Source organism: Hyaena hyaena, unplaced genomic scaffold (assembly GCF_003009895.1).
Source record: "Hyaena hyaena isolate Hyena2069 unplaced genomic scaffold, ASM300989v1 scaffold_309, whole genome shotgun sequence".
Classification (NCBI taxonomy): Eukaryota; Metazoa; Chordata; class Mammalia; order Carnivora; family Hyaenidae; genus Hyaena; species Hyaena hyaena.
The window spans coordinates 1,684,674-1,756,762 of record NW_024080941.1 but is presented as its reverse complement, the minus strand read 5'-3'; positions in this window follow the sequence as shown (position 1 = coordinate 1,756,762).

The following is a 72,089-nucleotide window of genomic DNA, read 5'->3' as shown; positions in this document are numbered from 1 at the left end:
TCTGAATCCTACGGATAAGCCAGAGACAAGAAAAAATTACGAAGAATAAAACATCAGCATTAGCCTTCACATAGCTATAAGAATTTATCAACCCTTCTATGAGGGTAGACTGGTAATTACAAAATATTGTGCATTTATTTTGTGAAGAGAAGATTTTAGTGTGAACCGCCTGGGTTCACAGACTGGGTTGAAAACTGAATCTCAGTAATAAAGGAAAAGACCTTAAACAAGGTAGTAAGACTCATTTATAAATTATTATAATAATGAGACATCCCCCCATAGAGGGTAATTTTAACTGATTACACAGCATCCAGTCACTCTTACCACTTTTCTAACCAAATTTCAGTTTGGGTCCCCAGTACCATGGCCAATCAGGGGAATTTGCTCACTCCAACCTGGAGGGGATAGATACTTGATTTGGTTTTAGGAGATAATCTCATCTAACTTGCTGACAGTTTGGACCAAGTTGTCCTGATGAGACTACTGGATGTTCCAGAGTAAGAAAGTCCCTCCTAGGGGTGCTTGACTCAGTCAGTTAAGAGTCTGACTTGGGCTCAGGCCATGATCTCACAATTCATGAGTTTGAGCCTCACATTGGGCTCTCTGCTGTCAGGGCAGAGCCCACTTCAGATCCTGTCTCCCTCTCTCTCTGCCCCCCCCCCCCTTGCTTTCTCTCTTTCTCTCAGAAAGAAAGAAACATAAAAGGGGAGAGAGAGACAGAGAAAGAAAGGAAAGAAGGAAGGGAGGGAGGAAAGATAGAAACTCCCTCCTACCACTTGGAGAGGTCTACAAGGATATTTCTCTTTCCTCTTTTTGATTTTGTCAGGAGATAGATGCTGAAGTCAGCTGCACATAGTTTCATCTCAAGCTAATATATGTATATATTATACGGGACAAAATACATTTATCCATAAACAGCTGAGAGCCTAGATCAAGCCAATTCTGAAATCTCAGGGTTTTCATGTTTGTAAGGAAATCATCTTTCTTGTTTAAGTCAACTTGAGGTTTGTTTTGTTTATTTTTCCTTTTTCCTATTGCCAGCAGCCAAAAATATCATGAGGTAGTTTATGAATACCAAATGTGATAATGAAGATAAAAGAGTTATAATAGTGCCAGACACACAATTAACACTCAGGAATGAAGAAAATGTCTATGAGTGTTCATCTCTGTCCTATCACTAAACATAACACTTGCTTTTTCCTCAATTCTAATTAAATGGGTTATATTTTTATTAAACATTTAGGATTATTTAAATTCATAGTGTCTATACATTTTTAAACTTTTTTTGTTAGTTTTGTATTGATGTGTAGATCAATGTAATTCTAATGTAGTTCATAGGGTTATGAAAATCAAATGGAGATCAAATATGGTAATGAATTTGAAAGACTTTAATAGTACTTGGTACTTTTAATAAGCCCACAAGAATTTGAACATTATTTAAATTAATGGATTTCCTCTTTTAACAAAACTTATTTATCACTTTATTTTTTATTTTAAAACTATTATTTTGATGGCCATTTTCATGGTTTTGATTTTTAACTAATTTATTTAAAATCAGGAAAACCATCTTTAGTAATAAAATTATGTTTGTTGGTTGAAGCTTGGAAATTGCTCTGTGGCTAGGTAAAAGGTATCTTTTCATAACTGTTCCATTGGTTCTTGAAAAGAATGTTTGCCAACTTTGACCAAGAGGTACTACACATATTAATTAAGTATATATAGGACAATATATTAATTATTTTTTGAAATTTTATTCATTACTAATAATGGTATAATTCTAATACGGTTATGAATATGTCATCATATCTCATTAGTTCTGTTATGTTTTCCCTTTAATTTCTGGGACTTTGTAATTATGTTATATAAGTTTGTAACAGTTCTAGCTTACTAATGAGTAACTCATTTTTATTAATTTAACTACACTTATTTTTTAATAAGATTCTTAATTACCTGTTTTTTCTGTCTTTTAAACTTTTATCACTTCTATTCCTTATTTTTTGGTATGCTACTGGGAATAGTTTATATATAGTTTTGTTGGTGTTTAGTCTATTTTTCTGTCTTTATAATATAACTGGCAATTTTACTATATTTATGCATACTGAGACTACTAAGGTAGTTGCATTCATTTCTGCAGTAATATTTTATATACTTATATTTATTTATTTTAAGAGAGGGAGAAGGAGAGCACAAGCAGGGGATGGACAGAGAGAATCCTGAGCAGGCTCCATGCTGTCAATACAAATTGCCACATTGGGTTTAAACCCATGAACCCTGAGATCATGACCTGAGCCAAAATCAAGAGTTGGACTCTTAACTGACTGAGTCACCCAGGCATCCCTATAGTTTTAATCTATTCTTCTTCCTACATCTGACTTCTGAATTGTATATACTTTTTATGTTTCTGGTGTTTAACATTTAATTTTTAAGACAGATATCTGAAAAACTAAAAAATGAATCAGTATCTGACACTAAAAGTACAAAGTTGCTAAAACTTTGCAGTTGGATAATTCTTACTTGTATGAAATGTTACTTATTTGTATTTACTTGCACCTTGATTTGTATCTACAAAATTAGATGGTGTATAGTTCAGTGGTTTGTATTATATTAGCATAGTTGGGTGGCCATCACCATTTTTAAATTTTAGAACACTTTCATCATTCCAAAAGGAAACCTGTAACCATTAGTACCAAGTCTCAATTCCTCTCTATCTGAAAACATTGGAAATCATTAGTGTGTTCTTTATTTTTATGGCTTTGCTTAATCTGGAAATTTCATATAAATAGAATCATATGTATTTTTGTGACTGGATTCTTTCACTTGCCATAACTTTTTCAAGAATCCTACAATTTCTGAAATTCATTAGCACCTCATATCCTTTTTAATTGAAGAATAATATCCCATTGTATAGATATACCATATTTTATTTATCATTTTACCAGTTGATGGACATTTGGTTTTTGCCACTTTGGGAATATTATAAATAATGCTGCTATAAATATTTTTGTACAATCTTTTGTGTTAATGGATGTTTCCAATTATCTCAGGTATATGCTTTATAGTAGCTTTGTTTGGTCATATGGTAACATTTAACCTATTAGTGAATCACTGAACTGTTTTCTAAAGGAACATTTAACCTATTAGTGAATCACTGAACTGTTTTCTAAAGGACTGCATTATTTTACATTCCCACCAGTAGCATACAAGTATTCAAATCCTTTGAGCATTTAATTTTTTTTCTTTTTAATGTCAAGATATAGGAGTTCTTTATATATTCTGGGTACAATTACCTTATCTGACATAGGACTGGCAAATATTTTCTCCCATTCTCTAGTTTGTCCTTTCATTTTTTCTTGATGTGATCTTTAAAACACAAAATATCTTAAGTTTAATGACTTTAATTGATCTTTTTAAATATATTTTTTCACTTGTCCTTTTGGTGGTAATTTTTTTTTTAATTATGTAGCCTAAGATCACAAAGATTCATTTCTATGTTTCCTTCTAAAACTTTTAAAGTTTTAGCTCTTACAGTAAGGTCTATGTTCCATTTTACAATAATTTCAGTATATGTCATAAGACAGGAATCAAATTTCATTCTTTTGCATGTATATATCAAATTGTTCAAACATACTTGTTAAAAGGACTATACAGTCACCCTTGAACAATGCAGGAGTTAGGGGCATTGACCCCTACTTCCTGTGTAGTCAGAAACCTGCCTATAACTTTTGACTCTCTCCAAATTTAGTTATTTAGCTATTTTTGCATGTTGGTGGACCCACACAGTTCAAACTAGGTTTTTCAAATGTCAGCTTTACTTTTCCCAATGAGTTATGATACAATCAATTTGCTATAAATGTAATCATTTTGGAATTATCCATTCTATTCTGTTGATTTATATGTCTGTTGGTATGCCAGTACTACCCACTTCCTAATTAGTGTAGCTTTGTAAATATTTTAAAGTCACAAAGTATGGGGTCTCCATCTTTGTTTTATTTTTTCATTAAGATTGTGTATCTTATCCCCATATATTTATATACTGATTTTAGAATCAGCTTGACAATTTCTGCAAAATAGGTTGCTGAGTTTTTGATAGTTATATTGGTTCTGTAAATTCATTTAAGAAATATTACAGTCTTAGCAATACTAATAAGTCTTTAAATCTGTGAACATGGCTTTGTCTTCATTTATTTAGGTCTGTAATTTCTTACAGCAATAATTTGTGGTTTTCAGTGCATAAATCATATATACCTTTTATTAAATTTATTCTTAGTATTTTAATATGTTTGCTATTATAAATAGAAATATTTTATTAACTTTATTTTCAAAATGCTTATTGCCAATATATAGAAAAATAATTGATACTTATATTTTGATATTGTGACTCACCTTGGCAAACTTGTTTCCTAATTCTAAAAGTTTTTTCTGTGGAGTCCTTTGAATTTTCTATATACATGATTATATCACCTGAAAATAGAGATAGATGCCTGGGTGTCTCAGTTGGTTAAGTGTCTGACGTCAGCTCAGGTCATGGTCTTGTGTCTTGTGGGTTCAAGCTCCCCATTGGGCTCTGTGCTGACAGCTCAGAGCCTGGATCCTGCTTCAGATTCTATCTCCCTCTCTCTCTCTGCCCCTCCCCCACTTGTGTGTGTTCTCTCTCTAGGTCTTTCTTTCTCAAAAATAACTATTTTTTAAAAGAAAGAAAATAAAGATAGATGTACTTCTTCCTTTCTATTTTAGATGGCTTTTATTACTTTATTTTGCCTAATTGCTCTGACTAGTGCCTTCAGTACAATGTTGAATGGAAAGAGTAGGCATTTTTGGCTTATTCCTAGTATTTGTGGGAAAGCCTTTAGTATGTCACCATTACATATGATGTAAACTGCTAATTTTGAGTAGATATCCTTTATCAGGTTGATGGAAGCCCCTTACACTTCTAGTTTCTTGAATTCATTTTTTTATTAAATTTTGTTTGATATTGTCCAGTGCTTTTTTTTTCCTGTATGCATTGAGATGCCTATGGTTATGCATGCTTATGGTTACCTTTAATCTATTTTATGGCATATTACATGACTGATTTTCATGTGTTAAATCCTTGCAATCCTGATATAGATACAATTTGATCATGGTATATAAACAATCTACTTGTGAGTGGTATTTTTTCTATAGTTTTCTTGTAATGTCTTTGGTTTTGATATCAGTGTAATGCTAGCCTCATAGGCTGACTTGCTCAAGGAAATACTCTTTTTTTCCATCTCTTGGAAAAGTTTGTGAAGGACTTACAATATTTCATTTTAAAACATCTTGTAGAATTGACCAACAGAACAATATAACCCTGTGATTGTCTTTTGGAAAGTTTAAAAATTATGAATTTAATCTTTACTAATTATAAGTCTATCCAATTTTCCATTCCTTTTTGAGGCAGATTCAATAGTGTTTGTCTTTATAGGAATGTGTTTATTAAATCTAGATGATCTCATTTAGTGTCATAAAATTGTTATTTTTCATTTTAAAATTGAATTAACCCACACTGGAAATCAGATTCCCCTCAAGGCTTGTGGTTTGTTACTGTTTCTGTTATGATTGTTGCTGCTGCTACTGCTCTTTGCTCCTTTACTAACTTTGCAAGATTAATTCAGTAAGGTTCATATTCTTTTCTTGTGTAGCTAGTACAGTCTCTCTTAAGTTGGTTAGTCTGAGATCCCCTTGAATGCTTTGAATTAATAAGTCTCCCAACTTTACCAAGAGGCTCTGGGTGTTGAGGCACACTTTAGTGTTCTGGAATTTTCCATGTCTGCCTTATCACTTTTCTATCTGCTTGTACAACACCTCAATGTCTGTCAGCAATGAAAGAGTAGTGGCTTCTCTGGTTTTTCCAGATAGGCATACAACTAAGCACATGCACGTGACTTTCTGTATTCCCAAAAATCTGTCAGAGCTTTCAAAGCTCCATGTGGATATAACATTATCCAGATTTTCTTTTCTTTTTTACCTCTCTGTTTTTTGTTTGTTTATTTGTTTTTGGCTAGGATCTTGATCACTACAACTGGTAAACTGCCTCAGACAGCTACAGTGTTTATTGATAGCTGCTGATTGTTTCATAAAAATGGTCTCAGATAGGGTTTTTTTTTTCCCCTCCCAATGAAAAGATTGTAAGTTGGGTTTAGTAAAGAACAAGTTCTATTAATTGGGTTATTCCAGGGAATTTTAGGAAAATAGAGAAAATATATGGATAGTTTGCGGTAACTTCCAAATGCCTTTTGACTACTCCAGAGGTCCTAGGTTGCTACTTTTAAGAATATCATGGAGCTCATGGTGAAATTGGGATTGAGACAGAGTGAGTTAAAAGATCACAAATCTTGCTATAATTATTGAAGATTACTAATATTGCTGTTATTATTCAGATTCAAGCATTTTCTTGAATGAATGTTACTCAGATTGTTGTAAACATTTGATTAATTCCTAGTACTCAGGAACAATTGGTTTTGACAATATTTGTCAGTGTTCCTAATGCTTTTGTGATACCATTTTTGTAGGTTATTCCTCTGACAATCCAGAAATATACCCCTTTATTGAATATTCTGGATTTATAACAAAAAATATGTTATCTATAGTTCTTAATTATTAACAAATAAATTATAAATGTGCTGATTAAGAAGAAAAGGTTCACTATGACCATTTAAGCATTTTATAGATGCTATTAGCCTAAACACTCACATTATATTAATACATGAAGATTACTCAAATTAATATTTGTATATTGAAACTACATGACATAAAGGAACAGGAAGGTCTAGCAAACTTGTTATTGTCTACTTGTCATTGGAATATATCAACTTACAGGATTGGCCAAGAAAGAAGATTTAAGTGGAAGTGAAGGAAACATATTAAACTTGAAAATTATTCTTATATATTGCATTTGGTACATATTGTTTCCCAGTGACATTCAGACAGAGCTTGAATGGTCAGTAATCTAATTATGCACATGCTTATGTCATCTAATGAAATATAAAACAATAGATTTTTAATCATGATGAGAAATGACAGGTATTTTTCCTATTTCATACACCTATTTTGTTATTTTTTAATTTCTACTACAGTTAGGAAGTTGGTAGAGTAATACATTTTTTTTTTCCATTTTGCAGGGCTTTCAATATCTTCTAGACCTGCTCATATATTGATCATATCTTAGCAGATATTTATAATTTACAACTTATTCCTAAAATAAAGAGAAAGATTTGATCCTGAATTCATGAGCAGTTTTCTATACTTTCAACATAACCTGAAATACTCTGTTCTCAGATTCATATGAAACAAATTTTGATCAGTGAATTTTTCAATTTTAAAAATAAAAAATATGTAAAATGTACAGAAAAAATAACATTGTGTATCTTTGCTCCCCTACAAGTAGAACTACTGTTGATAAATAAATAAGTAAAGTTAAAACTAAAAGAAAAGGAAAAAATAATGTATTTCAGAAAACAACCCATAACATAATTCTATCTTTAGAAGAAATTTGCATTTATGATTAAGATAGAAAATGACTACAGTTGGTAGGTGTTCTGAAGCTGTAGGTGAAAGCAAATGTTTCTGTTACATGAATAAAGGCTTACAAGCAATATTAAATTTTCTTTAAAAAGTGCTATTTTATTTTATAGCTCTATGAGATTCCCTACAGCATGAATATACACAAAATGTGTTTGCAAACATAAGCTTCCTTTAAAACAGTGATTCCAAAGTGTTCCTTTGGAGCATTTAAAATATTTTGACAATTACCTCAGTGGGTCTTAACAGCAAAGAAAAATTTGCAGTTTTTTATTTCATTAATAGTATGTCACTTTCTTGATGTTTTAAAATAATAGTTCATATATTACATTTCAAAAATAGAAACTTGCTAATAAGAAGCAAATATATATTATTATTTTGAAAATTAGTTAAAATAATACTTACTTATGAGTAGCTATCCCCTTTTTTGTCCACATTAAAATGTTTTTTGATTGATCTTAGATTTATTTTTTCTTTCTTCCTTTGAGTATATAGGTCTCCATATATATTTGTATTCCATGAATTGATGATATTGTTATTGAAAACAAAATTTCAAATTCTATGATACACAAAACTGAGTAATGAATAAATCAGGGTAAAGTTAAATTTGCATAAATTCAAGCACGTAAATACTATTTCAACCACCCTAAATCAGTTAGTTGAAAACAAAATTTTAGCCAAAGTTGCACTTTTTCCCCCCGTCTTTATATGACAGAAACCATCTGGGATATTGGCAGAGTATAGATAATGCTTTATGTTTTCAGTTTCCATCCAGATGTTGGCAATAGTAAATGCATAGCCTTTGGGTGTTTAGCAAATTATAGTTATCAGAAATAGTGTTACCCTTGTTGTACTTCGCTGAACAAATTGACTCACCTTTTGTTCACTTACCTAGTATTTCAGGATTTATAAAAGTATATAAATACCATTTTTAAAAAGCTATATGCCAGGAGAACTTAATTTTATATCCTACATAGCACATTATTTTACATTTGTCAGTTCCTACCAATAGAGACCAACACTCTCAAGTTATAGTTTTATTGCAAATTCCTCTTTCTCAATTAATTTTCAGCATGACAAACTGAGACATAGCCAGTCAGATCCCACTGGGCTCATTATTCATTTTTGTTCCGCAGCCCTGCAGGGCTGATTTGAACATAAAGATCATACTGGCTTTAAATAGAATTCCACAGAAGGCTAAATGAAGTGAAAGAAAATAAAGAAAAGATCCATGCACATTTTATGCATGGTGCTCAAAGGAGAAGAAATTTTTTATTGTATTAAATTATTGCTTTTATTCCAATACCTTAAATAAAAATATATATTTCCCAGGCTTAAATTTAACAGGTGAATTTCCAAAGTTCCAATTACCCCAATTTTATGTAGTTTAACATATCATCTTGGGGGGAAATTTCTACAAATAGATTAACAAAAACTTTAATAGATTATTCTTGAAAGATTAACTATTATGGTATAATTTTAGAATATGAGAAGAGGCTTTATAAAATAAACTTATCCAATCCCTACATTTAGAAGGTAATTGATATACCAATATTTTAAATAACTTACTTTTTAATGGAAAATTTTCACTAGATATTTCTTCTCTCTGAACTGTTAATTATCAGAATCAGTGCAATAATAACACATTTTTAATCAAAATTACCACCTATACTTCAAAAAACAAATATCATTTGTAATATTAAGAAATCCCATGTTTACATGAGTTACTTGTACTGCATGTGAAAAACAGTTAAAATCACCTATTCATTAGGAGATAAACTTGGCCTATATTTATTTATTTTATTTTGTTTTGTTTTTTTTGTATTTGAATATAATTGGTACACAATGTTATATTAGTTTCATGCATACAACAAAATGACTCAACAAGTTATACATTATTCTGTGCTCGCCACCACTTTAGCTACCATTAGATTTCGTACAACTCTATTACAGTAACATTGACTATAATCCCTAGGCTGTGTCTTTTATTCCTTCAACTTATTCATTTTATAAATGTACCTCCCACTTTCTTTCACCCATTATTCCCATCCCCTCACCCATTCTCCTCTGGCAACCATCAGTTTGTGTTCAGAATTCTGTTAAAAATTTAACATATTCAGAGTAATAACTTAAGCTTTGGCTAAAGGCTTATTTGTTCAAAAATATCACAAAAATGTGATAATTTATGATCTCTCAGAATAATCACTTTTCCACCCCAAAATATATTCCTGCCATTTACTTAAAACATCACCTAACAAAAAATAAAAACAAAAACAAAAGACCATCATTTAATGTAGACATATTTTTGAGAGTTCCACAAAAACATCGAATGGCCTATAAAACTATGAGACATAAAAAAAAAAACACGACTCCACAATTAAAAGAAAAATGCAAAAGTAAAAATGATGCTCGCAACTGAAAAATAAATGGCATGCCTTCAACAGTTTAACAGTAAATATACATACAATATTGTTAAAATTTTATATGGATAATGTAATATGGAGCAGGTTCCATAAATAGCTGATAGGAAAAATATTAAACATTACCAGCTATTTACTTTATTTATTTATCTTTCAGAATTACTGATATTTACCGAATATCAGTGTGAATTAATCTATCAATATTTATTAATGCCAAATAAGTTTGTGACTAAAAAAGAAACAGATATGCATTAAGTATACTAATACCTCAGATGAAGAAAGGGTGAAATAATGACAAAACTACCTAAAAGGAAGCAGGACTGAGAAAAAACAAAAAAACAAAATCACAACTTTGCTAAAGTTCAGAGACAAATCTTTTAACCGTGAATACTTTCAAATATTAAATACACTAAATCTATGAAAGGTGTATCTACTCTAAAAAGTTAACAAGACAGCAGTAGTTGATTGCATTTTTCAAATATTCTAAAATAAAGTTTGGAGATGAAAAAATACCTTAATAACATAGAAATATATATCTTGTCATAAGCCAGCTGATTTGGGTAATAGGATTAGATAATGTTAACAGAACAAATGATATTTGTTATAAAATTTGAAATTTGTGATAAAGTTATAATGATGTGAATTCATGAAATATTATATATACTGAGTTCTCAAATATTTTAAAAATTATATTTAACGCATAAAATGGTTGAAAATGTTTAAATATGAATTTTTACTGCCTTATTTGTGTCTGCATTTATTTATAATCTCCTACTACCGCAGATCTTCTTCTCAGTCTTCAATGTTTCATTTTAATGGATCAAAACATTCCAAAAAGCAATACAAAGATAGAGAAAGGAAAAGGTATTTCAGAATTTTTTGGAACAAGTGGTCTTGAAAGACCCAGTGTGAAGAAGAGGTGGAAGCAGATTTTATGGAAAAAAATGTTTAAATAGTCTTTTCTCAAAGTGACTCTTTCTGCCTATGTTCCTTGGATGGTTTCCCAGAAAGGAGGAGCTGAAAATAACTCATACTGCTCCAACAGTGTTGCATTTATGATGGTAGAAGGGCTAAATGGCATTTAGTATCCTAGCCATGAAACAGAATGTTTTCCTAAATAATTATATAGATTCTAGTGAAGACAATGATGCAGAAAAAAAAGTTATATATAGTAAAATATTGAGGAGCAAGGAGAATGGAATACCAGTGATTCCAAATGTGGTGAATTTGTTTTGCATATTAAAAATATTCAGGCTCCACAAACAGAAGTACCACTTAATATATTATTTAGATAATAAAATTATTATATAGAGGGGTTAAGTACATTGCACAACTTTATACAAATAAGAGATAACCAAGCAGGATCTGAACTCTTGCAATTCATGTTCATAATTCAAGCTCTTAATAATTTTGTATTGCTTCAATAATTAGACCCATTATTATTATTACTGTACTTCAAAACATGACTGTGGAAAATTTTAATTTTCAGCACCACTAAATTGATGCCATGACTTCAGAGATTAACTCTTTTATGGAGTTTAGATAGAATTCTCTCTATTCTTCAACTATAAATTGAAAAAAAAAAACATGCTGTAATGCTAGTTCATATCATCTTATTCACATTACTAGAATACTATTTCCCTCCTCTTCTAAGTTCTCTATTCTCTCATTTTAAAATGTGCAAGATAATAAATATAGTACATTCAGAAAGAAAATTCATAATGGCTTTATTAACTAGTTTTATACCGATATATAGTAAGTTCCTTATATGTCAAATGTAACTAGGTCAGGTTTGGATATGTTATCCACCTTAGCATTAGAAGTAAAGATAATCAACTACTAAAATCAGGGCAGTGTGCATTCCTAAGCAAGATTGACAGAAGCTAAAATAGTTGTAAAGATCAAGAGATTATAGATTTAGACTTTAGCTTTTCTATGGAAATAGAAGCATACATTGCAGCTATAATTTCTCTGTTTTGTTAGACATAAACACATCATAAGTCAGTTTGGCAACATTTTTTTTGACTATTCTTATTAATTAAAGAAGTCTCAGATCTTTATGTGCTGGATGAGTTTAAAGACACAGTAAATTCCTTTCATAATTACTAGCTGCCAACAAAGAAAGGAACTCATTGGATCAAGTCAGTAATGATTTATTAAGAAAGGAAAAAATATCTAAAGAAGTAGTATTTAATGCATTTCCAACAACTGAAGAATATACTTTACTATAGGCAGCTTTAATGTCATTTTCAAACTACCAAAACACTGTTCTAAAGAAACTAACTTCATTCAGATGTCGTAAGTGTTAATCCTTATCCTTCCCTAATACTTTAGTGAGGAAAGCTAATCTGGATTTATGTCATCTGAATAATGTCCTATATCCAAACATGATGTAATCTCTCATTTCTTCTACTTGAAATCTCTATTTCCTTTTCCCTTTGCTCCCAGCTGTCTTCTGTTGCCTTTCCATAAATTCTGTTCACTGCAACTAAACAACCAGAAAATCAGGAAAAGTGGTTAAAAAACTAACACACAACAAATGAAATCATGGTGGTTTCAGCACTGACCATTTGTCAGAAAGGCCCTCTATTGAATTTTTAGGGACTCTTTTCTAAATTTTATTTAAGAGACTTCTGAAGCATAACACAGTCAATAATTTATTCTTTCAAGTATGATATATATAAATTTAAAAACACATAAGTGTCTTGAATTATATTATTATTCATGTTATTTAGTCACTATTTTGCACAAATTCTCAGTTTTTGCATTTTCACAGAACTTAGCTATTTAGCCAGACATGGGGTTTATGGACTTTTGGAAATTTGTTATCATCATTCTTAATTTGGTTTAAACTGAATAGAACCATAAAGAGACTTCACGCTATGATATTTTAAGACTGTTCTTATTAAGCTTTCCTATATTTTCAGGTCCTCATTATATGCCAGGGAACAGTGTACTTTCTACTTTCTCATAAACAGTATGCAATTCCTTCATCAAATTTTTGACATATGAAAATTTATCAGCTTAAAATTCTAAATCACTCCTCTTTCTCACCTTTCTATAAACTCTTGTATAGAATACAACAAATTTAGAACATTTCAAAAATATGTATGAGGTATGCTTACATGCATATGATTGAAGTAATGTTATATAATTGTTCAAATTGATACTGGTATCTTAAGAATGTTTTCTCAATACTGTTTTTATTGATTGAAATGTGTATATTTGCTTCTTTTCTGAAAATAAACCCTGGTATATACATTATAAGATGTAGTAAATTCAGCATTTTATACAATTATGGAGTCTACATTTGGTGGATACAGTAAGGTTTTTGTTGATATCATGAAAACCATAATAGTACTTTATGACCAATGCTTCTATGCTATTTTCTCAAAGATTCCACAAAAGGGTTGATGTCTGGGTCATAGACTTCACTGACCTATTACAAAATGTGCCATCAATTTAGATAAAGTCAAAGAGGTCTGTATTCTATATGGTTAGAATGAATTATAATTTTTTCTTTTGAATAAATATGTCATATTTTAGATATTCTATATATCCTGATTTTCTTGGCATGGAAAGAGTAAATCATATTTGAAAATTATATAAACACAAATATTTTTCTATAAGAACTGCCAACTAGTACTCATACAGTGGAAAAATATTTCCATGATTTCATCACATAATTATTGTAATCTACGCTTTTTAATGGAGAGGAAGTGTTAAAATCATGATCTAGGAGCTTTCATGGTCTTTGGGTGCTGCTCACAATACGACCTTAACTATTAAATGCTACCAATGAAGCTAAGGGAAATAATTGAATTACAGTAAAACAGAACAGAATAAAGTTGTAGCAAATTACTTCAGCCAGCATATACTAAACACATTGAGTATTAACTCATCAACATGTTACATTAAATGAATGCATTTTTTTGTATTTCAGTTATACCTCAACACAGCTAAAAATAAAATATATACTGTGATTCAATATTTTACAAAACACATTGTGTAGTAAATAAACCATCATTTTATGTATCTAGGTTCAGTGAAGCTTATACACCCCATTTTAGCAAATGAAATTTGAGAGTTGTTTATTTTTAGTTTCTGAGAATGATCTCCGCCAGTCTCAAGGGAGAGGACCAAATACATAGATCCATCTATCTCCAGGGTTGAACAATGAAGTTCATTCCTTAATAGCTATTTTAAATATTGACTTAGGACCTGAAAATAATGTTAATAGAGCTAAATCTAATAAAAGGCAAAGAAAAGAAATCTAAAGAACCTTGTTTCCTGATAAAAACAATAACCTTTATCTTAGAGGTGTGAGTGTCAGTGTGTGTGTGTGTGTGTGTGTGTGTGTGTGTGTGGTGTATGTTAAAAGTCTTATTCCAGGAGCTTCCATTTTCTATGGGAATTGCTCACATTGGTACCTCAAGTATTAGAAGCCACAGATGAAAACGAGTATGGTCGAACTCCAGGGCATAATTAAAACAAAACAAAACAAAAATATATATGTATTTAATTTTTTATGTTTATTTATTTTTGAGAGAGAGAGATAGAGCATGAGTAGGGGAGGGACAGAGAGAGAGAGGGAGACACAGAATGTGAAGCAGGTGCCAGGCTCTGAACTGTCAGCACAGCATGAGATCATGATCTGAGCCAAAGTCAGATGCTTAACTGACTTAGCCACCCAGGCACCCCTTAAGTTGTGTTTTTAGCGAATGCCTTCATTAAAAGACACACACACACACACACACACACACACACACACACACAGAGTGCTTTTATATCAATTTCATTGTTCTGAACCATCCAAAACAGTGAGATAACTTAGATTAAAAGGGGTAGAAATTTTTAAAGATGCATCATTAAGTAACACAAAATTGTAACTTAATACATTTTATAACTTCTAATTATGATATATTAATTTGCTATTACTACCTGGATTTTTTGCATTGATATTAAACCTCTGTTTTGCTACACTCATGTTTCGAAAGTATACGGGCTCCTGGGTGGCCCAGTCATTACGCATCCAATTTTGGCCTAGGTCATGATTTCATGATTCGTGAGTTTGAGCCCCGCATCAGGGTCTGTGCTGACAGCTCAGAGACTGGAGCCTGCTTCACATTCTATGTCTCTCTCTCTCTCTGCCCCTCCATCACTTGTACTGTCTCTACCTCTCATAAATAAATAAACTTAAAAAATTAAAAAGAAAATATAGACTGTGCACTCAGCTGAAAAGAAAATTGCAAAGTGAGGACAGAGGAGGTCTTTAAGCAACAATATCATTAATGATTAACAGAAATGGAAGAGTTTAAAAATACATGAATCAGTCTCAATTATTTTTGATGGAAAGTAGTTTGTGTGTGTGTGTGTGTGTGTGTGTGTGTGTGTGTGTGTGTGTTTCCTCAGAATGGATTTTTCTTCTGATATTATTCATAGAAGTAATGTTTGTCACATAAAATTCTATCAAAAAGATTTGGCAAATATAGACAAGGGAAGTCATAGTGTTCCATTTTCTGTCACACTTTTAGAACTTGATTATCTCACAGAAGATAGATTTCACAAAATTATCTTTTCTGCATCTATATCTGCTTTGTACTTTTTTTTTTGCTGATGTTATTTCTAAAACTATCCACAAATTTAGTTACATTTCACATAGTTAACAGCTACATAATTGATATTCTTATACAGTTATAATAAAGATTTGTGTGTTCCCATTCATACCATTTTCATAAAATATAAAAAATATTTTATTAGAGAATATCTCTTCTGTATTTAGAATATTTAGTGAGTGTTTTCTGGATAACTTTTGTTTTTGTTTTATAACACTTTAATGAAATATTGAATTTTTCTCAAAAGCTTTTTTGGCTTTAACTGAATGCCATTTCTAATTAATTCCACTAGTAAATTCCATGCAGCTAATTTAGAAAACCTGTGTCTTCATCCTTGTAAATATATTAGCTTGCCAGTGTTAAATTGTCACCAGCATTTATTATATTTCAAACACAGATTTATGTTCATGGTTACTATAACAGAAAAATATACATTTGAAAAATATTAGTTTGTGTTTCTTATACTGTTTGGGCATTTAGGATAATCAACAATATTGATATTTTAATTTGTAAAAATTATTGTTTATTTTGAATCCCTTTCAAAATACTTTTGATTTTCATTTTAAGTCATTAGCATGAAGTTATAGGGCATAAAAAGCAAACTTGTTTGCAATACTTTTCCAAAGTCATACATAGTCAGACATTACATAGGAAATGACTAGGACAGAGGATTACAAACCTGAGCAAACTGGTTCTAAATAAATGCCCATAACAAATGTGCACTGTATATGTCTCCGTGTATATGTGTATATTCCTGTCTGACAAGAGAGAGGAAGTTACAGTGAAATGTCTCCATTCAGTAAATTGTTTGCTGTTGTTGTTGTTGTTGTTGTTTTTAAAGGCAGAAAATGCCTCTGTTTTATTCTTTTTTTTAAATTTTTTTTTCAAATAGTTTATTGTCAAGTTGGTTTCCAAATAACACCTGGTGCTCATCCCCACAAGTGCCCTCCTCCATGCCCATCTCCTACCTCCCACCCACACCCATGAGTCCTCAGTTTGTTCTCAGCATTCAAGAGTCTCTCATGGTTTGCCTCTCTCCCTTTCCGCCACCATTTATCCCCTTCTTCTCCCCCATGGTCTTCCATTAAGTCCCTCCCATTCCTCCTATACGTGCAAACATATGATATTTGTCCTTTTCTGCCTGACTTATTTCGCTCAGCATAACACCCTCAAGGTCCATCCATGTTGCTACACATGGCCAGATTTCATTGTTTCTCATTGCCATGTAGTATTCCATGGTATAGATAAACCACATCTTCTTGATCCATTCATCTGTTGATGGACACTTAGGCTCTTTCCATGTTTTAGCTATTGTGGAGAGTGCTGCTATGAACATTGGGGTACATGTGCTCCTATGCCTCAGCATTTCTGTATCCCTTGGGTAAATTCCTAGCAGTGCTATTGCTGGGTCATAAGGGAGTTCTATTGTTAGTTTCCTGAGGAACCTCCACACTGTTTTCCAGAGGGGCTGTACCAGTTTACATTCCCACCAACAGTGTAGGAGGGTGCCCGTTTCTCCACATCCTCGCCAGCATCTAGAGTTCTCTGATTTGCTCATTTTAGCCACTCTGACTGGCGTGAGGTGGTATCTCAGTGTGGTTTTGATTTGTATTTCCCTGATGAGGAGGGATGCTGAGCATCGTTTCATGTGTCTGTTGGCCATCTGGATGTCCTCTTTGGAGAAGTGTCTGTTCATGTCTTCTGCCCATTTCTTCACTGGGTTGTTTGTTTTTCGGGCGTGTAGTTTGGTGAGTTCCTTATAGATTCTGGATATTAACCCTTTATCTGATATGTCATTTGCAACTATCTTTTCCCATTCCGTTGGTTGCCTATTAATTTTCTGGGTTGTTTCCTTGGCTGTGCAGAAGCTTTTAATCTTGATGAGGTCCCAACAGTTTATTTTTGCTCTTGATTCCCTTGCTTTTGGGGATGTGTCAAGTAAGAAGTTGCTGCGGTGGAGGTCAAGGAGGTTGTTTCCTGCTTTCTCCTCTAGGGTGTTGATAGTTTCCTGTCTCACGTTCAGGTCCTTTATCCATTTTGAGTTGATTTTTGTGCATGGTGTGAGAAAATGATCTAGTTTCATTCTTCTGCATGTTGCTGTCCAGTTCTCCCAACACCATCTGTTAAAAAGGCTGTCTTTTTTCCATTGGATATTCTTTCCTGCTTTGTCAAAGATCAGTTGGCTGTATACTTTTGGGTCCACTTCTGAGTTCTCAATTCTGTTCCATTGGTCTATGTGTCTGTTTTTGTGCCAATACCATACTGTCTTGAGGATGACAGCTTTGTAGTAGAGGCTGAAGTCTGGGATGGTGATACCTCCCGTTTTGGTTTTATTTTTCAGTATTACTTTGGCTATTCGGGGTCTTTTGTGGTTCCATACAAATTTTTGGATAGTTTGTTCTAGTTTTGAGAAGTATGCTGGTGCAATTTTGATTGGAATTGCATTGAATGTGTAGAGTGCTTTAGGTAGTAATGACATCTTAACTATATTTATTCTTCCTATCCATGAGCATGGAATGTTTTTCCATTTCTTTGTGTCTTCTTCAATTTCCTTCATAAGTTTTCTATAGTTTTCATCATACAGATCTCTTGTATCCTTGGTTAGGTTTATTCCGAGGTATTTTATGGTTTTTTGTGCAATTGTGAATGGGATCAGTTTCTTGATTTCTCTTTCTGTTGCTTCATTATTGGTGTATAAAAATGCAACCGATTTCTGTACGTTGATTTTGTACCCTGCAACTTGGCTGAATTCTTGGATCAGTTCTAGTAGGCTTCTGGTGGAGTCTGTCGGGTTTTCTATGTAGAGTATCATGTCATCTGCGAAGAGTGAAAGTTTGACTTCCTCTTTGCCAATTCTGATGCCTTTGATTTCCTTTTGTTGTCTGATGGCTGATGCTAGGACTTCCAGCACTATGTTAAACAACAGTGGTGAGAGTGGACATCCCTGTCGTGTTCCTGATCTCAGGGGGAAAGCTCTCAGTTTTTCCCCGTTGAGGATGATGTTAGCTGAAGGCTTCTCATAGATGGCTTTGATGATGTTTAAGTAGGTTCCTTCTATCCCAACTTTCTCGAGAGTCTTTATTAAGAAGGGATGCTGTATTTTGTCAAATGCTTTTTCTGCATCTATTGACAGGATCATATGGTTTTTATCTTTTCTTTTATTGATATGATGGATCACATTGATTGATTTGCGAATGTTGAACCAGCCCTGTAACCCAGGAATGAATCCCACTTGATCTTGGTGGATGATTCTTTTGATATGCTGCTGGATTCGATTTGCAAGGATCTTGTTGAGAATTTTTGCATCCGTATTCATCAAGGATATTGGCCTATAGTTCTCTTTTTTTGCTGGATCTCTGTCTGGCTTGGGAATCAGAGTGATGCTGGCTTCATAAAATGAGTCCGGGAGTTTTCCTTCGACTTCTATTTTTTGGAATAGCTTGAGAAGAATTGGGATTAATTCTGTTTTAAATGTCTGGTAGAATTCCCCAGGGAAACCATCAGGTCCAGGGCTCTTATTTGTTGGGAGATTTTTGATCACTGATTCGATTTCTTCACTCGTTATGGGTCTGTTCAGGTTTTCTATTTCTTCCCGTGTGAATTTTGGTAGTGAGTGTGTGTTTAGGAATTTGTCCATTTCTTCTAAGTTGTCCAATTTGTTGGCATATAATTTTTCATAGTATTCCCTGATAATTGCTTGTATTTCTGAGGGGTTGGTTGTAATAAGTCCATTTTCATTCATAATTTTGTCTATTTGGGTGCTCTCTCTTTTCTTTTTGATAAGCCTGGCTAGAGGTTTGTCAATTTTGTTTACTTTTTCAAAAAACCAACTCTTGGTTTCATTGATCTGTTCAATTGTTTCTTTGGTCTCTATGTTGTTTATTTCTGCTCTAATTTTTACTATTTCTCTTCTTCTACTGGGTTTAGGGCGTTCTTGTTGCTCTGCCTCTAGCTCCTTTAGGTGAGCTGTTAGATTTTGGACTTGTGCTTTTTCTAATCTCTTGAAATAGGCCTGGAGAGCAATGTACTTTCCTCTTAGGACTGCCTTGGCCGCATCCCATAGATTTTGAATTGTTGTGTTTTCATTTTCATTTGTTTCCATATATTTTTTAATTTCCTCTCTAATTGCCTGATTGGCCCATTCATTCTTTAGAAGGGTGTTCTTTAACCTCCATGTTTTTGGCGGTTTTCCAGACTTCTTCCTGTAATTGATTTCAAGTTTCAAAGCATTGTGATCTGACAGTGTGCATGGTATGATCTCTATTCTTTTATATTTATTGAGGGCTGCTTTATGTCCCAGTATGTGATCTATCTTGGAGAATGTGCCATGCGCACTTGAGAAGAAAGTAAATTCCCTGGCCTCAGGATGTAAAGTTCTAAATATATCCGTCAGATCCATCTGGTCCAATGTGTCTTTCAAGTCCATTATTTCTTTAGTGATTTTCTGTCTGGTTGACCTATCCATTGCTGTAAGCGGAGTATTAAAGTCCCCTGCTATTAGCACATTCTTATCTATAAGCTTGTTTCTGTTTGTGATTAATTGTTTTAGATATTTAGGTGCTCCCATATTCGGTGCGTAGACATTTATGATTGTTAGTTCTTCCTGATGGATGGACCCTGTAATTATTATGTAGTGCCCTTCTTCATCTCTTGTGATTGTCTTTAATTTAAAGTCCAGTTTGTCTGATATAAGTATCGCTACTCCGGCTTTCTTTTGATTTCCTGTAGCATGATATATATTTCTCCATCCCCTTACTTTTAATCTGAAGGTATCTTCCCGTCTAAAATGAGTTTCTTGTAGACAGCATATAGATGGATTTTGTTTTTTAATCCATTCTGCTACCCTATGTCTTTTGATTGGAGCATTCAGCCCATTTACATTCAGTGTTATTACTGAAATATGTGGGTTTAGAGTCTTTGTATCATTTGTAGGGTTCATGTTTGTGGTGGTGTCTCTGGCATCTTTGTTCCTTGCAACCTTTCCTTCAGAGCGCCCCCCTCAGGATTTCTTGTAGGGCTGGCTTCGTGGTGACAAATTCTTTCAATTTCTGTTTATTTGGAAAGGTTTTTATCTCTCCTTCTATTTTGAATGACAGGCTTGCTGGATAGAGGATCCTTGGCTGCATATTTTTACTGTTCATCACACTGAAGATCTCCTGCAATTCCTTTCTGGCCTGCCAAGTTTCAGTAGATATGTCGACACCACTCTGATAGGTTTCCCTTTGTATGTTAGAGCCCTTTTCTCCCTAGCTGCTTTCAAAATTCTCTCTTTGTCCTTGTATTTTGCCATTTTTACTATGATATGCCGTGCAGAAGATCGATTCAAGTTACATCTGAGGGGAGTCCTCTGAGCCTCTTGTATTTCAACATTGACTGCCTTCCGCAGGTCGGGGAAGTTCTCTGCTATAATTTGTTCCAGGACTCCTTCAGCACCTTTCCCTCTTTCTTCTTCTTCTGGGAGATCGGATATAATATGGATATTGTTGTGTTTGACCATGTCGCTATGCTCTCGAACTCTTCTTTCCTGTTCCTGGATCAGTTTGTCTCTTTTTTTGTCAGCTTCTTGTTTTTCTATAATGGTGTCTTCTAAATCACTTATTCTCCTTTCCGCCTCTTCAATCTGTGCATTGGAGGCCTCTAATTTATTATGTATCTCATTTATGACATTTTTTAATTATTCATGCCTATTTTTATTTTCCATTCTGTCTGTAGCCATAGTTTCTTTGATGTCCCCTATGCTTTTTTGAAGCCTAGCTATTAATTTTACGATTATTATTCTAAAATCTTGCTCAGTTATGCTGCTTATATATGTTTTGAGCAGTTCATTAGTTGTCATTTCTTCTTTGAATTTCTTTGGAGGAGAGCTCTTTCGTTTGTCATTTTAGTTAGCTTTCTGGCTCTTGTTAGTTTTAAAGACTTGTTGTGCTCTCTGTACCTGTGAGTACTTCTGTATCCAAGAAGACTCTTTGTCCAGGGCCTATCCTTTCAGAGAGTGTTTATCTCTTGGTCTCTCTTGTTGGGACCTTGGTTTTTTTATTTTCCTACTCGTAGTGATATTTGGGATTCTCCACCTTGTGTACTCTGGCTTGTTTCTTGAGGTAGCCGTTTGAAGGCTTTCTCAGTGGTTTCTGCGTCCTTTCTCTCCCATTCTCTTGGATTCTGTAAGGTTTCCTATGGCTTCAGATCTTTTCCGTGTGAGATATGGGGGCAAGTGCAATGCATGGAGCTCCCTACATCTCCGCCATCTTGCCCATCCTCCATTCAGTAAATTGTTCTAAATGTAATGGATTTAGGGGTGTCTTGGTGGCTCAGTCAGTTAAGCAGCCGTCTTGACTCAGGTCATGATCTTGGGGGTCGTGAGTTCAAACCCTGTGTTGGGCTCTGTGTTGGGACCTCTGAGTCCTGAGGCTGCTTCAGATACTGTGTCTCCTTCTCTCTCTGTTCTTCTCCTGCTCACATTCTGTCTCTGACTCTCAAGATTGAACAAATGTTTAAAAAATTATAAATTTAGTGGAACTAAAGAGATGTAAATGTTAAAAGTGTAGTATACAAATTTATTTATAAAACTCAGTAATTTACAAGGGTTGACAAACTATGGGTCTGTTGAATAAATCTTACCTGCAGTTTATTTTGGTTAAATAAAAATCAAAAAATGCAGGGAGGGGTTTCACACAATTTGCTGTTGTTATGTCTGCTTTCCTGCTTCAGTGGCAATGATGAGTAGTGACCAAAAAAGACCATATAAACCTTCAAAACCCAAGATATTTACTTTCTGTCTCTATACTCAAATAGTTTGTAAACCTCTGTGTTCTAAATTAATTGACTCCATTCTTTTTTAAAAAAACAATGTACTTCATTATTTGTGGAAATTTCTATTCCCAGTCCAATCTTAAATGGATTTTTGCTTTTATGCTGGACTCTTTGATTGTTATTTATCAAAGTTTAATTGGTATAAATTTCTCAAAAACATAAGTGTGTGTCACTCCCTGATGTTTTGTTTATTTTTAATTATATTTTTAATTTTCCCTGATGTTTCAAATTACAGCTAGTTAATATTTTAATAGCTTCAAAAAGACTCATCTCTTTTATTTTTTTAATTTTATTTAATAGTTTATTGTTAAGTTGGTTTCCATATAACACCCAGTGCTCATCCCCACAAGTTCCCTCTCCCACCCCCATCAGCCCTCAGTTTGTTCTCAGCATTCAAGAGTCTCTCATGGTTATCCTCCCTCCCCTTCCCCAACTATTTTTTCCCTTCTTCTCCCCCATGGTCCTCCATTAAGTTTCTCCTAATCCGCCTATAAGTGCAAACATATGGTATCTGTCCTTCTCTGCCTGACTTATTTCGCTCAGCATAACACCCTCAAGGTCCATCCATGTTGCTACACATGGCCAGATTTCATTCTTTCTCATTGCCATGTAGTATTCCATCGTATAGATAAACCACATCTTCTTGATCCATTTGTCCGTTGATGGACACTTATGTTCTTTCCATGTTTTGGCCATTGTTGAGAGTGCTACTATGAAGATTGGGGTACATGTGTCCCTATGCATCAGCATTTCTGTGTCCCTTGGGTAAATTCCTAGCAGTGCTATTCCTGGGTCATAGGGGAGTTCTATTGTTAATTTTTTTGAGGAACTTCCACACTGTTTTTCAGAGGGGCTGCAGCAGTTCCCATTCCCACCAACAGTGTAGGAGGGTGCACATTTCTCCACATCGTTGCCAGCATCTGTAATCTCCTGATTTTTCATTTTAGCCACTCTGACTGGCATGAGGTGGTATCTCAGTGTGGTTTTGATTTGTATTCCCCTGATGGTGAGGGAGTACTATGAAAAATTATATGCCAACAAATTAGACAACTTAGAAGAAATGGTCAAATTCGTAAACACACACTCACTCCCAAAATTCACGCAGGAAGAGATAGAGAATCTGAACAGACCCATAACTAGTGAAGAAATTCAATCAGTTATCAAAATCTCCCAACAAATTAGAGCCCTGGGCCAGATCGCTTCCATGAGGAATTCTACTAGACATTTAAAATACAATTAATACCCATTCTTCTCAAGCTATTCTAAAAAAATAGAAATTGAAGGAAAACTTCCAGACTCATTCTATGAAGCCAGCATCACTTTCATTCCCAAGTCAGACAGAGATCCAGCAAAAAAAGGGAACTACAGGCCAATATCCTTGATGAATACGGATGCAAAAATCCTCAACAAGATACTTGCAAATCTAATGCAACATGATCAAGTGGGATTCTTTCCTGTGTTACAGGGTTGGTTCAATTTTCGCAAATTGATCCACCATGATCAAGTGGGATTCATTCCTGGGTTACAGGGCTGGTTCAGTATTCGCAAATCAATCAATGTGATACATCACATCAATAAAAGAAAAGATAAAAACCATATGATCCTGTCGATAGATGCAGAAAAAGCATTTGACAAAATACAGCATACCTTCTTAATAAAGACCCTCGAGAAAGTAGGGATAGAAGGAACCTACTTAAACATCATCAAAGCCGCCTATGAGAAGCCCTCAGCTAACATCATCCTCAATGGGGAAAAACTGAGAGCTATCCCCTTGAGATCAGGAACACGACAGGGATGTCCACTCTCACCACTGTTGTTTAACATAGTGCTGGAAGTCCTAGCATCAGCCATCAGACAACAAAAGGAAATCAAAGGCATCAGAATTGGCAAAGAAGAAGTCAAACTTTCACTTTTCATATATTTTTTTAAATTCATCTGTTCTTTTTTATTTTGTCTATTTTGATAACAAAAATTATTAGTATAACTAATATGTTTTTATACCTTGACTTGCTTTGTGGGTTTGCATTTCAAACTGATAATAACAATGAATTAAATGGATGTCATCTTTATGGATAGAAATAGAAAATTGTTCAGCACTTTCCAGACATTTCAAAAAATTGCACAAAATTAGTCTTGTCTTTTAAGCATTTAATTCAGACCAACTAAAAATGGAATTCAAAAAACACATACAAGTTTAACATGCCATAAAATAAAGGTACATGCACTTCTTTTGTAGGAGTACACACACACACACACACACACACACACACACACACACCATGCAGAAAGACCTGTGAGAATCCATTGACGATATCCTATTGTTAGAGTTACTTTTCCCAACTACAGCAAAATCTGTGAGTTTTGGAAAACCTTTGACCGCACAGTAATAACATTCAGTTTTCTCATATTCACTATTCCAAATATTAACATCAGTCAGCTAACACATCGCTGTAATTCTCTCACCCCTTCTACAACTAATGATTTCCTGTAAGAAAGATATAGATAGATATAGTTTATTATAGAAAATTCAAGATGAAGAAAGTGTTTTTGGCAGGGATACAAAAGCTAATTTTGGAATTCTTTGGTTTTTACAATAAGCATCCAAGTAATGATATTCTTTTGTTGGATGTTGAGACTGAGACTTTCCAAGCAAGATCATAGCTCATGGAATAATGGTAGAAATGATCAACTGATATACATAAAAGCTAAATTTTTGCTAAAGGAATTCATCTTCAAATAAATATAGATGGATAAGGCAAAGAAGAAAGCTCTGCATATTCAAGAGTTAAAATTAATGATGCCTGTGAATCTTAACATTCAGTTTCATTTAGTCAAAATACAAAAGCTTGGGGCACTTGGGTGGCTCAGTCGGATAAACGTCCAGCGTTGGCTCAGGTCATGATCTCAGGGCTCATGGGTTTGGGACCTGTGTCTGTCTCTGTGCTCATAGCTCAGAGCCTGGGACCTGCTTCAGATTCTGTCTCCATCTCTTTCTGCCCCTCCTCACTCACACACTGTCTTTCTCTCTCTCTCAAATATAAATAACATTAAAAATTTTGAAATACAAAAGCTAACACAAATTTATGGAATTACCAGGTCATGGATTTTAAAACCATTAGTCACTTCCATGATCACTCTTATTGTGATTCTGTGGCCTGTGATAATCCATTTATAAACATTGTACTCTAACAAAGGGGAAAATAAATTTTTGAATTTACAAATAAGTAATATAATATTGATAACTAAAAAATATATATTTTTGTAATTTGATTATCATTCAAAAAATATCTTTCATATATACTTCAATCTGTCTTGATACTGAGAATTAATATTTAATAAGATATTATTATTTATTTGCAAAAAAAGAGTATTAATTTTTAAAAGATATTTTGCAACATACTTATGGGCTTAGGAGTACATTGAAATTATGTGGGCTCATTGTATTTTTAAGAGAATTATGGACTCATTCTGAATTTGCAAGTTTTTCTAGACTGTGGCTTTCTATCATCTATTTAATGGCATGCTTGAGTGTCTGACCAAACCAAGCTCTTTTGTTACTATTCCATTCACCCATTCTTCAGAAGTTACCTCAATGACATTGAGAGAGACAAAGAGTGAGAAGAATATATATATATATATATATATTTTTAAAGGAACAGAGATACTATATAAAATACAAGTGACAAAAAGTAAAAATGAATCACATGATATACAAAGTTTAGTCTTTCAATAGACATGTCCATGGCACTGAGCAGAGAAATTGCATAATAAGAGAAACGGATATTTATTTAGATCTTTCTGCACTTGGAAGATTTCAGTTCAGTTTACTTGTAGCTTCAATTATTGTCACAGACAAGAAATTAAGTTGTTACTAAATTTATTAAGAGTAATTATAGATTTAGGTTATATGCTCTAAAGCAAAATGCATGTGTCCCATCCTACTTTTAAATTACTATAGTTCTACACTACTTTTCTCCCTAATACAATGTACTTCAATTCAGAACATGCAATAATTTTCTAAAACAACATAAACAACATAAACAACATAAGAGGAAAGTGTTTTTGAATATCTAAAGCCCTTAAAATTAATTTGTGTAGTTAATTTAGTTAAAAATCAACAATTCCCTCAATATATTTAGTTAATACTCTGAGTTCTGTAAGGCACAATTAAATTTAAGTTCAAGCCTGTTGTTTTTATAAAGATTACATTAGACCCCTAATTTTATGTCCATGGATGCTATATTTCCAGTGTCTCATTTAGTGCATAATGTGATGCTTTACTCCCTCTGACAATTCTTAACTGTATTGTTTATCAGCATAACCCTTCATGGAACAAAATATTTTAAAATTCTTCATTTGGCTTTTTGTGCTAATTGTGATTGGTTTTATGTAGTGGAAACTAAAGTATCTTAATAGGAACATATTATTAGAGATGATTATGCAATTTTCCAGAATTTAATGGTTAAAAGCTATTCAATACCAAAAACATGTAGCTGAAAAACAAATGATGGAAAACCTAATACAATATTATCATACTAAAGGATCTTTAATTTAATAATAATTCTGTCTATTATTTTTTGGTAAAAAAGAGAGAGAATACTGTTAAATATTTCACATTGAAGAAGTAGATAGTTTCAGTTTGAATGGCTAAACTTGTATCTAAATTGAAACAATGATAAGAAAGGACATTTATTTTACTAAACTTGATACTCCATCACTTAAATAATTACACATCATGGCATATCATATTAATAAGTGATATACACTGAAATTCAAATAACTAAGTTTTAAAAATTAATATATTGACTTTTAACACAATTATAATATAAATTAATATTGCAAAATGAGAATAGTTTATTATGCACAACAGTTATTTTACATAACCTTAAAAGCAATTATTTCTTTCAAATGTTTCTGTTCTTAACAACATTTGATCATGAACTGGGTGTTTACGAAATAGTTTAGGACTTCAGGATGCTATCTGAATTTGTTTAAAACGATGAGATTGTGTGTCATGCAGTGATTACTTGGATGTAAAATATCTAAAATTATAAGCCAATGTGGCATGTAGAGTATATGATTCAGGAAAAGCCAGTTATTATTGTTCCCCCAAATATGCTTATTAACTCCTTCAGGCCACTTAATTTTATTTAATACTTTTTTAAAAAAATTCTGTACCTATACTTTTTTTAAAATTCTGTTTACAGCTAAAACAGAGTCATATAAAGGAAAGACAAATCAAAGAACTGGAGAAGGGAGGGTCAATTTACATAAGGAGCCTGGGGACCCTTTTGGAGTGAGGGTGTTTATAACATTTTAGCATGCCTATGACCAAAATCCAAAAGCAGGAGAAAATAATAAGAATTGCAAAGGGTAATAATTCACAGGAAAGGAGTGATCCTGAGGTAATGACATGAGCTATAGAAAAAGAGGGATCAGTCTCTGCCAGCTGTGAAGCTTTGTATCAGTCTTTATTTCAGGCAACATGGAGGAACTGAGATCAATCTTGCCTACCTGGATCCCTCTCTCTAGGAGTTGAGATCCATAGTAGATCCATACAGGAGAACATGGGGACATTATTCCAAGACCACGTAGAATGAGGCATCCTAGGCAACATATAGGTAGACCTTCATGGATGAGGTAGCACTAAAAAGATGAGTAAGCTTTAAACTTGTAGAGATGCTGTATAAGACATAATACTGAGGTTTATGATTGAAAGCGAGTTGTGAAGATAAAAGAATATTTTAAGATCTGATTACTGGGGTGCCTGGGTGGCTCTGACTTCAGCTCAGGTCATGATCTCACAGTTGTGGGTTCCAGGCTCACGTTGGGCTCTGTACTGATAGCTAGCTCAGAGCCTGGAGCCTGTCTTCGGATTTTGTGTCTCCCTCTCTCTCTGACCCTCCCCTGCTCATGCTGTCTCTATCTCTCTCTCAGAAATAAATAAAACGTTAAAAAAATTTTAAAGAAAGATCTGATTACCAATATCTTTTTGAATATTCCTTTAAATCTGTTAGGATTCTTCTCCTTCCCTGTAACTATTTTCCCATATAATCTTTTATTATATATAATATATATATATAATTTCATTCCTTCTAATATCTGCTTTTAGAACCACATCATAAATGTTTTCTTAGAATGTTTTTATCTTACTTGAATTACTCCTTTGAATATTTTTTTCCAAAAATTATAAATAAGATTTTCTTTGTTTGAAGTTTACTTTAGCATAATTCTCATTATCTAACCTATGGAGTAAGATCCAATAATGAAAAGTAGCATTCTTGGACCCCCAGACTGTCCCTAATACTTTATTAGATTCTTCTTGATATCGAGAAATAAATTCCACAAAAGAAAGGAAAACAGGAATGAATTTTTAACATCATTTAAAAGATGAGATCAGTAAGCTTCAAAAAGTTTAAGTACTTTCCTAAATGTTTGAGCCAAACAGATCTCCCCAGTACCAAAACCCATGCGTGCCTCCAACAGATTCAGAAAAGCTACAGAGACTAAGGCTTTATTTCCTGGCCTTTTCAAAGTATGTCTGTTTGACAGCATTTTAAAGTTGAAGGTACTTACAGTTTAAATTGAGTAAGTAGAGGAAGGAATGAATCTATTTTTACATATCACTCTATGAACATCGGAAGTCAATCTGCTAGAATATTGCTTCTAAAGATAAACAATGAGCTAAATTATTTGAATAAACACTTTGCTCTGGAGAGGTCAAAATACTGAAACTGATTACCCAGCAGGCTACCTTTCTTTTTCTTTTTTTCTTTTTCAAAGCATTTTGTCTTGTAATATTTGTCCTTCAGGAAACTATGTGTTTAATATTTAGTCTATTTAATATTTTAACTCTGAGCTATTGTTCACTGAGGCAGAAATTTGGATATTGAAGTCATGCAGCTAAATCCTATTAGAAGGCTAAAGAATCTACTTAAAATTTCAGAATGTTGATCTGGGCCATTTGCAGTGAATTGCAATGAAGCAGAAAATGCATTTTAGAGTTTGCTGTATTAAAGATAATGGAACTACTTTGCTCAAGAATAAAGAGATAATTTAAATATAATTTTTTTGTTTCATATACAATCTCATTATATGTTTTAAAGTAACTTGTATTATATAATGCTTATCTCTGAAGTTTTAATGTGACTATGACATTTCATTAGTTTCAAATGCCTATTCCCCAGATTTATTATTACACACTTCCCACTCCCCAACCACCATTTCTGTGGAACTACATTTTCTTTCTGTTGTTTTTCTGACTTCTGCCTGGAAGACAGTTGTTGACCTCTCACTGATCTGTCAGTGCTTTGCTGTGACAGCTGTCACATATTCACAGCTCTCTTTTGAATGCTTTGTTTGTACAATATCTCTTTTTCCTTGCTTTTTTAAAAAATTTGAATTCAAGTTAGTTAACATATAGTGCGGTATTGGTTTCATGAGTAGAATTTAGTGATTCATCACTTACATATAACACACCAGTGCTCATCAAACAAGTGCCCTCCTTAATGTACAATATCTTGTCCTTCACTATTTTCCACATATTTGATGCCACTATATCAGCTTAATCTGTTGGTCGTGTGAATTAAATTAGCTCTTCTACACATACTTAAAAAGAAGAAGTAAAAGAAAAAGACAAGATAACCAACCCATAAGAGAGGCTTGGAGAAATATTACTTGTGGATTTTAAAGGTAAAAATTAGAGATTTTTCTCAGTGCTTGGTTGATGGGAATTTTGCATACTAATTATAGCTTCATTTAGCTTTGCCATGCATCTAATCTCAAGGATAGTACAAAAGTGTACATATGCTTTTGAAGAATTCATAAACAGTAATAAAAACATAATACCATAAGGATTTGTTTTTATTTTATATACAAGAAGCCTGAGAAGAGTCCAAAATGTATTTTAAGACATTTTCTGAAATGAGCATTTGAAGTTTGCCTTTCAGTTTTTATGTCATCTAATCAACCAATATTTTTTTATGAAGCTTCCCTAGTGATAAATTAAATGGACAAGCCACAGTTTATCTCTGCTGCTACAGTTTATCTATCACCAGGTGCATCTCACATCCCCGTGAGGTAAACTAAGCTTCATTTATTCAAATGTATTTATAATGTATGTTGTGTGTGTATATGTGCTAAATGCAGTGTCATAGAGGTTAACAAAAAAGAATCACTGGTCCTCAAGAAGCCTATGATTTAGTGGGATATTTTCATAGATTTTACTCAATGTATTTTGTTTCTACATTTTTTTATAGTGTTTCTCAAAAATACACATCTATTTGTTATAGTCTGTGTTTCCGTATTATAACCTTCACCTTTCCAAACTATTTTCTCTCTTTTCATCATGTGAACTGAAACCGTGTACTACATTCAGCCTATGTCTGTGTTTCGTGTATTGTATAGTTTGTGTTTCTGTATTGTAACCTTTTCCTTTCCAAACTATTTCCTCTCTTTTTATAATGTGAACCAAAACTATGTACTCCACTCAGTCTATATCTACATTAACGTGGTTTACTCTAGCAGTCTTTACAAATACCATTCTACTTTCTTTATCAACATGATTTATGACTTTGCTATTCCAGGAAACTCTTGCCCATGTACATAAATGTTGCTCATTTTATTGCTTATCTCAGGAACTTCCCCAAACTCTATTTCAGTAAACATCAAAAAGGTCCATATATATAGCATCACATGATTAAGTCTAATTTTTTTTTCAAATATTATCAAGTTAAGTATTATTTTTGGAAAGCCAGGATTTAACAACTTGTAGGCCCCTGGAGAGTCAGTCAAGCTATCTTTATCACTATGGCCCAAACTCTTTAATACAAAAACAGCACTTTCCTTTGTAAGCTCATGGACATCTGGCTTGAATGTCTTTCAGAACATTATATGTATAGTTACTTAATTTTGTTGGGTCCAAGTTTTTATATATGTATGTTAATTTTGTGTTTTTGAATTCAAAAAGAAAAAAAAGATTCCTCTATTAAAAAAAAAAAAAAGGTTGAGTTAACAAGAAACACCCTTTACCACAAAAATCCTTTAATTATCAAATCAGATGTGAAAACTACTTTATGTCAAGGACACTGTTTGTTTCTCTCTGTCCTTGTCTTTTGTAGTGAAGGTCTATAAGAATAAAGTACATTGGGGAGAAGACAGAAATAGACTTCAACAAGCCTACTCTTCAAACATGGTGATTGAAAAACTCAAAAGTTTTTTTATACCAGCATTCCCAGTCAAACTTGACCTAAGCTCACTTAGCAAAATTTATAGAGTTTCTGTAATCTTGTTTTGTTTTGTCTGTGAACATATGAATCTGGGAGAAATCACTTTAATAATACATTCTTTCTGAAAGAAAATGAAAATTAATTAGGTAAACAGTTGAAAGTGGCCCAAGAGTCTCAAGACAGGAAGTCATAAGCAACTTGTTTAGTGATGTTTAAATGTGTGTTTCTAAGTTTTATTCTATGCTCCTTCCAGAATCAACTGCTAATATAATTATACTATAACACATATTTCTATACTTAGCTTTTAAATGTTTTAAATTCACCATTGATAATTTAAAATTACACTTGCCAGGGACACCTGGGTGACTCAGTCAGTTAAGTATCAGCTCTTGATTTTGGCTCTGGTCATGATTTCACAGTTCAAGCCCCACTTGGGGGGGATTCTCCCTCTCACTCTCTCTCTGCCCCTCCTTGTTCATATTCTTTCTCTCCCCCAACTTTTCTCTATCAAAAGTGAAGAAACATTGTAAAAATAAAATAAAATAAAATAAAATTATAGTGGCCAATTTGGAAAACTTGGTAGATACAAACTATTGCTTAGGAGGTAATTTAGAACTTAGGGAGCAAATTTTCAAATATTAAATGCAAATGTTTATTTCATATGATGGTCTATGTTACTTGAAAAACTGTAAAATATAATATTTTTATTAGAGTCAGAAAGTTATAAAATGGTTGTCACAAAAGAAGTCTGGAATATTTTATCATCCCTCCAAAAACCCCACATATAGTATCTGGCCTTACTACCCCCAAAAAAACAGACTCCCCTAGCCCTTAAGCAACTGCTAATCTACTTCCATCTTAATAGAGTTGCCCATTTTGGATACTTGATAAAAATGAAATCATATAGTGTGCAGTTTCTTGTTACTATTTGCTTTTTGTATAGCATGTTTTTAAGATTCACCTGTGTTGTAACATGTACTTCATTTCTTTTCACTGAATAATATTTCAGTCTATTCATCAGTACTTGGATATTTGTGTTGGTTCCACTTTTGGGTTATTAGTCAAATTTTGCTATAAACATTTGTGTGTAATTGTGCAGATATGTGTTACATATGTTTTAATTTCTCTTGGGCTTATAGTTAGGAAGGGATTTTCTGGGTCTTATGGTAACTCTACCATCTTGAGAACTAAAAACCTATTTTCCAAAATGTTTAAAGCCTTTTACATCCCAAAGTAATGCATAAGCATTCCCATTTCTCAACACCCTCAGTAAGATTTGTTGTGGTCTGCCTTTTTTATTATATCCATTCAAATCTGTGTAAAATGTTATTTTATTGTGGTACAATTTGCATTCTCTTAATGATTAATGATGATGAGTATCTTTTCATGTCTTTGTCCTTTGCACATCTTTTTGGGAAAAATTCCTATTCAAATTATTTGCCCATTTTTCTAACGAGGTAATATGTCTTGTATTATTGAATAGGAAGAGTTCTTTATTTGGGGCCCCTTAAGAAAGTCATTTTATTTTTTTAAAAATAAACTCTACCGCCAAATGGAGCTGGAACTCAGGGCCCCAAGATCAAGGTTTCACAGGCTCTACTGACTGAGCCAGCCAGGCAACCCATAGAAAGTCACTTTAGAATCTGTACTTCTTCCTTATAGTTTTATGTACTCAAACTTATGTCTACATATATTTCATTTGTAGATATGTTTCCTATAGGGTCCCTATAGGATCAAAATAACCATATTCATTTGCTCTTTCCTGGAGAAATCATCAATTTATATAGGCTTTTATGGTGCAGGAAATCTTTTGAGATTCTCACTTATTTTCACAAGTTTTCAACTGTAGCTTCAAGGACGTTAAATTTCCATGGTTCTCTTAGCCAGAAGAGAGATAATCTTCCTTATTCTAATGAGGTCTAAGACCAATTCCATCTATCCACTTAATGTTTTATCTCCTATTGGGCATGTTGCTTTCACAAGAAAACTGTGATTTTGTCAAAGTCAAGTGGGTTACCTAGGATAAGATTTAGCCTAGGAAGTTAAACCCTTATTCTAAAAGACCATAAGCTGTTTAAAACTTGCTGAGCCTGTAACTAGGAAACAATTAAGAGGATTCATGTATCTTAATCACTGTTGCTGACAATGAATCCCAAATGATCTTAAATTACCACACCCCACTGTATAAGTAAACCATGTTCTCAGAAACTGCAACTCTTGAGAGAAAACTGACAGAAATAGCCCTTTAAGGGTTAAAAGAAGCTTGTTGTTCACTTTCCTTTTTCCTCAGCATCAGGAATATATTCACTTTTGGGGCACTTGGGTGGCTCAGTTGGTTTACCCTTTGACTTTGGCCTAGGTCATGATCTTGCCATTCCTGAGTCTGAGCCCCATGTGGGGTTGGTTCTGTGCTGACTGCTCAGAGCTTGATCCTGTTTCAGATTCTGTGTCTTCCTTTCTCTCTCTGTCCCTTCCCCACTCACACTCTGTCTCTCTCTTTTTCTCAAAAATAAATAAACATTTAAAAAGTATTTTTAAAAAAAGAATATATCCGGGGCGCCTGGGTGGCTTAGTCGGTTGGGCGTCCGACTTTCACTTAGGTCATGATCTCGCGGTTCGCGGGTTCGAGCCCCTCGTCGGGCTCTGTGCTGACTGTCAGCTCAGAGCCTGGAGCCTATTTCAGAGTCTGTGTCTCCCTCTCTCTGACCCTCCCCTGCTCACGCTGTCTCTCTCTCTCTCTCCTAGAAATAAATAAAAACATTAAAAAAAAAAAAGAGTATATCCACTTGATCCCAGATTTCACCTTATCCATTCTGCCTATCAAATTTATGTACAACAGTTAGTCATTTTAGTCATTCTCCTAGTATGCTGACCTTACTTGCTCCTCTTTTCATTGCCCATTATCATAAAAATCCAAACATGGGTAGGTACACTCTTCTATTTTTCCCTGCTTGCAATTTAATAGCTTAGTTTTATTAGAATAAATCATGATGTTTGACAAACAAGCACTACTATTACTTCATCATCACTAACACCAAAATGGTAAAAGGGAAATTTATATTACTGGTCTTCATGAATTTTTACTTTCATGGTCCACGATAGAATCATGAATAAACATAAAACCCCCTCACACACCTTTAAGTGAATGACTAACATTTTCCTACATTTATATAAATTCTGAAGATGTAATATCTGGCATATTGTATAGTAAATTATGAATTAAATAAGATTTTATTAATACTTTAGTACAGCAGATTATCTTGTTCAATGTTCAGAAAATGTCTACCATAAGAACTAATTGGCAAGGCCAGCTTCCATAATCAAACCAATTAGCTAAATCAGACTTCCTTTCTGTCAGAAAACATCTTACTTCATTTTTTAGTTCAAATAGAAATGTTAATACGTGCTTGGTTGGTAAGCACGTTAACTTCTGAATTCTGATTATAATATAGCTATCTACTATCTAAAGCATGGAGTCTTGCTGTGATGTTGCCATTTTTATGAAATCAATTACCATCTCTCTCAATATTTCTCCCTTAGCTCTAATTGGAAAATTATTTATAAGCACATTGCTTCTTTGTGTCCCAGATAGGTCCAGAGATGCATCATGTTAAGTTTGAGAATAAGTGTGTGGAATTTCCTGTTTATTTTTCTTTTATCTTGTTTTTTGTAGAAAGAGAAATGTCCTTGTGAATGAAGAGTTAGGAAAGCAGAATTGGTAAAGGCAACACTTCAAGCAGATCTCTTTTAGGAAAGAGTATTGAGATTCTGGAAATTTATTCGCTTGAAAGTACCTCTGCTAACCTACTACCTTAAAAATGTTGGATTTATCTTGAGGCGCCTGGCTGTTTCAGTTTGTTAAGTGTCATACTTCGGCTCAGGTTACGATTATGGATACATCAAAAATGATTATTTTGAGCCTCTACTCTCCTCAAATCTCTACCACCAATGGTGACTCTTTTCTATATAAATTTCATGTTAATTTATTTTGGATATATATTTTAAATGTATAACTTAAGTTCAATGGAATATGTTTTGTATAATAACTATTATCATTTAAAATTATCTTTAAATATCTCTTCTCTTACTTGCCATACATAAATTTATAATTTAATATCCAGAATAAACAGATTCCATAGTTTTTAAAAATTTTTTAAATGTTTTATTTATTTCTGAAAGAGAGAGAGAGAGACAACGTGAGCAGGGGAGGGTCAGAGAGAGAGGGAGACACAGAATCGGAAGCAGGCTCCAGGCTCTGAGCTGTCAGTACAGAGCCCAACGCGGGGCTCAAACCCACGAACCATGAGATCATGACCTGAGTCAAAGTCAGATGTTTATAACCAACTGAGCCACCCAGGCGCCCCATATTCCATAGTTTTAAAGTTTGAATAGTTATATATATTCCTTTTTCTATTAAAAATATATTTTTCATTCCATTTTACACTTTCCAAAGGGCCTAGAAGAACACAGCCCCTCTCTCAGAAAGTTATACCAAGAAATGCTTGCTTTACATTATTTTATAAAAGAAAAAAGATTGAGATACAAGATATTAAGTGAGATATTGGGCCATATTTTGAGTAAAGGTGAAACTAAATCCACATAGATCATATTCCTCCACCTAGTACAGTACATCCAAGAATTCTTTCTATAACAAAAGAGGAATTTTCATAGTACATCTTCTAAAGTTAATTAATGCCATTGGAGGATGGGTAAAATTTATTGGCCAGAACTGAAATTTTATGACCTACTGAATTCCACTGAGGGATTAGAAAACCCCAAGACTATTAAAGCATAAAGTATTTAATAGAACACATAAAGAAAAAAAATTCTGAAAGAAGTTTATATAAGAAAAGAACGTACTCTAGTAATAAGTTAGATGTTTACCAATAACTAAGAAAATAAAGATTTCAGTAAAGCCAAGCTAGTAGTGATCTTAATTTCTTTGAGGTAAATATTTAATAAAATGCATATGTGCATTTTTATTGCTAGCTTGCAAAATTGTTAATGGGAAGTGGGTTAAGCTATGATATCAGCTGAGTGTGGTAGATACCAAAATAAGAGTGGTTTAAAAACTCTAAGATAATTCATCTGCTATATAAAATTTTAAGCTAGTAAGGCAGTCAGCTTCATGAAGTCATCTGGAGTCCAGCTCCCTTTCTATTGTAACTTCACAATCTCAATGGAATGTCTCTCATTCCCACAGTACAAGATGGCTGACCACCTGGTGCTCACAGCAACCCATGGGAGGCAAAAAGGGGAAATAAAAGGCAGAATTCTACCTACTGAGGAAACAACCAGGAAATTACATGCATTAATCTCATTTATATCCTTTGCCAGAATATAGTCACACCTTGCTGTGATTAAAAAAAAAAAAAAAGACCTGACGCATATGATCTGTATTATGGATAGGTTACGTGCCCAATATAAATTCAGTACTATGGAAAAGGGGGAAAACAGATTTTTAAGTACAACTAGCAGATTCTACTATTTGGAGTGTCTGGTATTAAAGTAAGTTGACAAATATACCAAATCAGAAAAACTATTGTGTGTTAAATATTTTTAAGTATCTGCTTTATTTATTTATGTACTTTTGTATATCTAAAGGATCAGTGACCTATAATAAAAGTTTTCTGAACATGTATTCCAAATATTCAGAAGCAGGGATGTTTAAATTTATTGAAAAAATAATTGTGAATATTGTTTCATTCTCTTTATAAGTAAAATTCTGATTAACAATGTAAGGCCTCTAGTTTATGCCAGAAGAGAAATAACAAAAACATTTTAAGAGAATTTCTTTATTTATATCAAACGATTATATAAATGGTCATAAGGCCTTGAGAAAAAATTGAGATAGAGTGTTAGGACTTGCAACATCACATAAGAAATCTAAAAAATGAAATCAGTGTATTATTTTATTTCTGTTGAATAAATTATTAAATGCATATTTATACTCATATATTCTATTAATTGTATATGGCATCAAAATATGCAATTTTTACCCTTATATACCAATTAAGTGCCTACAATATGCCAAGTATATTGATACATATGTATCAGAAAAAAATTATTACTTTCATAAAGATCTCATTCTATAGAGCGGCTCTTCAATGTAATTATACATTAATCGTGTTAATAAATGCATAACTGCAATTAAATTTGCACTATTAATTAAGGAAACTATTCATATAAATGCATAGAAATAAACCTTAATTAGAATGAGATCAGAGTATTTCTTGAAAGGCTTTTGTTTGGAAGTGATCTTTAAACCTAGATTGGAAAGGCAAGGCAGTGTGAAATAGTTAATGTAAAGGGGCTTTGATAAGAATGCAATGGAAAGAAAAGCATGTTTACTTCCTCAAGTTGGGAGGGAATATGAGAGATCTAAGAAACCAAAAGAACTACGAGGTTTGATTACTAGAGGATGCCATGTGAGATGAAGATAAGGAGGTTGGGGACAGAAACAAGATCACTATAGGCTCTGAAGCCATGTTAGTATATTTTGTTTTCATTTTAAGAAGAAGCATGATTCAACCTGAAAGGCAGCACATATAGGGGTTAAAACCATGGATTCTAGAAATTCCAGCTGTTACTTCATGTGACCTTCATAATTTTTCTTTTCAGTAAAATGAGAATAAAGTATTACCCAGTTTACAGATTTTTGTGGTTGCATGCAGGAGTATAATATTTAATTGGGTAGCAATATTGTGACTATTACTTTTAAATAATAACAATATGATTGGTAAAAATTTGTATTGTGATATTTTTCTGAACAGGTAATAAAATCCTGCATATGATCCAAAGTGCTAAGGTACTCAGATGTTTAATTTTGTTTGTTAAAATGTGTTCTCTTTTTACACTCCCTTTTTCTCAATTTCGCTAGCCCGATGTCAATTTATGTTTTCTTACATATGTAAATTACAGATAAAATAGTAGTTTTTCAACAATTCATGCTACTGAGACATCAGGAGAAGTCATATTGAGTCTATTTTTGATGATTTTAAAGATTAGGACAGTACAGAAGATTAAAGATTCAGTCAACTTCATATATAATGTTTTGCTATCTTTTCAGGGAAAATTATCCAAAGTTGATTATTCTGATTCACACACTTGGTTTTCTCACACACTTGACTTTCATGTTGTGCAGGGAACATTTTCAGTTTAAAGAAACAACTACCTATTTAGACATTGATCATGGGAGCATAACTTGAATTAGAATTTTTAAAAGTTATCCTTAAAAAAGTTTCTAAGTTGCTATGGAGAAGGTAGAGGTGTGGTTTTTTCATTGCATCTTCTTGAAGTAAATACATAAAAAAAAGACACAAAGAATTCTCAAACAGTAATTCAAAGAGACTTCATTATGAAGAAGACACTTTTTTCCTCACATTTAACATCAAATTCTTATAAAATTGAAATTAGAAAGATTATAAATTGGTAAAACAGCAGGATGTTATTTTCTTCATTGATGCCTGATTGGCATTGGGTTGTTAAAAATGAATAATTACTTTGAAGTCAAGATGTAGCTCGCATGTCTTGGCATCCTTCCAAGTCCCAGATGCCCTTCAATGATAAAAGCCAAATCTTTTAGATCCTCTCCAAAGCTGTCATGACTACTTTGTGCTTATACATTGTTAATTTGTTTAATATAGCGATTTATAATATTCAACATTGCTTAAAATCATGAGCAACTGTTATACTTTTTAAAATATATATAAATTTGATAACTATAGTAACATTTAAAACAAAACTATGTTTGCTTTTCTAGAAATACATATTTTATTCATACCTGGGGTTTTCCATGAAATTATCAGGTTACTTTTCATCTCACACAAAGAGATACTAAAACAGTAGTTTTATTTTGGTTTTCAATGCAAAGTAGCCAGCAGTTTGCCAACTACTTAATTTTTTAAAATGTCTGTGCCATGAGAACAAAAGACATGAGAACTCAATTCTAGTTGATATAAGATTCACTGTGTATATTAGATAACAAGCTATTGAGTATATACTTGGCGTTTTAGAATCTTGTCTGATCATTTTTACTTGGAAATGCTGAGTTTACTTGAGAGTATTTGCAAATCTATTCATGTGTGTGTGTGCGTGTGTGTGCGTGCGTGTGCGTTTACTTGTAATATAAAAGAATGTTTCCATTTTGAGAAGAAGCTGTTTTTTTTCCCTGAGAAAATAGGGGGAAAAATGACTTTAGAACTAGGTTCATTGAAACACTGCATATTTAACAAATACAAAATTTAAGTTTTGCATCTGGTTAATTAATGAGGATTAGCAACATCGAAAACTTAAAGTTGTCACAATTGGCTACAGTTACCTCTGGTAAAATTCATGAATGAGGGATGCATGGGTGGCTCAGTTGGCTGAGTGTTCCACTATTGATTTAGGCTCAGGTCATGTTCTCAGTCTTGGTTTCAGCCCCACATTGGGCTCTATGGTGACAGTGCAGAGCCTGCTTGGTATTTTCTCTCTTTCCCCCTCTCACAATCAAAATAAAGAAATAAACATTAAAAAATATTCAGGGACACTTGGGAGGCTCAGTTGGTTAGGTGACTGACTCGATTTTGTTCCAGGTCATGATCTCAACATTCATGAGTTCAAGCTCCTGCATCAGGCTCCGCACTGACAGTGCAGAGTCTGCATTGGACTCTCTCCCTCTTGCTCTCACTTTAACTCTCTTTCTTTAAAAAATTAAATAAATAAAAAGAAATCTTTAAAAAAAATCCATGAATGAAAGAAAGCTCAAAAATATCTCAAAAGATATTCTACATGAATAAAATTAAGAAAGGAATTATTTTAGGAAAAACTATTATATGATAAATCAAAAGTAGGCTGATACTCAACAATTTTTCTAAGGTAGCAGGGTCATGTTTCCAGTCCCAAACCCAGCATTCTTGTGGTGGCTTATGCGCACAGAGGGTCATTTTTCCTTCAGTTCTCATATGATCCTCACTGGTCTACTTGTGACAGGCTCTCCTTGTACTACTTGTAGCTGATCAACATCTCTGTATCAAGAGTGAGGTTGCTTAGTTTTTCCAACTTCTGCCAGAACAAACAGCATCTGGAAAATTAAGAACAGTTTTGAAAATGCACAAATGTGGGCAAAAAGATAATTTGAAACTGTAAAAGGGAATTTGGAATACCCTATAGCAAAGGAAATAGTATCTTGCAGAATGATGTATGTTTAAAACATTAATACATAACACTTTGGAAATCTCAGTTAATATAATCTGGCAGCCTTCTTAGGAAATAAACTAATAATTGCAGTTAATATAATCATAATTAATATATATAATAGAAAAATTATTTTTAAAATAACACATTCTGCACAGGTGTATATGTACAACTGGTGCATTTCAAAAGACATATTCAAAATAAACATTAATGTATCCATAATACAATGTAATAATATGATTCCTATTAAAATAATAATGTATCAGTACCTATTGACCTTGAAACCTTGACACAGTTGTCTAACTCCATAGCACTTATATGTAATAGGATCCCATGAATGAGAATGTATATCAGGAAAGACACAAATTATTACTAGTGCTTAGGTTTGAGCATGGAATTTAGAATAATTGCTAATGTGTTTGTTCTAAACATCTAAGGAAACAATGAATTACTTATTAAACTTTTATATGTACAAAGATATACCAAAGGGGGAAGTAGAAACATAGGAAATCTCTCTCTCAAACTCATGTCCTCCTCAAATATAATTTGATTTGTCTCTTTTCTTTATCAAACTGTTCGTTAATTATTGGCTCCTCAAATAAAAATTTATTTCTACATCTATCATTCCAGTACAATTACTCTTACTAATGTTGAACATTATCTTCCTAGGGCTGTATATACTAAATGATTTTCATAAACTCTTTTTTTACAACATTCAATTTTATCATGACACCGTTCCTTTCGTCATAATTTTGTTTATGATGAATCATTTTCCCTATCTTTGCTTCCTTTTATGTCTTCCAGCTTTTTCCCTTTAACACCCTTCTGATCCCTCCCGGTAACTTGTTCTTTAACATTTTGATCTGTATATTCTTCTTGAGTGATTTTATATCATGGAATTACAGGGAGTACCAACACCATTTAGTTATTTGTTGTTCTCTCTCTCTCTCAAGTTTAAAAGAAACATACCCGATGGCCTCCTACAGCTACTCCCTGCCTTGCGGCCCACGGGTACACAGGCTAAGAAGCCTCGCTGTGCCCTGGATCCTTTGGCACCGGTGGAAGTTTCAAACCCAAAGCCCCCTGCCCTTGGCAGGAACTCTCACCTACAGCCCTGCCCCCTCAGCATAATAAAAACCCTGAGGCCGCCTTCTCCATGTGCTCTCAGGGCACTTCGGATCTGCTTGAGAGAACTGCTTTGCTCTCCCCAGAGATTTCATTTACATATACAATAAAGTATTTCGTATGCTCTTCATGTGTATGTACGGTCAACAGTCCCAACACGTGAACCACATTCTGGGTGTGTGGGAGATCCATCGTAAGGGCCAGAGTGCTCCTATCAGTATAATAAGAGAATGAAGTGCATATCAGATGGGTTAAAATATGTGAAGCACTTAAGACAGTTTCTGACCCATAGTAAATATTCACTACATTAGCTTTTAGTAAATGTCATCTATGACTTTCCCCAGGGTTGACAGCTGAAATATTATCTTAACATACACATGGTTATTATCCAGAACCATAAAAATTGTAAAAATTATTTCTTGAATTTAGAGACAGCAGATAATTCCTGAGACAATATCAAGATATATGGTGATGGGGTGCCTGGGTGGCTCAGTCAGTTAAGTACCTGACTTCAGCTCAAGTCATGATCTCATGTTTCATGAGTTCAAGCCCTTCATTGGGCTCGCTGCTGTCAGAGTGGAGCCTGCTTTGGATTCCCTATCTCCTTCTCTCTCTGCACATCCCCTGCTTGTGCTCTTTCTCGCTTGGGAAAAAAAAAAAAAAAAAAGATATATGACCGTGACTGCAGTAGCAGAAGTAAAATATATCTTTCAGATAGTGTCCTAACATCTATTTAAAAGACATTAACATGAATCATGCATAAGGGCACCTGGGTGGTTCAGTCAGTTAAACAACTGACTCTTGATTTAGGCTCCCGATTCCTGGCAAAGCCCTCACAGTGCACAGCCTGCTTAGGATTCTGTCTCTCCCTCTGTCTTTGCCTCTCTCTCTCTCAAAATAAATAAATAAACATTAAAATAAACTAATTAAAAACTTTAAAAAGCATGGGTCATGTATATATGTAGACTTGTGCCTCATTCTGAAGAGTCACACCTCTTAGGCTTCCAGTTTTCCAAATTTTTGACACCAGGCCTGATCATCAGATATATTTCAGGAACAGTGTGATTATCTGTTTAGGATTAAGAAACTGAAATATATTACTCCTATTACTACTTATGGTGAGAATTTCCCTTCTCCCACATTCTTTAGTGCTAGTGCTAAGCAGGACTATTTATAGCAGACACTCACTTTGACATGGTGCTGCCAAATCAGGCTGAATGGTTTGGAAATCAGACTCAATTTGCTGGGTTTTTTTTTTCCTATTATTTTCCCTTTATTAACTAGAAGAAGCTGATCATTTAGATTGGTTTGCTCAAAATTCCTTCAGACTGCCATCCAACATGCTAAGACTCTGGCTATGACTTATATTTCACAAAGGAGTTTCACTAGTGTGTGATGTGAGTTTGTAACTGAGTCATAGAGGGAATGAGGGAAGGCAAACATCAGTAGTTTAGCTAATGTGAATCAGGTCATGGAGAACATGATTCTGGGTCAAACAGCTATAGTGGCATCTTCCCATCTCAACAGACGGCTTTTATGTTCTGCAGTTTCTTATTCAAAGTAGGTTCACCTGACTCTTAGATAGACCCATTATTTAATCTGACAATGATTTCTGCATATTCAATTTAGGATCTGTCCCCTCATCTAAATTTCCCGATATAAGATTAACTTTTTAAAACATAGTTAAAGTTATTTGCTCTTTACAATTAGCCAGAGTGGGAACTATAATCAGTACCGAACCAGATTTGACTGAATAATGATATAGAGCTGTTAGAAGTAACATGTTTAAGAAAACAAAAATCTTCAATTGTTTTTTAGAGCTTGGTAATTTCAAAAACAAGAAGACTTTTGTTAACATTGGTAGATTGCTACTGCTAGTCATTATTGTGTGCTGATGTGGTAGGTACTTATGTACTTATCACCTGTGGTCACCTGAAATAAAGAGTATAATAAAACCAACACTTTGGGTAAACTGTGTGGTTTCTGAAATAAACCATTTATTCAAGAAAGGAAGGGATATCAGGTCTGTAGAGTGAGCTACTGATTTAAAAATGCACAGGAGCTTAAAGAAAGAAAATTATAAACTCATGATTCCAAATTTTAGCTCAAGAATGGATCTTTACTCAAATCGTATTGGGGTGCCTGGGTGGCTCAGTCTGTTGGGCGTCTGACTTTAGCTCAAGTCATGACCTCACAAGCCCCGTGTAGGGCTCTGTGCTGACAGCTAGCTCAGAGCCTGGAGCCTACTTCGGATTCTGTGTCTCCCTCTCTCTCTGACCCTCCCCTGCTCTCTCTGTCTCTCAGGAATAAATAAAAAACATTAAAAATTTTCTTAAAAAAGAAGTATCTGTGATTTCTTTTGATCATTTATCCATAAGGCTCAAATGACATAAAAAAAAATCAGGTACAGAAACTATTCCTTCAGATTGCTAAATTAAAGAAGTAGATTGATTTGGTAGCTTGACTATAACTGTTATGTGAAATTGAAGTATTAGTTGGAAAATCATGATATGTTGAGGATTGGAATGAGGTTAGCACAGTAGATTTAGGAAGACTCAGAATGATGCAAACCCCAAAATCTCTCTGAGTCTTTTTTGCCAGTAGAAGCAGATCTGTTTCTTTTGCCTGATGCTCCTGCTTTTGTCTTATTTGAAACCTCTAATGATATCTTCACTCAAGAGTAATATCTTTAAGATGAATTTTAAATCTCCCATCATAACTCCATCTCTACTGTCATAGTTAAACTCCAGAAAATGTAATGGAATCACATTGTGGCAGAAACCAAATGGTAACATTTAATTATGAGAAGCAAAGTGGCCCTAAGTATCTTAATAGACAGACGAGGCAGCGGCAACAATTAGGAAGGATGGAACATAAATGTATAAAATACATTCCAGGAGATAGAGCAAGGGAAAGTAAGTGGAAAGTGGAAGAGAAAATGTAAGAAAATTAGAAGATCAATCTAAAAGACTCAATTTCAGAGTAATATAAGAATTACAGATAAAGAGAACAGAGAAAAAATAGAGGAAAAAAGAAGAAAATAAGAGAGTAGATGGCACCTTTGAATAATTTAAGAAAAGCCCTTTAAGAATAATTTAAAAAATAGTTTTCAGTTTGAAAAGGCCCCAAATTTTGAAGCACAAGGAATGAAAATTAACTCAGAGCAAAGCATATTACTTTAGAACAGTGTGCTTGAAACAAAGAAAAAATCCAAAAGCATCCCTAAAGAAAAAAAATAAGTAATATAAGAATACCCTGAAACAAAATGGTTTCAAAACTTTCCACAATAGTACTGAAAGCTAGAAAACAGTGGAGTAATGCCTTCAAAATCTGAAGGAAGAGTGACATCAGCAAGACAGAGGACTAGAAGACTATAAGCCTTCTTTCCCCCTACAGAGATAGGAAGCTAACAACTCCTGTGATAATTCTGGAGACCAAATGAAAACCTACAGCACCAAAGTGCCTTGGTGGCTCTGTCAGTTAAGCGTCTAACTTCAGCTCAGGTCATGATCTTGCAGTTCATGAGTTTGATCCCCATACCAATTTCCGTGCTGACAACTCAGAGCCTGGAGCCTGCTTTGGATTCTGTGTCTCCCTCTCTCTCTGCCCTTCCCCCACTCGCACTCTGTCTCCCTCTAAAATAAATAGGCATTGAAAAAATAATAAATAAAAGAAAACCTGCAGCACTAAGGCTATGTGCAACCAAGAAGGAATTCCGGAAAAGAGATAGGAAAATTACAGCATTTGGCACAACTCTTCATTGAATAGTGCAAAGCAGTTGGGAGACATCCTCTCCCCATACCTGTGCTCCTCCCTTGGGAACAAAGGAGTGCAACTCACATCCAATATTCTGCTAGTCAGGGACTGCCCAAGGGACTGGTTTCTGTCTCACTTGATTCTGGTTATTAATGGGATCAAAGCCTGAGATTGGAATTGGATATACACAGAAGTGAGCAGCAGCAGTTCTTCAGGCAGGCACCAGGGGGAGGAAGAGATCAGAAAAGGTCTAAAAGGTTAGAACCTCAAAACAGCTAAGTGAGGACCTCCCCCTGCAAGAAGCCAGTATGCAAAGATTGGGAAAGGTGTTGTTTTGTTTTAATGTCCAAATCCCAACCAAAAAAACAAAAGTGCAAGGCATAAAAAAATAAGAAACATAACCCAAAGGAACAAAATAAAACTACATAAAATGACACCCATATGCAATTGAAGATGTTATTAATTTAAAATAAAATGCTGTAATTTCAAGATGTTTTAGATAATTGCAATGGTAACCATAGAGAAAATACCTATAGGATATACATAAAAGGAAATGAGGATGGGAATAAGAGCATACCAATGTTAAAAAAAGAACAACAACAACAAAAAAGAAACAGGTAGTAAGAGGGAGGCAAAAATCTATAGGGCATACAGAAAACAGGTCACAAAGTAACAAGTTCTTCCAAAACAATAATTAGTTTCCATATAACTAGATAGACTCTCCAATCAAGAGGGGTGGATTAAATGGATGCATAAAAACAAACAAAACAAAACAACAGGATCCAAGTAATTCATGTCTACAAGGGAGTTATTTATTTATTTCAGAAACATACTTTTATGACAATTTTTGAGACTTAAATTTTTTTTAATGTTTTAATTATTTCTGAGAGGGAGAGAGAGAGACACTGTCAGCAGGGGAGGATCAGAGAGAGGGGGGAGATACAGAATCTGAAACAAGCTCCAGGCTCTGAGCTGTCAGCACAGAGCCCGACGCGGGGCTCGAACCCACAAACTGTGAGATCATGACCTGAGCCAAAGTCAGACGCTTAACTGTCTGAGCCACCCAGGCGCTCCGAGACTAGATTTACGTGCACACATAGGCTGAAAGGGATAGGACGTAAAAAGATATTCCATTCAACTGGTAACAAATACAGAGTAGTGGTGGCTATACTATTTGTAGTAAACTTTAAGTCAAAAATTAGTCAAGAGACAAAGAAGGACATTATATAATGATTAAAATGTCAATTAAGTGAGAAGATAGAACAATTATAAATATTCAAGCACGAAGCTTCAGAGTTTCTATGTATATAAAGCAATGCTGTCCAGAGTTGAAAAGAGAAATAGACAGCAACACAATAACAGTAGGAGACTGTAATACTTTTTTTTTTTTTAAGTTTATTTATTTCAAGAGAAAGAGCATCCAAGCAGGGGAGGGACAGAGAGAGAGAGAGGAGAGAAAGAATCCCAAGCGGGCTCCTCACTGTCAGCATAGAGCCTGACCCAGAGCTCAAACTCATAAACTATGACATGACCTGAGCCAAAATCAAGAGTCAGACACACAACCTATTCAGCCACCCAGGTGCCCCTGGAGACTGTAATACGTTAAATAATGGACAGAAAAACAACCAGAAGATTAAGAAGAAAATAGTGAACTTGAACAACATTATAGACCAATAACATTATAGACCAATTGTACCTGACAGAGCTACAGAACACTGAGCCACAAAACAGCAGAATACAGTCTTCTCAAGTGCCCATCCACCATTCTTCATGATAGATCATGTTAGATCAGAGAAAAAAAAAGCCTTAAAAAAATTCCAGATGATTGAAATCATACAATGTACCTTTTGTGATCACAATGGAATTTAAACAAATCAATCATGAGAAAAACTGGAAAATCCATAAACATGTAGAAATTAAACCACATGCTTTTAAACAATTATAGGGTCAAAAGAAGGCACAAGGGGAATTAGAAAATACTTTCAGACCAATGAAAATGAAAACAGTATACCAAAATTTATTCGATGAGATGAAATAGTTCTAAAAGGAAAGTTTATAGTTGCAAATAAATACAATTTTAAAAAATCTGAAATCAACAGTTTAATATACATCTTCAAAAACTAGGAAAGTAAAAGCAAACTAAACCCAAAGTTAGCAGAAGGAAAGAAAAAATAAAGATAAGAGCAGAGTTAAATAAAATTGAGAATAGAAAAACAATCTAAAAGAATCAATAATATTAAGAGCTGGGTTTTTTAAAAGCTCACAAAAATTGATAAACCCTTTTCTAGATTAACAAGAGAAAAGGAGAGAAGATTCAAATAACAAAAGTCAGAAATAAAATAGGAGACCTTACAACCAATGTAACAGAAATGAAAAAGATTATAAGAGAGTATTATGAACAACTGTATGCCAATAAGTTATGTAATATAGAATAAATGGATAATGTCATAGAAGCACACAACTTACCAATACTGAATCTGTAAAGGTTAGAAAATCTGTAAAGATTGGGGGACCTGGGTGGCTCAGTCAGTTGAGCATCCAACTTCAGTTCAGGTCAGAATCTCACAGTTGATGAGTTTAAGCCCCACAGTGAGCTCCCTGATGAAAGCCTATCAGCAGGGAGCCCACTTGGAATCCTCTGGTCCCTACTCTCTACCCCTCCCCCCACTAGTACTCTCCCTCTCCACCCCCAAAAATCTGAAATGGCCAATAATGACTAAGAGATTGAATCAGTAATAACAAATGTCCCAACAAAAAGAGGCTTAGGACCAAATGGCTTTACTGGAGAATTCTACAATTTAAGAAGAATTAATACCAATCTTCCTGAAACTTTTATAAAATTTGAAGAGTAGATACTGTAAAGCTCATTCTTTGAGGTCAGCATTACTCTGATATCAAAGCCAAACAAAGACACTACAAAATTAAAAAAAAAAAAAAAGTAGAAAAATCCCCTGATGAATATTGATGCAAAATCCTCAAAAAATAATAATAATAATGGCAAACTGAATTTAATAGCACCACAGAGTTGTTATCCACTATCTCCTAGTGAGATTTATTCCTGGAATGTAAAGATTGTTCAACATATGGAAATCAATCAATGCAATATATACCATTAATAGAATGATGAAATCACATAATGATCTCATTTGATGCAGAAAACCCATGTGACACCATTCAACAGCTTTTCATGACAAAAACACTCAAAAAACAAATAATAGATGAAAACTACATCAACATAATAAGGCCAGTTATGAAAGAAAAACCCATAGCTAACATCACACTCAGTGACGAAAAACTGAAAGTTTTTATCTAAGATTAGGAACAAGACAAGGGTGTTTGCTTTCTCCACTTTTATTCAACATACTATTGGAAGTCCTAACCAGAGTAATTAGGCAACACTAAGAAACATTAGACATCCAAATTGGAAAGAAAGGAGTAAAATTATCTCTGTTCACAGATACTACTATCTTACCTGTAGAAATCCCTAAAGAGTCCACAAAAAATCTTGTTAGAACTAATAAATTCTACAAAATTGCCGGATGCAAAATCAACACATAAAACTCAGCTGCACTTCATACTTTAAGAATGAGCAATTAATTAAAAAATTAACAATGTGAAAATAAAATTAAGAAGACAATTCTATTTATAATAATATCAAAAATAACGAACTACTTGGGAATAAACCTAGCCAAAAAGGTGAAAGGCTTGTACACTGAAAACCCTCACATTTGCTAAAGAAAAATAAAACACAAATAAATGGAAAAGGAACATAAATTCAGGGATGGAACGACTTATTGTTAAAATGACCATAACACCTAAAACATTTTTGGAAAAATATAATTATCTTAACAATCATGTAGCATCTCAAGGGACCCTGAAAGTAGAACAATTTTTAAAAAGAAAAGAAGTTGGGGAATAACACTATGTGGTTTCAAAATATATTACAAACTTCTAATCACCGAAACATTATGGTAATGGCCTAAAGACAGACAAAAAGAACAATGGAAAAAAATGGAGATCCCAGAAATATACCTTTGTGTATATGGTGTATATGGCCAAATGATCTTTGTCAGTGGTGCCAAGATCACTCAACAGGGAAAGGACAGTCTTGTCAACAAAATGGTGCTGGGAAAACTGAAAATACATATAAAAAAAGTCTGAAAACAGATCTGTATCTTATCCCATACATAAAAGTAACACAAGATGGATTAAGGATATAAAACATAAGACCTTAAGATACAATAGAAGAAAACATAGGGAAAAGCTTCATGAGGTTGGACACTGGAATAATTTTGTATATGACAGTAGAAAAGCACAAATAACAAAGGCAAAAATAAATTAATGGGACTAAATCAAATTGAAAATTTATGTACATCAAAGGACACAATCAACAGAGTGAAACTGCAATCTACAAAATTGGAGAAGATATTTACCAATCATCTAATAGGAGGTTAATGTCTAGAACATTTTTTTTTAATTTTTTTTAATGTTTTTTATTTATTTCTAGGAGAGAGAGAGAGAGAGAGAGACAGCGTGAGCAGGGAAGGGTCAGAGAGAGAGGGAGTCACAGATTGAAACAGGCTCCAGGCTCTGAGCTGGCAGTCAGCACAGAGCCCGACGCGGGGCTCGAACCCACAAACCGCGAGATCATGACCTAAGCGAAAGTCGGAAGCCTAACCGACTAAGCCACCCAGGCGCCCCTAGAACATTTATTTTTTAAAAAATCTCCTATATCCCAGCAATAAAAAATTATTTAACCCAATTAAAAAATGAGCGAAGGACCTAAATAGATATTTCTCCAAAGAGAATATACAAATAGTTAGCAAATACATGAAAAGATGCTTGACATCACTAATCATCAGAGAAATGCAAATCAAAACTACAGTAGGGGGTGGCTGGATGGCTCAGTGGTTAAGTGTCAGACTTAGTTTTGGGTCAGGTCATGACCTCATGGTTGGTGAGTTTGAGCCCTGAGTTGGGCATTGACAGCATGGAGCCTGATAGAAATTCTCTTTCTCCCTCTCTTTCTGCCCCTTTCTCATGTGCATGATCTCTCTCTTTTACTCTCTCTCTCTTTTACTCTACTCTCTCTCTCTCTTGCTCTCAAGATAAACTTAAAAAAAAAACAACAACACAGTAGGGTAGTACTATATACCCCTTAAGATTGGTAAAATTAAAATAACAAAAATAATAACAAACATGTTATAACAGATGTTGCCACAGCTGTGGAGAAATTGGATCTTTTGATTATAAAATGGTGCAAACACTGGAAAACAGTGTGGAATTTTCTTCCAAAAGTAAAAATAGAACTGCCATATGATCCAATAATGCCACTTCTGGGTTTTACCCAAAATAATTGAAAGCAGAGTTTGGAAGGGATATTTACACTTATTTTCATAGCAGCATTATTCACAGTATGTAAGAGGTAGAAGCAGTCCAAATGCCCATTGATGCCTGAATGGATAAACAAAAAGTGGTACTATAAATGTAAAGTGGAATATTATTCAGCCATAAAAAGAGAAGAAATTTTGTCACATGCTATAGTATACATGAACTTGTGAACATCGTGCTAAGTAAAATAAACCAGTAACAAAATGACAAATGCTATATAATTTCACTAATATGAGGTATCTAACGTAGTTGTATTCACAGAAACAAAGTAGAATGTGATTGTCAACAACTGGGAGAAAGAGGAAATAGGAGTTTCTCTTTAACAGAGTTTTTAATGTGCAAGATGAAAAAGTTTGGGAGATCTGTTTCACAACAATATGAATACACTTAACACTACTGACCTGTACAGTTAAAAATGGTTAGATTGGTAAATTTTATATTATTTAATTTTGAATCACAAAAAAATCTTCAGGAAACATTTTCATAATTTAAATTTCCAAACCTATCCACTTTATAAATCAGGAGTCAAGTAGGAGTAAGAATAAACACATTTTCAGACTTGTATGGGTAAAATCAAACAATTCACATAGATGATTTTAGAGCAAGCTCCTGGAAGACTTAGTTTCCAAAACAGGATTAGGGGAGGGTGTATACCATGAATGCAGAATACACTAGATCCAGAGCATAGGATATCCAGTGCAAAAGTCAGAAGATAGAAATTTTCCAGATGATGGGGTGCCTGGGTAGCTTAATTGGTTAAGTGTTTGACTCTTGATTTCAGCTCAGGTCTTGATCTCACAGTTTGTGGGATTGAGCCCCACATCTGGCCCTGTGCTGACAGCACAGAACCTGCTTGAGATTCTCTCTCTCTCTCTCTCTCTCAAAAATAAAAAAAGAAATAATAAAAAAAGAAATTCTCCACCTGGGTGGCTCAGTTGGTTAAGCATCCAGCTTCATTCAGTTCATGATCTTATAGTTTGTGGTTCGAGCCCAGCGTCAGGCTCTGTGCTGACAGCTCAGAGCCTGGAGCCTGTTTCAGGTTTTGTCTACCTCTCTCCCTGCTCCTTCCCCACTCACACTCTATCTCTCTGTCTCTCTCTATCTCTCAAAAATAAATAAACATTTTAAAAAATTGCTTTAAAGAAAGAAATTCTCTAGATGATACAGAAGGGCTATGTCATCATGAAAGCTATCTACCAAAATTAAAGAGGTTCAAATTTTGTCATCAAAATCAATGCATGTCTCACAGGATGCTTCTTCCAGCCCCTCCAACAATGAGTTATACTGACTATATTTAGGATGGAGATCTAACAAAGTCCAGATTTGTATGAACATTTGGAACAACAAAGAAATAGTAGTAAAATGTGAGCAAATTTATTTTTGAAAGAATAAACGCCCAACAAACAGGGGAGATGAATAGATTAAAATTGTTATGGGTACTGACAAACAGTGAGTTCTTAGAAAAGATAGTGTGTGTCCATTTTCCCCCTAATTAAATGTTATTAAGAGAAGATGAACTTGAACACAAATTCATGTGATCAAAATAAATACTTCATTAAAAGAAAACATAAGTAAGTTTTCTTTTATATAAGTAGAATACAAAAAAATAAGAACCCAAGTACCCACGCTGAGCAACCAGTATATAATGCACCACAGTTTTCTGGGCCTTAGCCAAACAGGACTAGAACACAATAGGTCTATCCTTTTATGAGCTCAATGTGAATTTTTTTATTACATTAAAAAAGATCAGTCCACATGCTAACTCAATAAACATCAACAGACATTAGGTTTGGTAATGTTTGTGTATTTCCTTTTTAAACATTCAATCTACAGATTTTTGTCGTGGTTATTTTCAGTAGTGCTTTTAAAAATAAGTATATTTAGGCCTATATTCAAAACTAGACCAAAGTGATGACAAGTTGAGAATTATGTAGAAGAGAAAGATTGAGGGGGTTGGGGAGAGAGACGGAATCCTGAAGAGCACTAAAGATGGGAATTTACTTTAGAGTCATTATTTTCAATTTGTTAGGGGTTTGCCATAAAAATATCATAGCTAATACTAAATTCAACTGATTGTGAGAGATCTCATGTATTAGCTGTCTAAAGGCTATTTTGAGACTCAAATCTCTTACATTTTTTTCCCCTTTCACAACTTTCTTGAGCTTATTTTAACAAGATGGATGGCATATTGTGATCTCTTTCCAATCCCTAAACTGCAGCAGGAAGCTGGCTTGCAGCTGGAATTTGTAATGTCGTGATGTATCCCAGGACTTTCTGCAGTTACATGTGGCACTTCAAAGACTGTTCAAAGGGACCAATAGAGAGAATCCTGGGACAGCCTCAGAGTGGCAAAGGGATCAACATGTGAGGTACTGTCTTTGAAGAACCACATGCAGCAGTGAGCGTCAGAGCTTTTGTACATGTGGTATATTTTACTTGAATAGCCAACTTAATGCACACAAAGAAGAACCTGGGAAGAATTAAAGCTCCAATGAGCCTGCTTCACTGAGAGGGAAACTAGCATTCTTTGTTATTTAAACAAACATAGAAGAAATCCTTATGACATTTAAATTTAGGAAATATACCAAAGAAAGAGAAAGAATGAAAAGGAAGTGAATTCCAGAAAAAATAGCTGTGAGCATATAACTCTTACTTACTGATGTTTAGGTTACAATAGAATAGTACCTATAATTTAAAGAGTAATTTATTATACATTCCATAAACATAAAATATCAGAGTTTTTTCTCTAAAGGGTCTACCTTATTTCCTGTTTGTTAATGGGGAAAAAGATGCATTAACCCTTTAAACATCCCACCCGTAAAATCTAAATGTTTACACATTCACACCTCATTGCCTGGTACATTGTAATTATTCTATAGCACTATAACAACCAAAAACAACAGAACACCATAACAAGGAATCCCCCCTCTAGAAGGGATGCTGTCAAACTAGTAGCTTGCTCTGAGACAGTAAAACCCACCACTGAATAAATGAATGTGTTAATTTCTACCTGTAGCTTTGTTTAGATTAAATATAGCTTAAAGCCTTATCTCAATCAGCATGTGAGTTCTTAAACTGGATAGTTTATCTAAGGATGTATTATTATAATACAAAAAGCATTTGTAATATATGGAGGAAATTCAATGAAAAAATAATTTGTGTTGACTAGAAAAATGACTAGTTTTTTTAGCTAGTTTGAAACATTTGATACTATTCTAAACATGGCCATTGCAAATCAAAATGAAATCACTTGAGAAAATAAGCCATATTAGTCAGCAATCCATAGAGTAAATGTTAAATTGTGGTAAGTGGAATGAGCAGTAGTTGAAGTGCCAAAATTTAATTTCTGTCCCTGGTCTTTGGAAACATATTTAAAATTGTCAGAAAACTCTATTTATCTAGATAAAAATAAAATACGTATGAAAAAAATATATTATGGTTGTCAATATACGGACTAGCTTGACAATAATAATGTCACAGATGAAATGCCAACATAAGAAGGGAAACCCTCAAGACTAAAGAGGTACATGGGCTCTCAGAACCTTAAAAGCTTTGGGCATCTTTGAGGAAAGGACTATGATAGCAATTAACACTTAGTACACTGCTTATTAGTTCAGGCTCAACTCCTATAATTGCTGACCACATCAAAACCGTAATTTTTTTTTCAGTTTAAATTCAGTTTTTTTCAGAAATATCCTTAGTTTAGAAAAATGCGAAGTATTTGGAGCATAAGGTTGGCTCAGTCAGTTAAGTGTTCTACCTCGGCTCAAGTAATGATCTCGCAGTTCGTGGGTGAAGCCTTGCATTGGGCTCTGTGCTGACAGCTCAGAGCCTGCAGCCTGCTTAGGATTCTGTGTCCCTCTCTCTCTGCCCCTCCTCTGTTCATGCTCTGTCTCTTTTGTCTCTCAGAAAGTAAATAAAATTTTTAAAAATTAAAAATAAAATGATATGAAATATTTGACAAGGCATATTACTAACTATATTAATACATATTGAGGCTTTATACCTCTCCAAATTGAGGTGCATTCTCTTTTTCTTCAAATCTGATTCTTTTATTTTTTACTCTCTTTATTTCTTTGTTCTATATTTTAATTATTTAATAAAATTGTGTATATTTAGGTTATGTTAGATACAAATATATATTATATGGGGGCGCCTGGGTGGCTTAGTCGGTTAAGCGTCCGACTTTCGCTTAGGTCATGATCTCGCAGTTCGTGGGTTCGGTCCCCGCATCGGGCTCTGTTCTGACTGCCAGCTCAGAGCGTGGAGCCTGTTTCAGTCTGTGACTCCCTCTCTCTCTGACCCTCCCCTGTTCACGCTGTCTCCCTCTCTCTCTCCTAGAAGTGAATAAAACATTAAAAAAAAAAGTTTAAAAAAAAACAAATACATATTATATGTAGTGAATATGAAATAATGCATATGGTAAATAGATGTACAGTGAAATGATTACTACAATCAAGCTAATTAGCATATCTATCCCCCTCGTATGGTTACCATTTTTTAAATAGTGACACCACCTGAATTCTTTTTCAGCAAATCTCCCTGAGTTCAAACCATATTATTAATTATAGTCTTCATGCTTTATATCAGATCTCCAGACTTTTTCATGCTACATGAATGCAACTTTGTACCCTTTAACCAACCTCTCCCCATTCCCCTACCTCCTTATCCCTAGTAACCACTGTTCTACTCTGTTTCCACAGTTTTAGATGCCACGTGTAAGTGAAATCATGCAGGTTTTTTTTTTTCTTTTTCTATCTTTCTGGCTTATTTCATTTACAATAATGTCTTCCAGGTCAATCCAGGTTGTTGCAAATGGCAGGATAACATTAACAATGTTCTATTTCAGTCTTCAGACTGCGTACATGTATATATATGTACAAGTACACACATACACATACACTCAGTTGAAGTAATTTTAGAAGATATGTGTAAATATAAAATAGTGCTAAATCTGGTATTTTTCAGGGAAAAAAGTTCTGATTTAACTGAAATCTCCATTCACATGGAATTAAAAGGAGTATTTACAACAAAGGAAATGAAGAACAGAGTTTTTTCAATTTACTCTGCATTCCAGAGAGAAGGACATCTCAATATCATCAGTGTATTACAGAGGTCTATAAATTCTCTTTTCTCCACAATACTTTCCTGTTAATCTTTTTGAAAGTATCAGTGACATACTATATCTAATTAGTTCCAGGTGTATATCAGAGTGATTTGATATTTTTATATGTTATGACTGATCCCCTTGATAAATCCAGTTACCATTAATCATCATGCAAAATTATTAGAATATTATTGACTATATTCCCTATGCTGTACATTACATTACCATTTTTAACTAGAAGATTATACCTTTTAATTCCAATCACCTACTCACCCACTCTGCAACCATTCCTCACACTGGTAACCAATAGTTTCTTTCCTGTATCTATGAGTCTGTTTCTGTTTCATTTTATTTTTCATTTATTTAGGTTTTTAAAGAAATAAGAACAAGACAAATATATGATTTCACTAAGAATTTACATATAAGTGAAATCATATGGTATCTTTCCTTCTTTGACTTATTTCACTTAGCATGGCACCTCTAAGTCCATTCATGTTGTTATAAATGGTAAATTTTCATTCTTTTTTTATGGCAGAGTAATATTCATATGTGTTTCTTCTGCATATATTTTTTCAGATCGGTGTTTCCATACAAATGCTAGCTTTCTTCTTTTTGCTAAATTAAAGTTTATTTAATTATATTGATAAAGAGTGGGGAGCGGAGAGGCAGATACAAAGGGAGAGAGTGAGAATCTCAAATAGGCTCTGCACCAGCAGTGTGGAGTCCACCATGAACTTCAAACTCATGAACCTTAAGATCATGACTGGAGCTGAAACCAAGAGTCCAAGACTTAATGGACTGAGCCACCCAGGTACTCCCACACAAATGCTTTCTTTTCTTTTTTTTTTTAAAAAATTATTTTATGTTTTATTTATTTCTAAGAGAGAGAAGGAAACACAGCGTAAGCAGGGGAGGGTCAGAGTAAGATGGAGACACAGAATCAAAGGCAGGCTCCAGGCTCTGAGCTAGCTGTTAGCACAGAGCCCGACGCGGGGGCTCAAAGCCACAAACCGTGAGATCATGACCTGAGCCGAAGTCAGACGCTTTAACCGACTGAGCCACCCAGGCTCTTTCTTGATTTCCACAGAAGACTTTGGCAAAAGGATGATCCAAAGATAGAATAACCTAAAAGGAAACAAAGTTGGAGGGCATGTAAAATTTATTTATAAAATAATAAAAATATAAACTAATATGATTATCAACCAACAGATAATATATTTAAGATCCTGATTTTCAGGATAACAGATATCCTCAAAATATGCATTATCTTTGAAGGAATAATTATCTACAAATTTTTCTATGAAAATGCATATTCACTCGCAATAGTATTTTTCTATTACCTTTACCTTTAAAGGTTATGATTCTTGATATAAAAAACTGCTCTTTAAAATATAGTATATGTTGGGGCACCTGGGTGGCTTAGTCGGTTAAGCGTCCGACTTTCGCTTAGGTCATGATCTTGCGGTTCTTGGGTTGGAGCCCTGCTTCGGACTCTGTGCTGACTGCCAGCTCAGAGCCTGGAACCTGTTTCAGTCTGTGACTCCCTCTCTCTCTGACCCTCCCCTGCTCACGCTGTCTCTCTATCTCTCTCCTAGAAATAAATAAAACATTAAAAAAAATAAAATAAAAATAAAATACAGCATATGTATTCTGTATGAACTATGTATGGAAATGTATACTATTTCAGAAAAATAAGGTTACATCATAAATATCAAAAAGTAACTAGGAAATAAACTCTTTTTAAAAGTTTTACTTCTTAAAAATAGTTTTACTTATTTTTAAATAATGTTTATTTATATATTTAGAGAAAGAGAGAGTAAGGGGGGAGGGTCAGAGAAAGCATGAGAGGGAGAACCCCAAAGAGGCTCCACACCCTCAGTGCAGAGCCCACTGCAGGTCTGGATCCCACAAATCTGAGATCATGACCTGAGCAGAAATCAAGAGTTGGACACTTAACAAATGGAACCACCCAGGCTCCCCACAAAAGTTTTACTTCTTTATTAGGAAAGGAGCTACTCTTAAAATTTATTTATGCTACTTGTCTGCATTGAATCCTAAGTAAAATTATTAAATCAAGGTAAATTCTGCATATATGTAATGTGTGTGTGTGTATGTGTGTGTGTGATCTTTGTATTTCTAGTCTGTGTGTGTGTGTGTGTGTGTGTGTGTGTGTGTGTGTAGAAAAATACTGCAGTTACATTCATGCTGCAATCAATCAACTGACGAGCCACAATTCCCTAGGGCAATAGTCTGAAATATTTAAACTCACATCTTGTATATAAACCAAGCACTTGAGATAGACCTGTATCTACAAAATGGCCAATTTTGCTTACTACATTGTTTACAAGATGCTTTCTTAAATTTAACATTCCTCTAAGGAGTTTCCCAAACATTTTCCATGGATTAATCCTAAACAGCAAGGGGTGGGAGAAGAGTTCAGAACAATTCCATATGGTCTACCTCATCTTTCTGCAGTACAAAGTCAAAACATATCTAAATCTTCATAATTTATTCTTTAAAGTTATGCATACCCGTACCATATTCAATGTCTCTTCTTAAAATCTTTAAGTAAACTTGATATTCTGAAAAATCTATGTCATAGTAAGTTTAAATAATCCCACTGTGATATTATTTACCTTCAACAATATTTACAAGTGGATCTTTAAATAAATCTAAAGAAAGATATTTTCATGAAAATCTGAAATGCTGACAGATTTTGTAAATAGATTATTACTTATCCTAGATAGTAAAGTAAAAAATACCACATATTAGTTTTAGCAATTCATTGTTCTTTTTCAAATAAAATAAAGCACATACTTTCACTTATTATGTAAAGGTCCTAAAGTTTGCATGTCCCCCAAAATTCATGTTGAAATCCTAATCTCTGAAGGATGGAATTAAGAGATAGGCCCTTATGAAAGTGATAAGGTTGTGAAAGCAGAGCCCACATGATTGGAATCAATGCCTTTATAAAAGAGGCCCCACAGAGTTCCCTAGCTCTTTCCACAATGTGTGGATACAGCACAAATAAGCGATCTGCAGCCCAGAGGAGGGTCTTCACCAGAACCTAACCATCCTGGCCCCTGATCTTGGTTTGAAGATCTCAGTTTCCAGAACTGTGAGATGTAAATTTCTATTGTTTCTACCCAAGTGTGTAGTATTTTGTTATAGCAGTCCAAGGGGACTAAAAACGGTAGCTGCTTCTGTGGTATAGTTAATTTTGTCATTATTTAGTTAAATTACAAATGTTTTGAGGCAGCTTAAAATAGTACACATATTTTATGTACATGCATTTTAACTAATCATCAGCTTTAATGTAGACTATTTACATGCACTCCAGTACCAAGTGGTGCAAATTGTATATGTGAAGATAGAGGAATGATCTGGGCACAAGGGAGAGCTGGTCACAATGAGTGCTAAAATGAAGAGAGAACATCACTCTCTGTATAGCTATTACGCAAATTCATCTTTCAACAGATTGGATTTTCACCCTGCCAAATCTGTTTGGCATGGAAAATATCCATTTTTTTTAAAAGCACTAAATAAATCACTGGGAATTTCCTCCAATTAAACAAAAACAAACAAAATGAAAGAAGCCAAAGAACCTGAAATACCTTTTTTTAAAGTCTTCATTTTCATTCAGCCACAATTACTTAGGATGTAAATTGCTTTCCAATGTACTTTGTCATTGCAAGGACACACTTTCATGCCTTCCAGCAGTAATATATAAAATGCTTACTATTATGACCTGAAAATGTTGAGAACCAAACAAATTAACACATTTCCATATACCAAAGCTTAAAGAAACCATCTGCAGAGAAGCAGAAAACAATGCATGAATAGAAGTTTTGTTAATCATTGTGTCCCTTCTCATACACACATAAACATAACCAAACACATATAGATACACATACATACACACACTCAACACATATACCCACTTCCTACCACTGATTCTTACTGATAGTAAGGTCACAAACACATATTTAATGAGAGATAAATAAACCCATACTGTTCCACATTTGTGTGCTCATACACTATTGATAACAAAAGTAAGCCCATGCAGTTGACCAGGAATGTAAAAAAAGGACACTAATTTACATGATCAGATTTGTATATTTAAAAGATCATTCTGGTTTTTGAATGTAAAATTGGTTGCAAGAGGTAACAAATTAGGGTAATGGAGCGTTAAGATACTTATGTAGTAGTTAACAACAAAAAGAGAAATGACAGTAAGGATGGAGAAAATAAACTTATTTGAGACCATTTTTGATGCAGCGCAGGTGCATTTTCTCTCCATTTGTCATGGGATTTTGACATAGACCAAATCTTGGAGAACAGAGCGGGGGATTTGGTAGAATGTACAGTTGAATGTGGGGGATACAAATAATTAAATGCATAAATTTATAAACTAGAGTCCATAAGATCTCATGAAATCCATGGATTTTTGGATACTAAATAAAGCAAAAATCTTTATTTTCAGTGACTTCTACCTGAAATTCAGCATTTCATTCATTATGTATGTAAGAATCTTACTACTTTTTGAGCTGTATGTATGCATTTATCAGCAGTATAAATTACATATATTTTTATATTACACTGCTGTTGTTACATCTTTCTTTAGTAGTGTTTAAAGACTTTCAATAGTCTACAACTTTGGAATTATAGTATTTATTAAAGGTGCCTAGGTCTTATTTTTTCATGTGTAATGAAGGGCATACAGTGTTTTATCATAATTTTGTTTAATATTTGATAACTGTGTTGTAATATAATGAGTTCCTTTGTAATCTTAGGTGTTTTTATTTTATGGATTTTAAAACAGTTTTTCGTAATTTCCCACTGGGCAACGAAATGTTGAGAAATCCCATGTATAATAATACAACTATGTATATTAGCCATGTCAGCAGAGGCTATCCTTGACAATAGGAAAGACTTGCTCGTATATTAAATAGTTCACCAAATTTTGGTGGTGATGATTGTTTTTTCCCCTACCTTCACAATTTTACCGTATGGTATATAATATCTAGCAGCAAAATACAGCAAAATTGTATGTCAGAATCTGAGATATGACCCTGAATTGAAAGAAGGCCCAACAGAAGTTAGGTAGACAGAAGAACCATAGGACATGGTTAGAACATCTACAGAGTGTAAGAAAACTGAAGAGAAAAAGTTACTGACCGAAGTGGAACACTTTAAGAATTAAGATCCAAAGCTCCGATAACATGGCAGGAGATGCAAAGGAATATTGCCAACAATGAAATGAAAACTCTAATTTTTAGAATACCCCTTGATAACAATAGATTTGAATGTATCACTGAAATTTAAAATGAAATTTTCTTTATATATTTTTCTAGGTTTCTTGTTTGGGCACACACTGTATATCCAAGAGAAGAATTACTCTGTTATTATCTTTCTAATGGAAAAAATTGTTGACTCTTAACCTTTGACACAGTGACTGCATATACTTGAATGACAGAAATGAGTCAAATGTTCAATACTATGGCATCAAAACTGTTACCAGAATTGTTGCTAGTTTCATTAGTGGATCTACATAGGTACAAATCTCTATCATTTTAACTCTAAGCCTCTGAATTTGTATAATGTTTAGGAAAGGGTATTTCACAGACAGTTGGGGATATCATATCAGTGAAAAATAATCAAACATATTTATGGCAGGGAAGGAGATTTAAAATGTATTTGATTCAAAAAATATCTGATGTCAGGAAGGAAGGAAGAAAGGAAGGAAGGAAGGAAGGAAGGAAGGAAGGAAGGAAGGAAGGAAGGAAGGAAGGAAGGAAGGAAGGAAGGAAGGAAGGAAGGAAGTGATGAGTATGGCATGGGAATATCGCCACTTCTTTCCCTATAGAACTCTTCACATCCCTTAGGCCATAGGCGATGGCTAACTATAAAAATAGATTGTCTTTTGTTTAAGGAATTAGAAATTATATTTAGGGGGCTTCATATATGTAATAGTTACATGGAGTTACTTATCTTAAGCCTACCTTATGTCAACTGGAACTCCCCAAGTCAGCTCTTGAATCAGAAAAATCATGTACATTGCTAATTCTTTCTAGTGTCAGCCTCCATTTAATTCTGTGCAAAAGAAGTCTAAGGGACTCCAGTCCCAGATTTTATCACAATTCATCAGAGCATTAAGTATCTGAGAGGGGCTACGCAGATGTTGAGATAAATCATTAAACTTGGAAAGGGAAAGACAAGATAAAATGCAGGCTAGGGTTTTCAAATGGAAACGCTTCATCTCAAATTTTATTTGCTGTTGTTGGAGGACATTTGGCTTCTTGCCATAAAGACCCTGACAGCAATATTTTGATGGAACTGTCAAGAAGGGCTACTAGGATGTTTGTTAATAAAAGGAAATAAACAGTTGGCTTTTTCAAAACATGATAATACTTCGCTTCCCTAGAATTTCAACAACTATAATTTGTTTTACACATACAGGAAACAATTGCTATATAGCAAAGTACAGATAAATCCTAATAGAGCAAAAGTTTTCAAACCTTTCTGAATGGTTCCTTAAGATAGAATAATAAACTTTTTATGTTGGAGATGAAGGACTAATAAACTATTAGAACACAAACCAGTAAAACTTAGGAGTTGTATTTTCTTAATTGGTAATTGGCATAACTACTGATTATTGAATAGTTTTCCTTTCTCTTTGTTTTTTTTCTCTTTTCCCTCTATAACTAAGGAAACAGTATAATATATATATAAGTTCTTCATCATATTTCAAAACGTTTTTAAATCCATTAAAATCCACAAAGGGTAATTATTATTATTTGTGTTTTAAAAATGAAGAAACTGAATCTATGACTCTTTCTAGTTAATGGAATCTAACTTTGAATCCAAGTCAGCATATTTGAGTATTAGTTTATTTCCCCTTGAAAAGGAAACAATTGCCAGTTTGATCATCCACTCACTCACTTATTCAAGTAACAAATATTTACTGAGCCTCTAGTATAAGCCAGACATAGTCTGGGGACTAGTTAGTTGGGGAATATATTAGTAAACAAATGATTGGAAATTGTTGCTTTGTAGTTTATATTCTGAAGTGAGAGAAATAAATTGAACATAATACATAAGTGACATACTTAGTGAAGTAGAATTTCAAGGCTGGATGAGGGGTGGAAAAAGGAAAGAGAATAAGAGATACAGAAAGCATTATGGAGATAGCAATGCATAAAATGTGGGTTTTGTGAGTTTTATAGAACCTTATGTAACCTAGGAATAAAAATAAATGAGTCCCAGTGACTTCCACTCTGATAATAGTGGCAAGACTTTGTGTGTTGGGAAGAAGGGATTGTTTTCTGGGACTCTTTCTTCTCATTTGACTATGGAGGAAAAAGATCTGGTGAAGTCTTCATCTCAGTAGATAAGCCTTCTCTTGGCCCTATTATAGTTGAAGATGTAGAGCTGGGGTGTTTTATTCTCAGAGCAACATTCAGATTCATTTTTGTCTCCATTTGGGCGAAAAGTGACCTTATATCAAGTGTTTGTGCTCTGTTTATGCACCACTCTTAGACTGGAAGAATTCTAACGAAAGCAATGTTTTACCAAGAGTAAAGGTCCCACCCTCACCTGACACCTGACATCTACTTATTCTTTCTATGAAAGAAGTGAAAAGTGCCTAGCACTGGTGAGTCATGTGAGTCACTGATAAAACTTCATAGTGTCCAGAATATGTTTCCTTATCTCCCATGATGTTTGGGAGTAGAAGGAATATCTTCATTAAACAATAATCTTGATAGCCTAGACTTGACCTACTAATTTGTCTGTATTATATAACCTAGCTGACTATGGCTCCTTTTTTTTTTCTTGGAAAACATTCTTAGCCTCCAAAGTCATGAGGAATTATTTTAGTTTCTTAGGGGTGCTATAACAATTTACCACAAAGATTGCAGTTTAAATAATATAAATTCATTTTTTTCACGGATTTGAAGGCCAGATGTCTGGAAACCAGCATGGCCATGCTTTCCTTGGGGGCTCTAAGGGAGAATTCGTTTCTTGCCTCTTCTAGCTTCGGCAGGTTGCGGGGGCATTCTCGGATCGCTAGCCCCATCAACCAGTCTCTGCCTCCATCTTCACACTGGCTTCCCCTCTGTGTGTGTCTCTGTGAAATCTCCCTTGCCTCTCACTTAATAAGCACATTTGTCATGGCATTTAGGGGCTTACCTGTGTAATACAGAATAAGTTCCTTCTCTTAAGATCCTTAACCTAATCACACTCTTTAGCACAAAAGATAAGATTCACATGTTCTGGGAATTTGACATGGATATCTTTTAGGAACTATTTGTCTACCTAATACACAGGAATAATAAATTAAGGCAATGTTTGATTTAGCATCTATATGTTCATGTCTATGTATCAGACTATGATCCATTAAGAATGTTGTAAATAACTGATTCTTTTTTTTTTTAACTCATTCATTTATTCATGAATCACTAATCATTTTCTGATTTTTTCCAGGTGGTATATGTTGAGAAAAACATTTTGAATATTCATTTGTATGTATTTTGCATCATTCTGTCATTAGCTTTGCAAGTGTATGAGTTGTTTAGTCCATATTCTATTCTTAATATGCAAATAAAATTGTGGTAACAACATAATGATACAATCAAGGAATGAAGAGAATGTCTCTGTTTTCGATATGTAATTCTGCCCAATATGTGGTTTCAGTTCACATACCACTTCACTTTATCTAAAGAAACAATCCTGTTTTTTGTATATTATATTTTTTATTTTTTTATTTTAATTCCAATACAGTCAACATACAGTATTATATTAATTTTTGACATACAATATAGTGTTTTAACAGTTCTTTACATTACTCAGTGCTCATCATGTTTAAGTGTACTCTTAATTCCCTTCGACTGTTTAACCCCCACAAACCCACCAACCTCCCCTCTGGTAACCATTAGTTTGTTCTCTATAGTTAAAGGTCTGTTTCTTGGCTTGTGTCTCTCTCTCTTTTGTTTTCCCTTTGCCCACTTTTTTTTTTTCTTAAATTACACATATGAGTGAAATCATATGATATTTCTTTGACTTTAACTTATTTTGCTTAGCATTTTATATTCTCTAGCTCTATCCATATTATTGCAAATGGCAATATTTCATTCCTTTTTATTGCTGATAGTATTCCATTATGTATGTGTATATATATACATATCTATGTCACATCTTTTTTATCCATTCATCTGTCAATAGACACTTGATCTGCTTCTATAATTTGAGTATTGCAAATAATGCTGCAGTAAACATAGGGGTGCATATTCCTTTCCAAATACTTTTTTTTCATATTTCATAAATACCTACTAGTGGAATTACTGGATCATGTGGTAATTCCATTTAAAAATTTTTGAAAACCTTCCATACTGTTTTGTATAGTGGCTGCAAGAGTTTGTATTCTCACTAGTAGATCACAAAGTCTCCTTATTTTTTTCACATCTTCTCCAACACTTGTTTTTTCTTGTGTTTTTTATTTTAGCCATTCTGACAGATTTGAGGTGATATCTTTTGTGGTTTTGATTTGCATGAGTGATGTTAAGCATCTTTTCATGTATCTGTTGGCCATCTGTTTTCTTTGGAGAAATGTCTGTTCATGTCTTCATTTCATTTTTGATTGGATTTTGGGGGGGGTTTGGTGTTAAGTTGTTTAATAAGTTCTTTATTTATTTTGGATAATAACTCTTTGTTGGTATGTCATTTGCAAATATCTTCCTCTATTTAGTAGGTTGCCTTTCAGTTTTGTTGGTTTTTTCCATTTTCTCTGCAGAAGCTTTTAATTTTGAAGTAGTCTCTATAGTTTAATTTTGCTTTGATTTCTCTTGCCTCAAGAGGCATATCTACAAATATGTTGCTCTGGCCAATGCCAGAGAATTTACTGCCTATGTCCTTTTCTAGGATTTTTAAGGTGTCAGGTCTCACATTTAGATCTTTAGTATATTTTAAGCTTGTTTTTGTGTATGGTGTGAGAAAGTGATCCAGTTTCATTCTTTTGCAGGTAGCTATTCTGTTTTCCCACAATTTTTTGAAGAGACTGTCTTTTTCCAATTACATATTCTTGATTCTTTTTGAAGATTGACTATGTATGTGTGGATTTATATCTGGGTTCTCTCCTGTCTACTTCCATTAATCTGTGTGTTTATCTAGGGAGGGGGGATGGGCATGGAGGAGGGCAGTTGTGGGGATGAGCACTGGGTGTTATGTGGAAACTAATTTGACAATAAACTATTTGTAAAAAAAAAAAATCTATGTGTTTATCTCTCTGCCAGAACCATACTGTTTTGATACTAGAGCTTTATAGTATATCTTTATAGTATATACCTCTAGTTTTTTGTTTTTTCTTTTGGCTCTTTGTGATCATTTGTTTTTCCTTACAAATATTGAAATTATTAATTCTAGCTTGTGAAAAATGCTGGTGGTATATTAAATCTGTAGATTGTTTTCCATGTAATGAACATTTTAGTATTATTGGTTTTTCCAATCCATGAGCATGTAATATCTTGCCATTCCTTTGTCATCTTCAATTTCTTTTATCAGTGCTTTATAGTTTTTAGAGGCCAGATCTTTCATCTCCTTGGATAATTTATTCCTAGGCATTTAATTATTTTTAGTAATTTTATAAATGGGATTTTTTTCTTAAATTCTGTTACTTAATATTAGTGTATAAATATGTAACATATTTCTGTATATTGATTTTATATACTGTGACCTTATTGAGTTTATTTATCGGTTCTAGTGTTTTTTTGATGGAATCTTTAGGGTTTTCTATATATAGCATTAGGTCATCTGTAAATAGTGAAAGTTTACTTCTTCCTTACCAATTTGGATGACTTATATTTCTTTTTCTTGTCTGATTGTTGTGGTGAGGTCTTCCAGTAATATTTTGAATAAAAGTGGTAAGAGTGGACATATCCTGGTCTTATTCCTGATCTTAGGGGAAAAGCTCTTGGTTTTTTGCCACTGAGTATAATGTTACCTATTGGTTTTATTATATGGCCTTCATTGCTTTGAAGGATGTTCTCTTAAAACCTACTTAGTTGAGGGTTTTTATCATGAATGGATTTTTTACTTTGTCAAATGCTTTTTCTGCATCTTTTGAAATGATCAAATGGTTTTTACCCTTTCTCTTGTTGATTTGATGTATCAGATTGATTGATATGTGAATATTGAACCACCTTTGCATCCCAGGAATGAATCCCATTTGATCATGACAAATGATATTTTTAATGTATTGTTGAATTTAATATGCTAATATTTTTATTTTGTTGATGTTTTTAGATATTGGCCTATCGTTCTCTCTGTCTGTCTCTCTGACTTTCTCTCTCTCACTTTTTTTTTTTTTTTTTTGCAGTTTTTTTATCTGGTATAAATAACAGATTCTTGATACTTGATGTCAAACTGTAAAACTAATAAATGTTGTAAGGATTTATATTTATTATTATATTATTTATTACTATAGAATAAAATTAATCTATTTTCACCTCTTTAAGTCTGAAATAAATATGTGTGTGTTAAATAAAATTAAGCACGATGTAATTATGTACCAGTATAGTATTTCAGAAAAAATGTGCTAATATATTTTGAGATATCTTATGTGCCAGACATTGTTCTTAGAAGTTTTGTGTGTTGCCTCACTGAATACACTCACAAATTCTATGATACATCAGCATGCTGGGGGGGTGGGAAGGGTGGCAGTCTATTTAGTTCAATTTTCCTGAATTTCTGTAGTTTTTGAAGTCAAGCACTTTGGCTCCAGATTCTGCCCTATTGACTCTTGCTCTAGACTATAATTACAAAGGTCAGTAAAGTGAGATATATTTAAAGTTATTATTTGGAAGGAGATGCAGCAACAGCATTATGTTGATTAGTCACTCAAGACTTATTGCTTCCTTAATCACAAAAAGTGAATAAATCTTTTAGCTTTTTTGATTCTTAAAATATTACTGTTGGGTCCACTTCAAAATTAAATTATACAGTTAATTATTATAGTTTTGTACTTACTTTTTATTATATTTTTACATTAGTACTTTGTAGGACCTGTTAACATCATATAAATACTTTAAAAATTTTAAATCCAATGTATTAATTTTATGAACTGATTTGAGTTTTAATATTGCAAAGTGTTAATATATTTTTGTAATTTACAACATGTATTCACATGTAAATTTGTGATTGTGAAACAATCATACGATGTTTGTAATTCTGTCAGGAAGGGAAGAAAATTAATAATTTTGGGGCTCCCTTTATATATATGCCAGACACTTCATATTTCATTATTTATCTCTTTGATCTTAACTACAGCACTCACCCAAGTTGCAGAGGAAAAAGAGGAGATTATTTTTTTAAGTTATATATTTTCATATAATTAAAATTAGAGATTTGATTGATAAGATGTATTTAAGATACAAAAAATGAATTAATTTATATATATAAATTATTCAGATTGAGAGTAAATAGCAATTAAGTGATTTACCTAAGTTATCTGCACTATGAATAGTAAAACTAATACATGTTCTAATTGGGCTCTCATTTAAACTTCAGTATGTAATAAAAATCTCTTTTAATTAAATTCATGCATACGAACCACCCTTAGGACTATAAGTCAAGCTATATTGATAGAAATTCTTTTTCTTAAATCCTGTTTTCTACAGGATGTAGTTTTTGGTTTCCCTGGAATCCTTGTTTAATAGTTGCTTAAGTTCTATGTATTCAAATTTAAATTAATTCAGAGAAGATTTAAATGAGCTTTATCTAAGGATTGGTATTTGTATGATTTATACAGCAAGCTTGGCAGTTGCATGTCAGGGTTCTCAAGAGAAGCAGAGGAGAATCAGTAGAATAAATACATAAATATATGTTTATTTGTATGTATATATGCATATATGTGTGTGTGTGTGTGTGTGTGTGTATTGTGTGTGTGTATGGAGAGAGGGAGGGCAGGAGGGAGAGGAGAAAGAGAGAGAGAGAGCGTTTGGTCAGGAGCTGATGTTGCAAAATTTCTTCTTCTTCAAGAAAAGCTTGATTTTGTTCTTAAGGCTATCTAACTGATTGGATGCATACGCACACATTATCCAAACAATCTTCTATTTACTTGAAGTCAACTGTTTATAAATGTTAACCATACCTCAAAATACCTCACAGCAACACCTAGGTTAGTGTTTGATTGAATGAATATATCCTCACCAAGTTGACACATACAAATAACCACCACACCCTTTTATCTTTGTATGTAGGAAATAAATTTAGTCACTAAAATTTCAAAGTTACATGCTTCTTCTAGCATGGTATCTCCCATCACATTTTCCTACACACTGAAAGAAAATGGTGTAATATTTGTATAAATTAATATCAGTCTTACTTTTGTATTTCATGCCATACTTTTCTAACTTTTTAATGTTATTTCTTCTCTTCCCTATTTTAAGAGCAATGTCATGCAAATCAAAGCATGCTTGATGTAAGCAGCAGTAATCCTTTTGTAATTCTATGGAAACAAATGACAAGGATTTGACAATTTTCAAACTGGTGCATTATACCTTGTTCTTGCAACTTTATTTTTCTCTCATTAGATTAAACATAATTGGGATTTTGTTGCTTTGAAACATGCTTTTCTTGTCTTATAACATCCAGGACTTGCCTGCTGTCTTTGTTCAGCAAGCTTCAAACATGCAAAGATATGAGATGCGGTCAGGTACCATAGTGACTAATTTTAACAATGAACAGTAGGAGGGTTAAGTATAGGCATCAGCATGCCATTATATATAATCAGTAACAGTGGGTACAGTAAGAGCATGGAAAATAACTAGAGGATAGGTTTATTATAAGCATCGTGACTCGAACAAAGTGGAGGAAAGAATGTAATGTTTTGACTAATGGAGTCTCTTTTTAAAATGCATTTGGAGGGAACAAAATCTAAATTAGTTTCAATCTTGTCTGCATCTTTAGTTAAGCATGCACATTGCTTTAAGGTTTGCCATGGTAGAAAACAAAAGAAGAGGCAACTTTCTAAATGTTATGAATGAAATTGTTTATTTGCAAGACAAATAAATAAGCTATTAATGCTTGAACATTATGTCTTTGAAGTAGCCACATTTGAATAATATTCACTACCAAGTTAGCAATAATTCCCAGATTATGTTCAACTAAATTACTTTGAGTTGTCTTTTCATTTACTTCATAAGGATTGGATTATCATAAAATCCTTCTTGAAAAAATAATTGGTGGGCATTTCTGGAATATTTAAGCATTGCTACTAAGTTTTACTAATGATTTTTTTTCTCTCAAATAAAGAAATCACAAAACTTAGATAACCTCCAAAGTTAGGATTATATGACTAAAGAAAACCCCCTTATTTCTCTCACCACCATAACTAGGCCCACAGACAGTTCTGATGCTCAACACACATGACCATTTCTCTGTTCATCCCTTGAAAATTCAGTGAAAGCAATGGAGAAAGCAGGTTCATATCCAGTTCACTTCCCAGGTCTATGGAATAGTGTTTTTTTTTTTTTTTCCTTTGAATGCCATTTTATATCTAAAATTGTGCTTTGGGGAACTTTGACTTTCTCACTTAGTAGCCTTGCTTCCAAATCTTTTAGCCATGTGGCTTTGGGAGGATTATTTAAACCCCCTATGCCTCTTCTTCACCATATAGTTAAGATAATATCAGATATTTTCTGGCATTTATTATGTGGTAAGCATTATTCAAAGAACTTACTTGACTCTCATAATAACCATGTGCGATATATGTCATTATTATCCCTATTTTATGATAAACAAACAAATACCAATATGCTACTTGCCTGAAGTCATAAAGCTGTGAAATGAAAGTAACAAAATTTATCCAAACCAATCAGGCTTCACAACCTACTGTCTTTACATCTATGCTAAGAGGATCCTGTGGCAGAGTCCTTTGGTTGTTAACCTCAGTACATATTTCCGTTCTTCTCTTTTAATTTCGGCTAATGGTCACCTGAAATAAGAAAACACTCCTGCTATCACCTCTCATATTGTATGGCCATGTGACTAGTTCTACCCAGTTAGATAGAAGCAAATGTGTCATGTGGTACTTCACACATTTCTTTAGAGAGATGTATTAAAATCTTCTTATCTTCCCCTGGTCTATCTGGAACATGAATGCAATGACTGGAGTGTTAGTACTCTTCTTGGCCCATGAGGTGAGAATCACTTCTTAAGAATATAAAAACAGGGACACCTGGGTGACTCAGTAGGTAAAGCATTGAATTCAGCTCAGTTCATGATCTCATGGTTCATGAGTTTGAGCCCTGCATCGGGCACTGTGTTGATAGCTCAGAGCCTTGAGCCTGCTTCGGATTCTGTGTCTCCCTCTCTCTCTGCCCCTCCCCTGTGCTCACGCTCTCTCTCTCTCACAAAAATAAATAAACATTAAAAAATATACAAAATAGACAAGCATCTAGGTGGCTCAGTCACTTAAGTGTCCTACTCCTGGTTTCAGCTGGGGTCATGGTCTCACAGTTTGTGAGTTCGAGCCCTGCTTGGGATTCTCTCTCTCCCTCTTTCTCTGTCCCTCTGCCTTGCTCTTTCTCTCTCTCTCTTTCAAAATAAATAAATAATTTAAAAAAATATTAAAATAGAAAAGATGAAAGGAATCAATTATATGGAATCGAATGTCATTCTTTAATGGCGTATGTGAAGATTTTCTTATTTCAAAATGATTAAAATATTATATTACTTTACTCATAGTTTTACTTATCCATTACCTGAATTTAATGAAATTGTAACAGACAGAATATCTTACATTTGTCTGAATGAAATTAAATCTGATTAAGCACATAACAACTACAAACCTGCTTTCCTTGACCCATACACTGTTTTTAAAATCAGAATATTTCACATAATGTTTCAGATTTTATACTTTTCTTGG